Below are 60,948 nucleotides of genomic sequence, written 5' to 3'. Positions count from 1 at the left end.
CAGGGTGTCTGACAGTAACTGACATGCTTACACACTGACAGACACAGTGACTGAGTGATGTACTCAGGGTGTCTGACAGTAACTGACATACTTACACACTGACACACACAGTGACTGAGTGATGTACTCAGGGTGTCTGACAGTAACTGACATACTTACACACTGACAGACACAGTGACTGAGTGATGTACTCAGGGTGTCTGACAGTAACTGACATACTTACACACTGACAGACACAGTGACTGAGTGATGTACTCTGAGTGTCTGACAGTAACTGACATACTTACACACTGACAGACACAGTGACTGAGTGATGTACTCAGGGTGTCTGACAGTAACTGACATACTTACACACTGACAGACACAGTGACTGAGTGATGTACTCAGGGTGTCTGACAGTAACTGACATACTTACACACTGACACACACAGTGACTGAGTGATGTACTCAGGGTGTCTGACAGTAACTGACATACTTACACACTGACAGACACAGTGACTGAGTGATGTACTCTGAGTGTCTGACAGTAACTGACATACTTACACACTGACAGACACAGTGACTGAGTGATGTACTCAGGGTGTCTGACAGTAACTGACATACTTACACACTGACAGACACAGTGACTGAGTGATGTACTCAGGGTGTCTGACAGTAACTGACATACTTACACACTGACAGACACAGTGACTGAGTGATGTACTCAGGGTGTCTGACAGTAACTGACATACTTACACACTGACAGACTATTGCTATCAAACCGATGGTCTTGGTGGAAATCTTTAGATTTACAATCAATAACCTTCACAAAACACACTAGAAGAAATCTGAACAAAATCATATTTATTCTTTAACAAAGTGTGACAAGCTAGTCCCAAGTCCTGTACGATACAGTATTGTAATCATATTTACAGATATTGAAATTCAAAGTATTGAGGTGAGATGGCTTAAGAATGACATATAATTAAAATTAAATTAATCTCTTTTCCATTCCTGCAGTTTTGTCATCTGACGGTTCGAATGTGTTTCTTTCTGAGGGATTCTCTGCAATCTCCTCTCCCTCTCACTGTGTCTCCTGTCCTGTTGTACAGTATGTATTACCAAGGGCTTCTCTGTGATCTCCTCTCTCTCACTGTGTCTCCTGTCCTGTTGTGTGTGTTTATTACTGAGGGCTTCTCTGTGATCTCCTCTCTCTGTCACTGTGTCTCCTATCCTGTTGTGTGTGTGTATTACCAAGGGATTCTCTGTGCTCTCCTCTCTCTCACTGTGTCTCCTGTCCTGTTGTGTGTTTATTACTGAGGGATTCTCTGTGATCTCCTCTCTCTCTCTCACTGTGTCTCCTGTCCTGTAGTATATATTACTGAGGGCTTCTCTGTGATCTCCTCTCTCTCACTGTGTCTCCTGTCCTGTTGTGTTTATTACTGACCTCTCTTACTGTCTCCTCTAGTAATGAGATAATTTGACTGTGCACATACATTTCATGTAGAGAAGATATTATAGAATCTAGTGCTAGTGCCAATGTTAATTCTGCCTATGTCCTTATTAACAGACAATTATAAATATGATTTGTGTAATGTACAATATATGCCACTAAAATATGACAGAATAGACTGAGGTCAAAAATCAGAATAAATACTAGTCTGAATTAGATATTGCATTAATGCTTGTGTTAGTTGTGACTCTATGGTCTCAACAACAGTCAAATCACACTTCATGAAGGAGACATATCCAAAGTATATATTCATCTTTTTCTTTAATTATGTTTCTGGTGACTGTGTTAGTTGTATCTATAATGTTTATGTATTAGGGCCTATATAAATCCATCTTAATTGTGTCTCTAGGGTCCAAACTAATTTCTCTGTGCAAGGAGTGTCTCTAGGGTCTATATTAGGGTCTGTATTAAACTCTCTGTGTGAGGTGTGTCTCTAGGGTCTATATTAGGGTCTGTATTAATCTCTCTGTGTGAGGAGTGTCTCTAGGGTCTATATTAGTGTCTGTATTAATCTCTCTGTGTGAGGGGTGTCTCTAGGGTCTATATTAGTGTCTGTATTAATCTCTCTGTGTGAGGAGTGTCTCTAGGGTCTATATTAGGGTCTGTATTAATCTCTCTGTGTGAGGGGTGTCTCTAGGGTCTATATTAGGGTCTGTATTAATCTCTCTATGTGAGGAGTGTCTGTAGGGTCTATATTAGTGTCTGTATTAATCTCTCTTCATGAGGAGTGTCTCTAGGGTCTGTATTAATCTCTCTTTATAAGGAGAGTCTCTAGGGTCTATATTAGTGTCTGTATTCATCTCTCTGTGTGAGGAGTGTCTCTAGGGTCTATATTAGGGTCTGTATTAATCTCTGTGTGAGGAGTGTCTCTAGGGTCTATATAAGGATCTGTATAAATGTCTCTGTGTGAGGAGTGTCTCTAGGGTCTATATAAGGATCTGTATTAATCTCTCTGTGTGAGGAGTGTCTCTAGGGTCTATATTAGTGTCTGTATTAATCTCTCTGTGTGAGGAGTGTCTCTAGGGTCTATATTAGGGTCTGTATTAATCTCTCTATGTGAGGAGTGTCTCTAGGGTCTATATTAGTGTCTGTATTAATCTCTCTGTGTGAGGAGTGTCTCTAGGGTCTACATTAGGGTCTGTATTAATCTCTCTATGTGAGGAATGTCTCTAGGGTCTATATTAGTGTCTGTATTAATCTCTCTGTGTGAGGAGAGTCTCTAGTGTTTATTTCAGGGTTTTTATTAATCTTTGTCTTGTATAGGTTTCTATGTTCAGTGTTTCCTTATCTTCTCAGTGTCTCTCCATCCCTCTCAGTATCACAGAGAGCTAAGATCATGACAAGAACGTGACTTCTGCCGAAAGAATCGTCCTGCACTACTGGGATAACGTGGAACTAGACTGGACAGAAACCTCTTAGCCCTTGAGGTCAGACTCTCCCTTCTGACCAGCCCAAACACACCACCGACCCCCCCGCTGCCTGGTTGCCAGGTGGACCAGCCCCGTGCACAGCGGACAGCTCCCTCGAGGAGCTCGGAGGTGCAGTGATCCAGAGAAGCAGAGATCTCATAGTACTGACACTCAAACAGGAGAGCACTGGAATGAGCCTCTGAGAGAGACAGAGAGAGAGGGGTTAATACACACACACTGACTGACTGGACACTCCAGTACATTAACACTGCACTGAGAGAGAGGGGTTCATACAGACACACTGACTGGACACTCCAGTACATTAACACTGCACTGAGAGAGAGGGGTTCATACAGACACACTGACTGGACACTCCAGTACATTAACACTGCACTGAGAGAGAGGGGTTCATACAGACACACTGACTGGACACTCCAGTACATTAACACTGCACTGAGAGAGAGGGGTTCATACAGACACACTGACTGACTGGACACTCCAGTACATTAACACTGCACTGAGAGAGAGGGGTTCATACAGACACACTGACTGGACACTCCAGTACATTAACACTGCACTGAGAGAGAGGGGTTCATACAGACACACTGACTGACTGGACACTCCAGTACATTAACACTGCACTGAGAGAGAGGGGTTAATACAGACACACTGACTGGACACTAACACTGCACGAGCCTGGAGAGTCTCACACTGCTCTGTCAGTGTCAGTGGAGTCTGATTATAATCTCAGTTAATCACTAATCAAGATCACAGTCCAGTCAGTCCAGTCCAGCCTGGAGAGTCTCACACTGCTCTGTCAGTGTCAGTGGAGTCTGATTACAGTCTCAGTTAATGACTAATCAAGATCACAGTCCAGTCAGTACATTACCCTAACCTGCACAGATCAGGGGGAGGAGAGAGAAACTGTACCCCAGACTGTACCCCAACCTGCACAGATCAGGAGGAGAGAAAAACTGTATCCCAGACTGCACCCCAACCTGCACACCAGGGGAGCAGAGAGAAACTGTACCCCAGACTGTACCCCAACCTGCACAGATCAGGAGGAGAGAGAAACTGTACCTCATCTCAATGAAGGGGAGTTGTCAGGGAGACCAGCCTGTACAGCAGAGTGTCCATTTAGACATACTGTATAAAGAAATTTCATTGCATGAAGCCACAACACAAAGCTGGCTCACCCTCTGCGCTGACCTCCCGTGACCTCACCAGGTCAGTCTTGTTCCCCACGAGGATGATGGGGGTTTGGGGGTGACTCTCGCGCAGTTGGAGGCGGAGTTGTGCTGCACGATGGAAACTGCGCCTGTCTGTCACTGAGAACACCAGCAAACACACTTCACAGTTCAGCAGAGACAGGTCCTGTTGGAGAGAGAGGGGTTAATACAGACACACTGACTGACTGGACACTCCAGTACATTAACACTGCACTGAGAGAGAGGGGTTCATACAGACACACTGACTGACTGGACACTCCAGTACGTTAACACTGCACTGAGAGAGAGGGGTTCATACAGACACACTGACTGACTGGACACTCCAGCACATTAACACTGCACTGAGAGAGAGGGGCTCATACAGACACACTGACTGACTGGACACTCCAGTACATTAACACTGCACTGAGAGAGAGGGGTTCATACAGACACACTGACTGGACACTCCAGTACATTAACACTGCACTGAGAGAGAGGGGTTCATACAGACACACTGACTGACTGGACACTGCAGTACATGAACACTGCACTGAGAGAGAGGGGTTCATACAGACACACTGACTGACTGGACACTCCAGCACATTAACACTGCACTGAGAGAGAGGGGCTCATACAGACACACTGACTGACTGGACACTCCAGTACATTAACACTGCACTGAGAGAGAGGGGTTAATACAGACACACTGACTGGACACTCCAGTACATTAACACTGCACTGAGAGAGAGGGGTTCATACAGACACACTGACTGACTGGACACTCCAGTACATTAACACTGCACTGAGAGAGAGGGGTTCATACAGACACACTGACTGGACACTCCAGTACATTAACACTGCACTGAGAGAGAGGGGTTAATACAGACACACTGACTGGACACTCCAGTACATTAACACTGCACTGAGAGAGAGGGGTTAATACAGACACACTGACTGACTGGACACTCCAGTACATTAACACTGCACTGAGAGAGAGGGGTTAATACAGACACACAGACTGATACATAAAAAACAGAACCAACTAAACACACAATCTCAGAGATAGAGACGGAGATCCACCTGTTTCCAGTTGTCGTATATAATGACGGTTACCTCCTCTTCATCCACTATCACTGTCCTCACATATCCATCTTCTGGAATAGAGTCACATCAGCCTTTAATTCCTTGGTATAGATTATAATCAGTAGTTGTTTAATGCTTTAGAATTATAATTTCAAATAAAAATATGGTCAATGTACATTCAGTCCAGTCTGTAATGTCTCACACTGCTCTGTCAGTGTCAGTGGAGTCTGATTATAATCTCAGTTAATCACTAATCAAGATCACAGTCCAGTCAGTCCAGTCCAGTCTGGAGTGTCTCACACTGCTCTGTCAGTGTCAGTGGAGTCTGATTATAATCTCAGTTAATCACTAATCAAGATCACAGTCCAGTCAGTCCAGTCTAGCCTGGAGTGTCTCACACTGCTCTGTCAGTGTCAGTGGAGTCTGATTATAATCTCAGTTAATCACTAATCAAGATCACAGTCCAGTCAGTCCAGTCCAGCCTGGAGAGTCTCACACTGCTCTGTCAGTGTCAGTGGAGTCTGATTATAATCTCAATTAATCACTAATCAAGATCACAGTCCAGTCAGTCCAGTCCAGCCTGGAGTGTCTCACACTGCTCTGTCAGTGTCAGTGGAGTCTGATTATAATCTCAGTTAATCACTAATCAAGATCACAGTCCAGTCAGTCCAGTCCAGCCTGGAGAGTCTCACACTGCTCTGTCAGTGTCAGTGGAGTCTGATTATAATCTCAGTTAATCATTAATCAAGATCACAGTCCAGTCAGTCCAGTCCAGCCTGGAGAGTCTCACACTGCTCTGTCAGTGTCAATGAGTCTGATTATAATCTCAGTTAATCACTAATCAAGATCACAGTCCAGTCAGTCCAGTCCAGCCTGGAGAGTCTCACACTGCTCTGTCAGTGTCAGTGGAGTCTGATTATAATCTCAGTTAATCACTAATCAAGATCACAGTCCAGTCAGTCCAGTCCAGCCTGGAGAGTCTCACACTGCTCTGTCAGTGTCAGTGGAGTCTGATTATAATCTCAGTTAATCACTAATCAAGATCACAGTCCAGTCAGTCCAGTCCAGCCTGGAGAGTCTCACACTGCTCTGTCAGTGTCAGTGGAGTCTGATTATAATCTCAGTTAATCACTAATCAAGATCACAGTCCAGTCAGTCCAGTCCAGCCTGGAGTGTCTCACACTGCTCTGTCAGTGTCAGTGGAGTCTGATTATAATCTCAGTTAATCACTAATCAAGATCACAGTCCAGTCAGTCCAGTCCAGCCTGGAGTGTCTCACACTGCTCTGTCAGTGTCAGTGGAGTCTGATTATAATCTCAGTTAATCATTAATCAAGATCACAGTCCAGTCAGTCCAGTCCAGCCTGGAGTGTCTCACACTGCTCTGTCAGTGTCAATGAGTCTGATTATAATCTCAGTTAATCACTAATCAAGATCACAGTCCAGTCAGTCCAGTCCAGCCTGGAGAGTCTCACACTGCTCTGTCAGTGTCAGTGGAGTCTGATTATAATCTCAGTTAATCACTAATCAAGATCACAGTCCAGTCAGTCCAGTCCAGCCTGGAGAGTCTCACACTGCTCTGTCAGTGTCAGTGGAGTCTGATTATAATCTCAGTTAATCACTAATCAAGATCACAGTCCAGTCAGTCCAGTCCAGCCTGGAGAGTCTCACACTGCTCTGTCAGTGTCAGTGGAGTCTGATTATAATCTCAGTTAATCACTAATCAAGATCACAGTCCAGTCAGTCCAGTCCAGCCTGGAGTGTCTCACACTGCTCTGTCAGTGTCAGTGGAGTCTGATTATAATCTCAGTTAATCACTAATCAAGATCACAGTCCAGTCAGTCCAGTCCAGCCTGGAGTGTCTCACACTGCTCTGTCAGTGTCAGTGGAGTCTGATTATAATCTCAGTTAATCATTAATCAAGATCACAGTCCAGTCAGTCCAGTCCAGCCTGGAGTGTCTCACACTGCTCTGTCAGTGTCAATGAGTCTGATTATAATCTCAGTTAATCACTAATCAAGATCACAGTCCAGTCAGTCCAGTCCAGCCTGGAGAGTCTCACACTGCTCTGTCAGTGTCAGTGGAGTCTGATTATAATCTCAGTTAATCACTAATCAAGATCACAGTCCAGTCAGTCCAGTCCAGCCTGGAGAGTCTCACACTGCTCTGTCAGTGTCAGTGGAGTCTGATTATAATCTCAGTTAATCACTAATCAAGATCACAGTCCAGTCAGTCCAGTCCAGCCTGGAGAGTCTCACACTGCTCTGTCAGTGTCAGTGGAGTCTGATTATAATCTCAGTTAATCACTAATCAAGATCACAGTCCAGTCAGTCCAGTCCAGCCTGGAGAGTCTCACACTGCTCTGTCAGTGTCAGTGGAGTCTGATTATAATCTCAGTTAATCACTGATCAAGATCACAGTCCAGTCAGTCCAGTCCAGCCTGGAGTGTCTCACACTGCTCTGTCAGTGTCAGTGGAGTCTGATTATAATCTCAGTTAATCACTAATCAAGATCACAGTCCAGTCAGTCCAGTCCAGCCTGGAGTGTCTCACACTGCTCTGTCAGTGTCAGTGGAGTCTGATTATAATCTCAGTTAATCACTAATCAAGATCACAGTCCAGTCAGTCCAGTCCAGCCTGGAGAGTCTCACACTGCTCTGTCAGTGTTAATTTACCAACAACATTGTCGGAGTCGACGGATGCAGTTCTGTCGTTTATCCCAGAGAGGGCGCTGGCGAGCGAGGACTTCCCCACCCCGTTCTGCCCCAGGAGCGCGATCCGAACTGGTCCGTCTTCATCCCTGTCGGGGGGGCAGCCTGTCTCCCCCGCGTCCTTGTCTCCGCCCTCTGCCTCTTCAGAGGCGGGGCCGAAGCTGATTGGCGGAGGGCTCGGCCCGGCGAGGCCGGACGTCCAGTCGCCGTCCTCGGACACGGCCTCCTCCCTCCTGAGCTGGTGCTTGATGGGCAGGGGAGTGCTGCCTCTGCGATGGGGGGGGGCGCTGGAGAGAGTCATGTTGCGCTGACGGGGGGGAGAGGAGAGGAGCTGATTAAGAGCAGGTCATTAATTAGCGACAGCCTGGGCCGCCTGTGTGTGGAGGAGGGCAGCTCAGCCCGGCCTCCTGCGTGGCCGCGTCGCTCTCCAGATCCTGTGAGCAGGGAGAGAGGTACCCCAGTCCCCCACACCGCATCTGCCAGGCACTACAGAACCGGGTCAGCCTGGGGATCTGAATACTGACACCAGACACCTGGTCCAGAACCGGGTCAGGCGCCGGTCCACACAGCTTGTCAGCCTGGGGATCTGAATACTGACCAGACACCTGGTCCAGAACCGGGTCAGGCGCCGGTCCACACAGCTTGTCAGCCTGGGGATCTGAATACTGACCAGACACCTGGTCCAGAACCGGGTCAGGCGCCGGTCCACACAGCTTGTCAGGCTGGGGATCTGAATACTGACCAGACACCTGGTCCAGAACCGGGTCAGGCGCCGGTCCACACAGCTTGTCAGCCTGGGGATCTGAATACTGACCAGACACCTGGTCCAGAACCGGGGACACAGGGGTACAGGGGTACAGGGACAGGGGGACACGGGTAAGGAGGTACAGGGGTACAGGCAGATACACACCACTCACACAGATACACTCCCTCACACACCACACACACACACCACACACACAGATACACAGACTCACAGACAGATACACACCACACACACACACAGATACAGATACACACCCTTACACACCACACACACAGATACACTCCCTCACACACCACACACACAGACACACAGACAGATACACACCACACACACACAAACACACACACACAGATACACACCCTCACACACCACACACACAGATACACAGACTCACAGACAGATACACACCACACACACACAGATACACTCCCTCACACACCACACACACACACAGACACACACACACACACACACACACACACACACACAGACTCACAGACAGATACACACCTCACACACAGGGACTGACACACACACCTCCACACACACAGATACACACACAGGCACTGACATACACACACCTCACACACACAGGCAGTGACATACAGTACACACACCTCACACACACAGGAACTGACACACAAAGATACATACACCTCCACAAAGACACATGAATGCACATACACAAAACCACAAACTCTCTCACACACACACAGATACACACACAGGCACTGACACACACACACAGATACACACACACCTCCACACACAGGCACTGACGCAGAACCACAAACTCACACACAGACACACACACAGGCACTGACACACACACAGAACCACAAACTCACACACCGATACACACAGGCACTGACACACACTTTCACAGAGGCACATGCATGCACACACACAGAACCACAGACTCACTCTCACACTCACACACACACACACTTTCACAGAGGCACATGCATGCACACACGCAGAACCACGAACACACACACACACACAGCCGCTCGCACTGAGGTGCGTGCACATACACATGCAAATAAACACACACACACACTCACCCACATGCACATCGCCACACAAGCACACACAGACACACACACATGCTGTACAGACACACAAGTACACACAGACACACAGATTCACGGGGCGGGCGAGTCAGGAGGGTGGCCGCTAACCCACACCAACACACAGAGAACGTGCAGGCTCCACACAGAGGGTTCCCCAGGTTGGACTCGGACCCAGAGCTCCCTGCTGCTCCTCCCGTACGACAGCCGCACCTTCTCGCCAGAGGCGACCTGCTGCGACATTCCGTGACCGTTACACGCCCCCTGCCCCGCGGGGTACCGCCCCACTCACCGCTCCGGGCCGCGCTGGACCACGCACCACCGCCGGCTCCGCCCTCGGTCCACGCGTGGGTGTCCGCCCGCGGCTCTCCCGGCGTGCCCGAGCGCGTGAACACCACTGCTCGCCCGGGGGCGGGAGCGCGAGAGTCCCGGTGGTTTTTTCCCACACCTATGCGCCGGACCGACCCGTGCGCGCGTGTAAACCTGCAGCCCCCTGTTTGCGCCTGTTTGCGTGAGCGCAGGTGTCTGTGCGTGGGCTCTAGTGGGTGTCTGTCTGTGCGTGTCCTCAGGTGTCCGTGTCTGTGAGCGCCGGTGTCTCTGGTCTGTTGTCCGCGCGTGTGGTCGCGGGTGTCTGGGCTGCTGTCCGCGCGTGTGGTCGCGGGTGTCTGTCGGTGCGTGGAAGCCCGGGTGTCTGTAGTAACGCGCTTCCCTGCCGCTGACGACTGAGCCGAGCCGCGCGGGCTGGCGGGAGACACCTGTACTCCCCTCTCTCTCTCTCTCTCTCCTCCCGCCCCCTCTCCCCCCGCCTCTGTCCCGCGACCGCGCACACGCGCGCGCGTGTGTGGCAGCACGCCTCGCACGATGACTCACGCACTGCGGGCGCCCGCGCGCTCGGCTCGGCTCGGCTCGGCTCGGCCCGGACAGGACCCGCGGCGGCCCGGGCGGACACGAGTGCGGTCGCGCGGAGAAGCGCACGGCGGCCAAGTCAAAGACGGTCACCTGCAATTCCCCAGGGCGGCCAGCAGGCGGCAGCACAGGACAGCGAGCGGCGTTTAAAACGCCTATGGGGAGAAACTGTGTGTATACTGCTGTCAGCTCTTGTGTGTGTGTCTGTGTGTGTGTATACTGCTGTCAGCTCTTGTGTGTGTGTCTCTGTGTGTGTATACTGCTGTCAGCTCTTGTGTGTGTGTCTGTGTGTGTGTATACTGCTGTCAGCTCTTGTGTGTGTCTCTGTGTGTGTATACTGCTGTCAGCTCTTGTGTGTGTGTCTGTGTGTGTGTATACTGCTGTCAGCTCTTGTGTGTGTGTCTGTGTGTGTGTATACTGCTGTCAGCCCTTGTGTGTGTGTCTCTGTGTGTGTATACTGCTGTCAGCTCTTGTGTGTGTGTCTGTGTGTGTATACTGCTGTCAGCTCTTGTGTGTGTGTCTCTGTGTGTGTATACTGCTGTCAGCTCTTGTTTGTGTGTCTGTGTGTGTGTATACTGCTGTCAGCTCTTGTGTGTGTGTCTCTGTGTGTGTATACTGCTGTCAGCTCTTGTTTGTGTGTCTGTGTGTGTGTATACTGCTGTCAGCTCTCTTGTGTGTGTGTGTGTCTGTGTGTGTATACTGCTGTCAGCTCGTGTGTCTGTGTTTGTGTGTATACTGCTGACAGCTCTCATGTGTCTGTGTATACTGCTGTCAGCTCTTGTGTGTGTGCCTGTGTGTGTGTATACTGTTGTCATCTCTTGTTTGTGTGTCTGTGTGTGTGTATACTGCTGTCAGCTCTTGTGTGTGTGTCTGTGTGTGCGTATACTGCTGTCAGCTCTTGTGTGTGTGTGTCTGTGTGTGTATACTGCTGTCTGCTCTTGTGTGTGTCTGTGTGTGTGTATACTGCTGTCAGCTCTTGTGTGTGTCTATGTGTGTGTATACTGCTGTCAGCTCTTGTGTGTGTCTGTGTGTGTATACTGCTGCAGATCTTGTGTGTGTGTCTGTGTGTGTGTATACTGCTATCAGCTCTTGTGTGTGTATACTGCTGTCAGCTCTTGTGTGTGTGTCTGTGTGTGTATACTGCTGTCAGCTCTCGTGTGTGTGTGTATACTGCTGTCAGCTCTTGTGTGTGTCTGTGTGTATACTGCTGTCAGCTCTTGTGTGTCTGTGTGTGTGTATACTGCTGTCAGCTCTTGTGTGTGTCTGTGTGTATACTGCTGTTAGCTCTTGTGTGTCTGTGTGTGTGTATACTGCTGTCAGCTCTTGTGTGTGTCTGTGTGTGTGTATAATGCTGTCAGCTCTTGTGTGTGTGTGTCTGTGTGTGTGTATACTGCTGTCAGCTCTTGTGTGCGTCTGTGTGTGTGTATAATGCTGTCAGCTCTTGTGTGTGTGTCTGTGTGTGTGTATACTGTTGTCAGCTCTTGTGTGTGTCAGTGTGTGTATACTGCTGTCAGCTCTTGTGTGTCTCTGTGTGTGTGTATAATGCTGTCAGCTCTTGTGTGTCTCTGTGTGTGTGTATAATGCTGTCAGCTCTTGTGTGTGTGTGTCTGTGTGTGTGTATACTGCTGTCAGCTCTTGTGTGTGTCAGTGTGTGTATACTGCTGTCAGCTCTTGTGTGTCTCTGTGTGTGTGTATAATGCTGTCAGCTCTTGTGTGTCTCTGTGTGTGTGTATAATGCTGTCAGCTCTTGTGTGTGTGTCTGTGTATACTGCTGTCAGCTCTTGTGTGTGTCTGTATACTGCTGTTAGCTCTTCTGTGTGTCTGTGTGTGTGTATACTGCTGTCAGCTCTCTTGTGTGTGTGTGTATACTGCTGACAGCTCTCGTGTGTCTGTCTGTGTGTGTATACTGCTGTCAGCTCGTGTGTGTGTCTGTGTGTGTGTATACTGCTGTCAGCTCTCGTGTGTGTGTCTGTGTGTGTATACTGCTGTCAGCTCTTGTGTGTGTGTATATTGCTGTCAGCTCTTGTGTGTCTCTGTGTGTGTGTATACTGCTGTCAGCTCTTGTGTGTGTCTGTGTGTATACTGCTGTCAGCTCTTGTGTGTCTGTGTGTGTGTATATACTGCTGTCAGCTCTTGTGTGTATGTCTGTGTGTGTATACTTTTGTCAGCTCTCGTGTGTGTCTGTGTGTGTGTCTGTGTGTGTATATACTGCTGTCAGCTCTTGTGTGTGTGTCTGTGTGTGTATACTTTTGTCAGCTCTCGTGTGTGTCTGTGTGTGTGTGTATAATGCTGTCAGCTCTTGTGTGTGTCTGTGTGTATACTGCTGTCAGCTCTTGTGTGTCTGTGTGTGTGTATACTGCTGTCAGCTCTTGTGTGTCTGTCGGTGTGTGTATACTGCTGTCAGCTCTTGTGTGTCTGTGTGTGTGTATACTGCTGTCAGCTCTTGTGTGTGTGTCTGTGTGTGTGTATACTGCTGTCAGCTCTTGTGTGTGTCTGTGTGTGTGTATACTGCTCTCAGCTCTCGTGTGTGTCTGTGTGTCTATGTGAGTTTACATCTAACTGTGTAAGTGTGTGTCTCTGTGTGTGTCTGAATGTGTTTTTCTAACTGTGCGAGTCTATACGTGTGTTTGTGTGTGTAACATTGTGTGCTCTGTAGTTTACTCTCTATAGCTCGGACTGACAATGGCCTGAGAGCTCTGAACTACAGGGCCTTTATGACCATAAGCCCCCCATTGTACCCTGCTGGAGAGCGGAGTGAGGTCACTCTGAACTGCATTCACCTACAGAGAGCTGGGTCAAACAGCACTGCATATCTCTGGAAGACTGAAGAGAAAGGGCTGGATTAGTACTGCACTGAGAGAGAGGGGTTCATACAGACACACTGACTGACTGGACACTCCAGTACATTAACACTGCACTGAGAGAGAGGGGTTCATACAGACACACTGACTGACTGGACACTCCAGTACATTAACACTGCACTGAGAGAGAGGGGTTCATACAGACACACTGACTGGACACTCCAGTACATTAACACTGCACTGTGAGAGAGGGGTTCATACAGACACTCTGACTGACTGGACACTCCAGTACATTAACACTGCACTGAGAGAGAGGGGTTCATACAGACACACTGACTGACTGGACACTCCAGTACATTAACACTGCACTGAGAGAGAGGGGTTAATACAGACACACTGACTGGACACTCCAGTACATTAACACTGCACTGAGAGAGAGGGGTTCATACAGACACACTGACTGGACACTCCAGTACATTAACACTGCACTGAGAGAGAGGGGTTCATACAGACACACTGACTGGACACTCCAGTACATTAACACTGCACTGAGAGAGAGGGGTTCATACAGACACACTGACTGACTGGACACTCCAGTACATTAACACTGCACTGAGAGAGAGGGGTTCATACAGACACACTGACTGGACACTCCAGCACATTAACACTGCACTGAGAGAGAGGGGTTAATACAGACACACTGACTGGACACTCCAGTACATTAACACTGCACTGAGAGAGAGGGGTTCATACAGACACACTGACTGACTGGACACTCCAGTACATTAACACTGCACTGAGAGAGAGGGGTTCATACAGACACACTGACTGGACACTCCAGTACATTAACACTGCACTGAGAGAGAGGGGTTCATACAGACACACTGACTGGACACTCCAGTACATTAACACTGCACTGAGAGAGAGGGGTTAATACAGACACACTGACTGGACACTCCAGTACATTAACACTGCACTGAGAGAGAGGGGTTCATACAGACACACTGACTGGACACTCCAGTACATTGAGGGTACATGGATGAGTGTTGATAAACACATGAAGGACACACATGTCCGTTCTTTTTTGAATGAAATGTTTTTATTTTTGTTTATGAAAACACTATAACAACAGAAGGAACAACAGCCGATCTAACAGCTACGAAAGCACACAACGTCAGGCAGTGCGGTGACCGGGGACTGCGCTGGGGCAGGTGGGGCTTCTGTCAGAGGTAGTAGTTGTGGGGTTCTGCTTCGTGGCTGCGCTTTTGGGGCTCTGCGAGTCTTTGCCGTGTCCTGGAGAGGTCTGGATGAGCGACGTGGCCGCGATTTGAGATTTGAGTGGATTTGAGAACTGGTCTTCCTCTCTCCTCTCCCTGGACATTCAGGAGTGGTTTTACGGACGTGTGTAAACATCACGAGGATCGTGATATCAGCTGTGTATGGTTTTCACAGTAATAAGTGACAGCATCAGAATATCCTGATACGGGAAATGTCGTGATGTGACATTAATTTTGTGACAATTTCAGAGTACCATGATACAGGCTCTGTCCTGATGTCACAGTCATGTCACAACAAAATCAGAATATCATGATACTGGCAATGACAGTAAGATCACAACAACATCAGAATGTCATGATACCAGCTCTGTCCTGATGTCACAGTCATGTCACAACAACATCAGAATATCATGACACCAGCTCTGTCCTGATGTGACAGTAAAATCACAACAGCATCAGAATGTCATGATACCAGCTCTGTCCTGATGTGACAGTAAAATCACAACATCAGAATATCATGACACCAGCTCTGTCCTGATGTGACAGTAAAATCACAACAGCATCAGAATGTCATGATACCAGCTCTGTCCTGATGTGACAGTAAAATCACAACATCATCAGAATGTCATGATACCAGCTCTCTCCTGATGTCACAGTCATGTCACAACAGCATCAGAATATCGTGATACCAGCTCTGTCCTGATGTGACAGTAAAATCATAACATCAGAATATCATGACACCAGCTCTGTCCTGATGTGACAGTAATATCACAACAACATCAGAATATCGTGATACCAGCTCTGTCCTGATGTCACAGTAATACCACAACAACATCAGAATATCGTGATACCAGCTCTGTCCTGATGTGACAGTAATATCACAACATCAGAATACCTTGTCAAAAACCAAATATTGTGAGACAGAATTGGTCCTGATGCAAATGCAATTTTAAGACAATATCAGTATACTGTCATATCAGCTGTGTATAGTTTTAACAGTGACATCAAGACGTCAGAATATCATGATACTGGCAATGTCCTGATGTGACATTAAAATCACAACATCAGAATATCGTGATACCAGCTCTCTCCTGATGTCACAGTCATATCACAACAACATCAGAATATCATGACACCAGCTCTGTCCTGATGTGACAGTAATATCACAACACCATCAGAATATCGTAATACCAGCTCTCTCCTGATGTCACAGTCATGTCACAACAGTATCAGAGTATCGTGATACCAGCTCTCTCCTGATGTCACAGTCATGTCACAACAGTATCAGAGTATCGTGATACCAGCTCTCTCCTGATGTCACAGTCATGTCACAACAGTATCAGAGTATCGTGATACCAGCTCTCTCCTGATGTGACAGTAATATCACAACAACATCAGAATATCGTGATACCAGCTCTGTCCTGATATGACAGTAATACCACAACAGTATCAGAGTATCATGACACCAGCTCTCTCCTGATGTCACAGTCATGTCACAACAGCATCAGAGTATCATGACACCAGCACTGTCCTGATGTGACAGTAATATCACAACAGTATCAGAATATTATGATAGCAGCTCTGTCCTGATGTCACAGTAAAATCACAACAGCATCAGAATATCGTGATACCAGCTCTCTCCTGATGTGACAGTAAAATCACAACAACATCAGAATATCGCGATACCAGCTCTCTCCTGATGTGACAGTAAAATCACAACAACATCAGAATATCGCGATACCAGCTCTCTCCTGATGTCACAGTCATGTCACAACAACATCAGAATATCATGACACCAGCTCTCTCCTGATGTGACAGTAAAATCACAACAGCATGACTGTAAAATCACAACAGCATGACTGTGATACCAGCTCTCTCCTAATGTCACAGTCATGTCACAACAGTATCAGAGTATCGTGACACCAGCTCTGTCCTGATGTGACAGTAAAATCACAACAACATCAGAATATCGCGATACCAGCTCTCTCCTGATGTCACAGTCATGTCACAACAGCATCAGAATATCATGACACCAGCTCTGTCTTGATGTGACAGTAATATCTATAATACCGTGGTAGAGAATTCGTCCTGATGTAACTGCAATGTCAAGACAATATCAGAATATCGTGATATCAGCTGTGTCTAGTTTTCTCAGTCATGTCAAGACACCATCAGGATACGGCGATACAGGCTGTGTCCTGATATCACAGTGATATCCTGCCTACAGGAATGCGGCCAGCAGTTTTCCCAGTCACGTCCCGACGCTGACTGCATCCGGATCTCAGACCCGCTGGGTCAGCCGCGATCGGGACCGCGCTGGCGACGTCGGAGTCCGATCACAGCGCCGCGGGGCCAGACCCCAGCTCCGCCCCCCCCGACGGCACCAGAGCCCGACCGGACCGGACAGCGGAGCTCCGCGGAGGAGTCGCGCGGGCGGGGCTCGGCCTGGGGGTACGCCAGCGTGTGTCCCGGCGCTGGGGAGGGAGCGCGGAGCACACACGGAGACTGAGAGCCCCCGGACCTGCCAGCTCCTGCCCTGAGGGCCCGGGGCGTCAGCGACGTGGGGGCGCGGGGTGGGCTCTGGCGCCGTCCGGAACGGCGACCCCAACCTCCCTCCCGCCAGGGATCGCGGCTCCGCGGCTGACCGGACGTCCCGCTTTCGAGAAACCTCCCCGCACATCCTGCAGCGCAGAGTTCTCCGAGTCTCCGGGGGCTCGCTCTCCTTCCCTGTCATAGGAAGAAATCCTGAGGGGAGGGGCTGCGGCTCCGATGGGCGACGGGGGTCTCGTTCACGGAGATGAGCTTCTCGTAGCGAGATTTATAAGTGTCTCTCTCCCTCAGGACCCGGGCCAGCTCACACTGCAACTGCTCCAGCTGAGACACAGAGAGAGAGGGGTTAATACAGACACTCTGACTGACTGGACACTCCAGTACATTAACACTGCACTGAGAGAGAGGGGTTCATACAGACACTCTGACTGACTGGACACTCCAGTACATTAACACTGCACTGAGAGAGAGGGGTTCATACAGACACACTGACTGGACACTCCAGTACATTAACACTGCACTGAGAGAGAGGGGTTAATACAGACACACTGACTGGACACTCCAGTACATTAACACTGCACTGAGAGAGAGGGGTTCATACAGACACACTGACTGGACACTCCAGTACATTAACACTGCACTGAGAGAGAGGGGTTCATACAGACACACTGACTGACTGGACACTCCAGTACATTAACACTGCACTGAGAGAGAGGGGTTCATACAGACACACTGACTGACTGGACACTCCAGTACATTAACACTGCACTGAGAGAGAGGGGTTCATACAGACACTCTGACTGACTGGACACTCCAGTACATTAACACTGCACTGAGAGAGAGGGGTTCATACAGACACACTGACTGACTGGACACTCCAGTACATTAACACTGCACTGAGAGAGAGGGGTTCATACAGACACACTGACTGACTGGACACTCCAGTACATTAACACTGCACTGAGAGAGAGGGGTTAATACAGACACACTGACTGGACACTCCAGTACATTAACACTGCACTGAGAGAGAGGGGTTCATACAGACACACTGACTGGACACTCCAGTACATTAACACTGCACTGAGAGAGAGGGGTTCATACAGGCACACTGACTGGACACTCCAGTACATTAACACTGCACTGAGAGAGAGGGGTTCATACAGACACACTGACTGACTGGACACTCCAGTACATTAACACTGCACTGAGAGAGAGGGGTTCATACAGGCACACTGACTGGACACTCCAGTACATTAACACTGCACTGAGAGAGAGGGGTTCATACAGACACACTGACTGGACACTCCAGTACATTAACACTGCACTGAGAGAGAGGGGTTCATACAGACACACTGACTGACTGGACACTCCAGTACATTAACACTGCACTGAGAGAGAGGGGTTCATACAGACACACTGACTGGACACTCCAGTACATTAACACTGCACTGAGAGAGAGGGGTTCATACAGACACACTGACTGACTGGACACTCCAGTACATTAACACTGCACTGAGAGAGAGGGGTTCATACAGACACACTGACTGGACACTCCAGTACATTAACACTGCACTGAGAGAGAGGGGTTCATACAGACACACTGACTGGACACTCCAGTACATTAACACTGCACTGAGAGAGAGGGGTTCATACAGACACACTGACTGACTGGACACTCCAGTACATTAACACTGCACTGAGAGAGAGGGGTTCATACAGACACATTGACTGGACACTCCAGTACATTAACACTGCACTGAGAGAGAGGGGTTCATACAGACACACTGACTGACTGGACACTGAGGGGACATGGATCACAGGGCTGTGCTGGGAGAGGCTGTACTGTGGACATACAGGTCTTGTTCTGTTGTCCACCTGCTGTGTACCTGCTGTGTGAGCAGTGTCTTCTCGGACTCCAGGACGTGTTTCTGCTGGACGCGTTTGAACCGGCAGGACTGGGCATAGCCTCGGTTCTTCAGAGTTCGGCGCTTCTGCTTCAGACGGACAATCTCCTCCTTACTGAAGCCACGCAAGTATCGGTTCAGCTCTCGCACTGACATACTGACCAGCTGGTCATCAGAGAACCTCTCCTCCAGTCCACACTGAGAAAGAGAGAGGGGTTAATACAGGCACACTGACTGGACACTCCAGTACATTAACACTGCACTGAGAGAGAGGGGTTCATACAGACACACTGACTGACTGGACACTCCAGTACATTAACACTGCACTGAGAGAGAGGGGTTCATACAGACACACTGACTGACTGGACACTCCAGTACATTAACACTGCACTGAGAGAGGGGTTCATACAGACACACTGACTGGACACTGCAGTACATTAACACTGCACTGAGAGAGAGGGGTTCATACAGACACACTGACTGACTGGACACTCCAGTACATTAACACTGCACTGAGAGAGAGGGGTTCATACAGACACACTGACTGACTGGACACTCCAGTACATTAACACTGCACTGAGAGAGAGGGGTTCATACAGACACACTGACTGGACACTCCAGTACATTAACACTGCACTGAGAGAGAGGGGTTCATACAGACACACTGACTGGACACTCCAGTACATTAACACTGCACTGAGAGAGAGGGGTTCATACAGGCACACTGACTGGACACTCCAGTATATTAACACTGCACTGAGAGAGAGGGGTTCATACATTTACACTGACTGACTGGACACTCCAGTACATTAACACTGCACTGAGAGAGAGGGGTTCATACAGACACACTGACTGGACACTCCAGTACATTAACACTGCACTGAGAGAGAGGGGTTAATACAGACACACTGACTAACTGGACACTCCAGTACATTAACACTGCACTGAGAGAGAGGGGTTCATACAGACACACTGACTGACTGGACACTCCAGTACATTAACACTGCACTGAGAGAGAGGGGTTCATACAGACACACTGACTGACTGGACACTCCAGTACATTAACACTGCACTGAGAGAGAGGGGTTCATACAGACACACTGACTGACTGGACACTCCAGTACATTAACACTGCACTGAGAGAGAGGGGTTCATACAGACACACTGACTGACTGGACACTCCAGTACATTAACACTGCACTGAGAGAGAGGGGTTCATACAGACACACTGACTGGACACTCCAGTACATTAACACTGCACTGAGAGAGAGGGGTTCATACAGACACACTGACTGACTGGACACTCCAGTACATTAACACTGCACTGAGAGAGAGGGGTTCATACAGACACACTGACTGACTGGACACTCCAGTACATTAACACTGCACTGAGAGAGAGGGGTTCATACAGACACACTGACTGGACACTCCAGTACATTAACACTGCACTGAGAGAGAGGGGTTCATACAGACACACTGACTGACTGGACACTCCAGTACATTAACACTGCACTGAGAGAGAGGGGTTCATACAGACACACTGACTGACTGGACACTCCAGTACATTAACACTGCACTGAGAGAGAGGGGTTCATAGAGACACACTGACTGACTGGACACTCCAGTACATTAACACTGCACTGAGAGAGAGGGGTTCATACAGACACACTGACTGGACACTCCAGTACATTAACACTGCACTGAGAGAGAGGGGTTCATACAGACACACTGACTGGACACTCCAGTACATTAACACTGCACTGAGAGAGAGGGGTTCATACAGACACACTGACTGACTGGACACTCCAGTACATTAACACTGCACTGAGAGAGAGGGGTTCATACAGACACACTGACTGACTGGACACTCCAGTACATTAACACTGCACTGAGAGAGAGGGGTTCATACAGACACACTGACTGGACACTGCAGTACATTAACACTGCACTGAGAGAGAGGGGTTCATACAGACACACTGACTGACTGGACACTCCAGTACATTAACACTGCACTGAGAGAGAGTGGTTCATACAGACACACTGACTGACTGGACACTCCAGTACATTAACACTGCACTGAGAGAGAGGGGTTCATACATTTACACTGACTGACTGGACACTCCAGTACATTAACACTGCACTGAGAGAGAGGGGTTCATACAGACACACTGACTGGACACTCCAGTACATTAACACTGCACTGAGAGAGAGGGGTTCATACAGACACACTGACTGGACACTCCAGTACATTAACACTGCACTGAGAGAGAGGGGTTCATACAGGCACACTGACTGGACACTCCAGTATATTAACACTGCACTGAGAGAGAGGGGTTCATACAGGCACACTGACTGGACACTCCAGTATATTAACACTGCACTGAGAGAGAGGGGTTCATACATTTACACTGACTGACTGGACACTCCAGTACATTAACACTGCACTGAGAGAGAGGGGTTCATACAGACACACTGATTGGACACTCCAGTACATTAACACTGCACTGAGAGAGAGGGGTTCATACAGACACACTGACTGGACACTCCAGTACATTAACACTGCACTGAGAGAGAGGGGTTCATACAGACACACTGACTGGACACTCCAGTACATTAACACTGCACTGAGAGAGAGGGGTTCATACAGACACACTGACTGGACACTCCAGTACATTAACACTGCACTGAGAGAGAGGGGTTCATACAGACACACTGACTGACTGGACACTCCAGTACATTAACACTGCACTGAGAGAGAGGGGTTCATACAGACACACTGACTGACTGGACACTCCAGTACATTAACACTGCACTGAGAGAGAGGGGTTCATACAGACACACTGACTGACTGGACACTCCAGTACATTAACACTGCACTGAGAGAGAGTCTAATCTCTACTCAGAGAAGTCAACATGTGTAGCAGCATGAACCCTGAATCAGTGTTTCAGGGGAGACATGTGGCCTCTCTCTGCTGTACAGTTTTCCCAGTGACAGAGGGTCTCGATGGGGTACCCCCTCGGGGACGCCAGTGTGTGTGGCGAGCTACAGGACCTGTCTAGGGAGTCTGGGGTTCCCCCTGCAGGAGAGAGGTGCGTGGGGTGTCAGGGCTGTGTGCCGTAGTCACGCACCCCAGCCTGCCTCCTGACCGCCTCGTTCACGAGCCCCAAACGAGCGCGGAGGCAGGGGGGCGTCAGAAGTTGCCACGGTAATCTGATTGAGTGGGGATGACAGTGAGCAGTCTTACACCCCTGCAATAATAGCAATTATAATCTCCTGGGGCCTCACGCGCGGCTGCGCACACGCACACACGCGCCGGCGCGCGGGCGGACACGTGTGCCCTCACGCGCGGGGTCACTCACACGCGTGCGCCGCTCATCTCCGCTACATGACCCAGCTGCATGGCGGGGCCAGTTTCTCTGCCCCTGTCTCGCGTCTGGTGAGGGCGACGAAGATGAAGAATACCTTCATCTCTCAGTCCTTTACCCATCACCTTCGTCTCCCTACCCTCCTCTCTCTCTCTATCGCCATACTCTCCTCCATGTGCCAGATTTCATTCACTCACTCCTCCTGTCTGTCTCTCCACCTGTCTGTCTCCTTCACTCTCCCCCTGTCTGTCTCTCTCCCTGTTTGTGTCACTCTCTCTGCCTCTCCCCCTGTCTGTCTCTCTCCCTGTCTGTGTCCTTCACTCTCCCCCTGACTGTCTCCTTCACTCTCCTCCTGTCTGTCTCTCTCCCTGTCTGTCTCCTTCACTCTCCCCCTGTCTGTCTATCTCCCTGTCTGTCTCCTTCACTCTCCCCCTGTCTGTCTCTCTCCCTGTCTGTCTCCTTCACTCTCCCCCTGTCTGTCTCTCTCCCTGTCTGTCTCTCTCTCTCTGCCTCTCCCTGTCTGTCTCCTTCACTCTCCCCCTGTCTGTCTCTCTCCCTGTCTGTCTCCTTCACTCTCCCCCTGTCTGTCTCCTTCACTCTCCCTGTCTGTCTCTCTCCCTGTCTGTCTCCTTCACTCTCCCCCTGTCTGTCTCTCTCCCTGTCTGTGTCTCTCTCTCTCTGCCTCCCCCTGTCTGTCTCCTTCACTCTCCCCCTGTCTGTCTCTCTCCCTGTCTGTGTCTCTCTCTCTCTGCCTCTCCCTGTCTGTCTCCTTCACTCTCCCCCTGTCTGTCTCTCTCCCTGTCTGTCTCCTTCACTCTCCCCGTCTGTCTCTCTCCCTGTCTGTGTCCTTCACTCTCCCCCTGTCTGTCTCCTTCACTCTCCTCCTGTCTGTCTCTCTCCCTGTCTGTCTCCTTCACTCTCCCCCTGTCTGTCTCTCTCCCTGTCTGTGTCTCTCTCTCTGCCTCTCCCCCTGTCTGTCTCTCTCCCTGTCTGTCTCCTTCACTCTCCCCCTGTCTGTCTCTCTCCCTGTCTGTCTCCTTCACTCTCCCCCTGTCTGTCTCTCCACCTGTCTGTCTCCTTCACTCTCCCCCTGTCTGTCTCTCTCCCTGTTTGTGTCACTCTCTCTGCCTCTCCCCCTGTCTGTCTCTCTCCCTGTCTGTGTCCTTCACTCTCCCCCCGTCTGTCTCCTTCACTCTCCCCCTGTCTGTCTCTCTCCCTGTCTGTCTCCTTCACTCTCCTCCTGTCTGTCTCTCTCCCTGTCTGTCTCTCCCCTGGTGGTTCACCTCTCTCTGTGTGTGTCTCCCTCTCTCCCTCTCCTGTGTTACCTCTGCCTTCAGCTCTCTCTCCCTCAGTCTCGCTCCGTCTCACATCCTGTACCTGGTTCAGCTGATGATGACGATGGTGATGATGGTGAAGACTGTTCTGTTGATGATGATGGTGGTGATGATGAAGGTGCAGATGACCTTGAGGGCTGGGAGGTTCTGTTGCCCCTAGTGACAGGATGCTGTTACCATGGTGATGCTGGGGGGAGGACAGGACGAAGGACCCCGATGCAGGAGGAGAGGTGAGGAAGAGGACAGGTCTTCCCAGAGCAATTTCTCCTGCACCATTACTGCCACTGGTCCCAGAATCCGGACTCGTGTTCCCAGAATTCTGGCTGAGGACCGAGAACTATGAAAAGAGAAAAAGAGAAGTTAATACAGACACACTGACTGGACACTCCAGTACATTAACACTGCACTGAGAGTAAGGGGTTCATACAGACACACTGACTGGACACTCCAGTACATTAACACTGCACTGAGAGAGAGGGGTTCATACAGACACACTGACTGACTGGACACTCCAGTACATTAACACTGCACTGAGAGAGAGGGGTTCATACAGACACACTGACTGGACACTCCAGTACATTAACACTGCACTGAGAGAGAGGGGTTCATACAGACACACTGACTGGACACTCCAGTACATTAACACTGCACTGAGAGAGAGGGGTTCATACAGACACACTGACTGACTGGACACTCCAGTACATTAACACTGCACTGAGAGAGGGGTTAATACAGACACACTGACTGACTGGACACTCCAGTACATTAACACTGCACTGAGAGAGGGGTTAATACAGACACACTGACTGACTGGACACTCCAGTACATTAACACTGCACTGAGAGAGGGGTTAATACAGACACACTGACTGACTGGACACTCCAGTACATTAACACTGCACTGAGAGAGAGGGGTTCATACAGACACACTGACTGGACACTCCAGTACATTAACACTGCACTGAGAGAGAGGGGTTCATAAAGACACACTGACTGACTGGACACTCCAGTACATTAACACTGCACTGAGAGAGAGGGGTTCATACAGACACACTGACTGGACACTCCAGTACATTAACACTGCACTGAGAGAGAGGGGTTCATACAGACACACTGACTGGACACTCCAGTACATTAACACTGCACTGAGAGAGAGGGGTTCATACAGACACACTGACTGACTGGACACTCCAGTACATTAACACTGCACTGAGAGAGAGGGGTTAATACAGACACACTGACTGGACACTCCAGTACATTAACACTGCACTGAGAGAGAGGGGTTAATACAGACACACTGACTGACTGGACACTCCAGTACATTAACACTGCACTGAGAGAGAGGGGTTCATACAGACACACTGACTGGACGCTCCAGTACATTAACACTGCACTGAGAGAGAGGGGTTCATACAGACACACTGACTGACTGGACACTCCAGTACATTAACACTGCACTGAGAGAGAGGGGTTAATACAGACACACTGACTGGACACTCCAGTACATTAACACTGCACTGAGAGAGAGGGGTTCATACAGACACACTGACTGACTGGACACTCCAGTACATTAACACTGCACTGAGAGAGAGGGGTTCATACAGACACACTGACTGGACACTCCAGTACATTAACACTGCACTGAGAGAGAGGGGTTCATACAGACACACTGACTGACTGGACACTCCAGTACATTAACACTGCACTGAGAGAGAGGGGTTAATACAGACACACTGACTGGACACTCCAATACATTAACACTGCACTGAGAGAGAGGGGTTCATACAGACACACTGACTGGACACTCCAATACATTAACACTGCACTGAGAGAGAGGGGTTAATACAGACACACTGACTGGACACTCCAGTACATTAACACTGCACTGAGAGAGAGGGGTTCATACAGACACACTGACTGGACACTCCAATACATTAACACTGCACTGAGAGAGAGGGGTTCATACAGACACACACTGACTGGACACTCCAGTACATTAACACTGCACTGAGAGAGAGGGGTTAATACAGACACACTGACTGGACACTCCAGTACATTAACACTGCACTGAGAGAGAGGGGTTCATACAGACACACTGACTGGACACTCCAGTACATTAACACTGCACTGAGAGAGAGGGGTTCATACAGACACACTGACTGACTGGACACTCCAGTACATTAACACTGCACTGAGAGAGAGGGGTTCATACAGACACACTGACTGACTGGACACTCCAGTACATTAACACTGCACTGAGAGAGAGGGGTTCAAACCGACACACTGACTGGACACTCCAGTACATTAACACTGCACTGAGAGAGAGGGGTTAATACAGACACACTGACTGGACACTCCAGTACATTAACACTGCACTGAGAGAGAGGGGTTCATACAGACACACTGACTGGACACTCCAGTACATTAACACTGCACTGAGAGAGAGGGGTTAATACAGACACACTGACTGGACACTCCAGTACATTAACACTGCACTGAGAGTGAGGGGTTCATACAGACACACTGACTGGACACTCCAGTACATTAACACTGCACTGAGAGAGAGGGGTTCATACAGACACACTGACTGACTGGACACTCCAGTACATTAACACTGCACTGAGAGAGAGGGGTTAATACAGACACACTGACTGGACACTCCAGTACATTAACACTGCACTGAGAGTGAGGGGTTCATACAGACACACTGACTGGACACTCCAGTACATTAACACTGCACTGAGAGAGAGGGGTTCATACAGACACACTGACTGACTGGACACTCCAGTACATTAACACTGCACTGAGAGAGAGGGGTTAATACAGACACACTGACTGACTGGACACTCCAGTACATTAACACTGCACTGAGAGAGGGGTTAATACAGACACACTGACTGACTGGACACTCCAGTACATTAACACTGCACTGAGAGAGGGGTTAATACAGACACACTGACTGACTGGACACTCCAGTACATTAACACTGCACTGAGAGAGGGGTTAATACAGACACACTGACTGACTGGACACTCCAGTACATTAACACTGCACTGAGAGAGAGGGGTTCATACAGACACACTGACTGGACACTCCAGTACATTAACACTGCACTGAGAGAGAGGGGTTCATAAAGACACACTGACTGACTGGACACTCCAGTACATTAACACTGCACTGAGAGAGAGGGGTTCATACAGACACACTGACTGACTGGACACTCCAGTACATTAACACTGCACTGAGAGAGAGGGGTTCATACAGACACACTGACTGGACGCTCCAGTACATTAACACTGCACTGAGAGAGAGGGGTTCATACAGACACACTGACTGACTGGACACTCCAGTACATTAACACTGCACTGAGAGAGAGGGGTTAATACAGACACACTGACTGGACACTCCAGTACATTAACACTGCACTGAGAGAGAGGGGTTCATACAGACACACTGACTGACTGGACACTCCAGTACATTAACACTGCACTGAGAGAGAGGGGTTAATACAGACACACTGACTGGACACTACAGTACATTAACACTGCACTGAGAGAGAGGGGTTCATACAGACACACTGACTGACTGGACACTCCAGTACATTAACACTGCACTGAGAGAGAGGGGTTCATACAGACACACTGACTGACTGGACACTCCAGTACATTAACACTGCACTGAGAGAGAGGGGTTAATACAGACACACTGACTGGACACTCCAATACATTAACACTGCACTGAGAGAGAGGGGTTCATACAGACACACACTGACTGGACACTTCAGTACATTAACACTGCACTGAGAGAGAGGGGTTAATACAGACACACTGACTGGACACTCCAGTACATTAACACTGCACTGAGAGAGAGGGGTTCATACAGACACACTGACTGGACACTCCAGTACATTAACACTGCACTGAGAGAGAGGGGTTCATACAGACACACTGACTGACTGGACACTCCAGTACATTAACACTGCACTGAGAGAGAGGGGTTCATACAGACACACTGACTGACTGGACACTCCAGTACATTAACACTGCACTGAGAGAGAGGGGTTCAAACCGACACACTGACTGGACACTCCAGTACATTAACACTGCACTGAGAGAGAGGGGTTAATACAGACACACTGACTGGACACTCCAGTACATTAACACTGCACTGAGAGAGAGGGGTTCATACAGACACACTGACTGGACACTCCAGTACATTAACACTGCACTGAGAGAGAGGGGTTAATACAGACACACTGACTGGACACTCCAGTACATTAACACTGCACTGAGAGAGAGGGGTTCATACAGACACACTGACTGGACACTCCAGTACATTAACACTGCACTGAGAGAGAGGGGTTCATACAGACACACTGACTGGACACTCCAGTACATTAACACTGCACTGAGAGAGAGGGGTTCATACAGACACACTGACTGGACACTCCAGTACATTAACACTGCACTGAGAGAGAGGGGTTCATACAGACACACTGACTGACTGGACACTCCAGTACATGAACACTGCACTGAGAGAGAGGGGTTCATACAGACACACTGACTGGACACTCCAGTACATTAACACTGCACTGAGAGAGAGGGGTTCATACAGACACACTGACTGGACACTCCAGTACATTAACACTGCACTGAGAGAGAGGGGTTCATACAGACACACTGACTGACTGGACACTCCAGTACATTAACACTGCACTGAGAGAGAGGGGTTCATACAGACACACTGACTGGACACTCCAGTACATTAACACTGCACTGAGAGACAGTCAGTGACACACCTGGGAAGTGACTGCTGTGTTGAGGATGGCCTCCACTGTGTCCTCGCACCCGAAGCAGCTTGGCGCCGTGCCCCTGTCGCGGTCGCCGATGCCGATGGCGCCCAGCACGGCCGCCGCCGCGGCCCCGCCCCCCTCCCCGGCCAGCTGCTGCTGCAGCGCGGCGATCCAGAGCAGGTCCTCCAGCGAGGCGCCAGCAGGGGGCGCTGCGGCGCCGACCCCGCCGGGCAGGGAGGAGGAGGAGGAGGAGGAGCAGGGCGTGGGCGCGAAGGACAGGCACTGGCCCGCCTCGCTGGGCGTCGGGGAGGGGGGCAGGGAGCTGCAGGGGCTGGCCGGGGGGCCGCGCTCTGGGGGCGCAGGAGCGCAGGGCTCCGGCTTCACCTCGAACTTGAGCAGGTCGAAGTCGTTGAGGTACTCCAGCGCCAGCGGGCTGGGGGGCAGCTCGGCCTCCGGCAGGGGCAGAGCAGACATGGCGACTGCCTGGGTCTGTCTCTCCGTCTGTCTTTCTCTCCGTGTGCCTGTCTGTCTGTCTGTCTCTCCGTGTGCCTGTCTCTCCGTGTGTCTGGGGCTCTGACAGACAGAGGCAGTCTGCCTGTGTCTCTCCGTGTGTCTGTCTGTCTGTCTCTCCGTGTGTCTGGGGCTCTGACAGACAGAGGCAGTCTGCCTGTCTCTCTGCGTGCCTGTCTGTCTGTCTCTCCGTGTGTCTGTCTGTCTGTCTGTCTGTCTCTCCGTGTGTCTGGGGCTCTGACAGACAGAGACAGTCTGTCTGTCTCTCCGTGTGTCTGTCTGTCTGTCTCTCCGTGTGTCTGAGGCTCTGACAGACAGAGACAGTCTGCCTGTGTCTCTCTGTGTGCCTGTCTGTCTGTCTCTCCGTGTGTCTGTCTGTCTGTCTCTCCGTGTGTCTGGGGCTCTGACAGACAGAGACTGTCTGCCTGTCTCTCCGTGTGTCTGTCTGTCTGTCTCTCCGTGTGTCTGGGGCTCTGACAGACAGAGACAGTCTGCCTGTGTCTCTCTGTGTGCCTGTCTGTCTGTCTCTCCGTGTGTCTGTCTGTCTGTCTCTCCGTGTGTCTGGGGCTCTGACAGACAGAGACAGTCTGCCTGTCTCTCCGTGTGTCTGTCTGTCTGTCTCTCCGTGTGCCTGGGGCTCTGACAGACGGAGGCAGTCTGCCTGTCTCTCTGTGTGCCTGTCTGTCTGTCTCTCCGTGTGTCTGGGGCTCTGACAGACAGAGACAGTCTGCCTGTCTCTCTGTGTGCCTGCCTGTCTGTCTCTCCGTGTGCCTGGGGCTCTGACAGACGGAGGCAGTCTGCCTGTCTCTCTGTGTGCCTGCCTGTCTGTCTGTCTCTCCGTGTGCCTGGGGCTCTGACAGACAGAGGCAGTCTGCCTGTTCCCTTCCTCGATGTCCCTCTGGATTCCTCTCCGGGCTCCGGGCAGGCGGGGGTGGGAAGGAGCCGAAGGGCTGTCCGGGATGCCGTCTGTCGCTCGCTGTGGAGGCCCGGAGTGCGCTGTGATCCTGCTGTGATCCTGCCCAGACACACGCGGCCTGTCCCGGCAGAGAAGGAGAGAGAGAGAGGGGAGGGGTTGATCTCGCGCCCGGACCACGCGACAGCAGCACAGCCCCCACACGACCCCCTCTCCTCGCCCGGGACCCCGCTCTGCCACTACTGAGGCACATGGGAGAGAGCGAGCGATAGGCGGGTACCCATTGCGTGACCCTCTCTGTGCCTCCCCTCTCCCTGTGTACCTGTACCCCTCCTCTCTCTCTCGCTGTGTGTACCTGTCTGTCTCTGTGTACCTGTCTGTCTCTCTCTCTGTACCCCTCCCCTCTCTCTCGCTGTGTGTACCTGCCTGTCTCTCTCTCTGTACCTGTCTCTCACTGTGTACCTGTCTGTCTCTCTCTCTGTACCCCCCTCTCTCTGTGTACCTGCCTGTCTCTCTCTCTGTACTCCTTCTCTCTCTGTGTACCTGCCTGTTTCTCTATCTATATCCCCTCTCTCTGTGTGTGTACCTGTCTCTCTCTCTCTATACCCCCTCTCTCTCTCTGTACCCCCTCTCTCTCTCTGTGTACCTGCCTGTCTCTCTCTGTGTACCTGCCTGTTTCTCTATCTATATCCCCTCTCTCTCTCTGTGTACCTGTCTGTCTCTCTCTATATCCCCTCTCTCTCTCTGTGTACCTGCCTGTCTCTCTCTCTGTGTACCTGTCTGTCTCTCTCTCTATATCCCCTCTCTCTCTGTGTGTACCTGTCTGTCTCTCTCTATACCCCCCCCTCTCTGTACCCCCCTCTCTCTCTGTACCCCCCTCTCTCTCTGTGTACCTGTCTGTCTCTCTCTATATACCCTCCTCTCTCTCTGTGTGTACCTGTCTGTCTCTCTCTCTCTATATCCCCCCCTCTATACCCCCCCTCTCCATGTACCTGTCTGTCTCTCTCTCTGTACCCCTCTCTCTGTGTGTGTTCTTTTCTGTCTCTCTCTGTGTTCTCCTGTCTGTCTCTCTCTCTCTGTACCCTTCTCTGTACGTACCTGTCTCTCTGTATGTACCTCTCTCTGTGTTCTTTTCTGTCTCTCTGTACCCCTCTCTCTGTCTGTCTCTCTCCCTGTACCCCTCTCTGTGTGTACCTGTCTCTCTGTGTGTACCCCTCTTGCTCTGTGTACCTGTCTTTCTCTCTGTACCCCTCTCTCCGTGTGTTTCTGTCTGTCTCTCTCTCTGTACCTCTCTCTCTGTGTTCTCCTGTCTGTCTCTCTCCCTGTACCCCTCTCCGTGTGTACCTGTCTCTCTCACTGTACCCCTCTCTGTGTGTACCTGTCTCTCTCTGTGTTCTCCTGTCTGTCTCTCTCCCTGTACCCCTCTCTGTGTGTACCTGTCTGTCTGTGTGTACCCCTCTCGCTCTGTGTACCTGTCTCTCTCACTGTACCCCTCTCTGTGTGTACCTGTCTCTCTCCGTGTGTACCTGTCTCTCTCTCTGTACCTCTCTCCGTGTGTACCTGTCTCTCTCTCTGTACCTCTCTCTGTGTTCTCCTGTCTGTCTCTCTCCCTGTACCCCTCTCTGTGTGTACCTGTCTCTCCCCCTGTACCCCTCTCCGTGTGTACCTGTCTCTCTCTCTCCTGTGATCCGGACGCGGACACTCGGACAGTCTCCAGACTCTCACTCACCGGACTCCAAACCCCACAGCTCAGCGCACCGGAGTGAACAGCAATGAACTCGTCTGCCGCCTTCCTATCTGAAATCCAGTGAGCGTCTGTCCGTCCGCCCCTTGAGGCGTCCACCTCCCCGGTCCTGATCCGTGCGGGACTGCGCCGAGCCGTGCCGCTCTGAGCCCGGTCTCTCCTGATCACAGTCTCCCCCGGGGGAAACGTGACAGCCGCTCTAATCGGGGCTCCGGCGGTGACGTCAGCCGGGTGCTAATTCTCCGCGCCGTCCAATCGCGGGGCGGAGCGGCGCTGTGGGCGTGGCCGGGCGGCGGGGGGCGGGGCGGGCTAATTCCCAGAGTTTATTATCGATTACTTACCGCCGTCACGAGGACCGGAACATGAAGGAGGGTTACTAGACATGGATGAGCTATTATTGTTATTGATTATGATGATGACGAGCACACAACGTGGATTATTATTATTATTATTATTATTGATGATGATGATGGTGCAGTGTAAATAAAACGTTTCATACTCAACCAGACAGCACCCCCCCAAAAAAGCCTGACAGCTGTCTCGGTTTCAGTCTCCGTCACATCACTTCATCGCTGCCCGTTTCAGCACGGGGATCACGCGTGGAAGTTCTCCGCGCCACGCGTGACCGGCGTTTGACCCGGCTTCTCCTGAACGCCGAGTCTCCCCTGAGCCGGCCCCGGGCTGCCCACTCTCGCGTACCCGTCTCTCTCTCTCTCCGTGTACCTGTCTGTCTCTCTGTGGCCGGGGACTGCTCGGGCTGCGCGGCTGCCGCGGCGCCCCCTGCCGGACAGGGGCGTGTGTGCGGGTGGCCGCGGGCGCCTAGACCCTAGTCAGGTGTGGAGCTGCGTCAGCAGGCGTAGGCTGGAAAGGAACAAGTACGGGTTTATTCCTGCTGAAAAAAACACAACGTTTCGGCTGTGGAGCCTTCTTCAGGTGTGAGCACCTGTCACCCTCACAGCTGAAGAAGGCTCCACGGCCGAAACGTTGTGTTTTTTCAGCAGGAATAAACCTGTACTTGTTCCTTTAGACTCTAGTCAGCCTGGCGGGGTCACGCAGAGCGGGGCGGGTTGGAGCCGATTGACAGCCTCAGGTCTGACACTGGCCGCCCAGGTCTTCCCCGGCCTGGAAGGGGGGACCCCGGGGGCGACGACCACCGGCACCGCAGCTGTGAAGCGTGGCGCCGGTCTCTGAGCTCCGCCGGCAGGGCCGGAGCGGTGCGGCACTGCCCCTGCTGGCCGTGAGCCGGTACTGCACCCCGGAACTACCGGCCAAGTCCGTGACGGCACGACATACTGTATCTGACCATTCCCTCAGGAGACCGTGTGTGTGTGTGTGTGTGTGTGTGTGGGAGTTTGTCTGTCTATATGTGTGTCTTTGTGGGTATGCGCATGAATCTATGTTTGTCCTTATGTGTGGGTGTGCTTGTGTACCTGTGTCTGTGTGTGTGTCTGCTTTTGTATCTGTGTGTGTCCTTGTGTACCTGTGTCTTTGTGTGAGTCAGTGTGTGTCCTTGTGTACCTGTGTCAGTGTGTGTGTGCTTGTGTACCCGTGTTAGTGTGAGTGTCTGCTTTTGTATCTGTGTGTGCTTGTGTACCCGTGTGTGTCTGTGTGTGCTTGTGTACCCGTGTGCGTCTGTGTGTTGCACTGTTTACACTGGTAATTCTTTAATTGTGGTTTTTAGTGGTTCTAATTCCATTAAGTTGAGAAACGCAGAATCTGCAGGTTTTAATGATCGTGCTGTGATGAGCTCGTTAAGCTGCAGTCTCTCTGTGTTAATTATGTCGTCTCTGTGCAGATCAGAGCAGTGATATTCCTGTCTAAATCTCTCAGAGATAAACAGTACAGATTACACCCTACAGAGGCACTAAGTATCCAGCTGACACACACACTGACACACACAGTCCTGACACTCTCACTGATACATACTGTACTGATACACACTAACACACTAACATACACTGATATACACACTGTCCTGATACACACACAGTCCTGATACACACACACTGATAAACACAGTGCTGATACACTCTAACATACACTGACACACACAGACTGATACACACAGTACTGGTACACACACACAATACTGACAAACACACACTGACGCACACAGTACCGATACACACTGTTAGTACTGTGTGTACACTAATACACACACAGTCCTGATACAGACACAGTACTGATACACACTAACACACACTAACATACATTGATACACACAGTACTCATACACACTAACATACACTGATACACACTAATACACACTGATACACACTGACACACACTAACATACACTGATACACACTAATACACACTAACACACACTGATACACATAGTACTGATACACACTAACATACCTGTACACTGATACACACATACAATACTGATACACACTAACACACACTAACATACCTGTACACTAATACACACATACAATACTGATACACACTAACACACACTAACATACCTGTACACTGATACACACATAGAATACTGATACACACTAACACACACTAACATACCTGTACACTGATACACACATACAATACTGATACACACTAACACACACTAACATACCTGTACACTGATACACACATACAATACTGATACACACTAACATACCTGTACACTGATACACACATACAGTACTGATACACACTAACACACACTAACATACCTGTGTCCATTCCTCCACACAGAATCTCAGAGAACACATATAAAGGTACTGTTTATGAGTCCATTCCTCCACACAGAATCTCAGAGAACACATATAGAGGTACTGTATATGAGACCATTCCTCCTTACAGAATCTCAGAGAACACATATAGAGGTACTGTATATGAGACCATTCCTCCACACAGAATCTCAGAGAACACATATAAAGGTACTGTATATGAGTCCATTCCTCCTTACAGAATCTCAGAGAACACATATAAAGGTACTGTATATGAGTCCATTCCTCCTTACAGAATCTCAGAGAACACATATAGAGGTACTGTATATGAGACCATTCCTCCACACAGAATCTCAGAGAACACATATAGAGGTACTGTATATGATTCCATTCCTTCTTACAGAATCTCAGAGAACACATATAGAGGTACTGTATATGAGACCATTCCTCCTTACAGAATCTCAGAGAACACATATAGGGGTACTGTATATGAGACCATTCCTCCACACAGAATCTCAGAGAACACATATAGAGGTACTGTATATGAGTCCATTCCTCCACACAGAATCTCAGAGAACACATATAGAGGTACTGTATATGAGTCCATTCCTCCTTACAGAATCTCAGAGAACACACATATAGAGGTACTGTATATGAGTCCATTCCTCCACACAGAATCTCAGAGAACACATATAGAGGTACTGTATATGATTCCATTCCTTCTTACAGAATCTCAGAGAACACATATAGAGGTACTGTATATGAGTCCATTCCTCCTTACAGAATCTCAGAGAACACATATAGAGGTACTGTATATGAGACCATTCCTCCACACAGAATCTCAGAGAACACACATAGAGGTACTGTATATGAGACCATTCCTCCTTACAGAATCTCAGAGAACACACATATAGAGGTACTGTATATGAGACCATTCCTCCACACAGAATCTCAGAGAACACATATAGAGGTACTGTATATGAGTCCATTCCTCCACACAGAATCTCAGAGAACACATATAGAGGTACTGTATATGAGTCCATTCCTCCTTACAGAATCTCAGAGAACACACATATAGAGGTACTGTATATGAGTCCATTCCTCCACACAGAATCTCAGAGAACACATATAGAGGTACTGTATATGATTCCATTCCTTCTTACAGAATCTCAGAGAACACATATAGAGGTACTGTATATGAGTCCATTCCTCCTTACAGAATCTCAGAGAACACATATAGAGGTACTGTATATGAGACCATTCCTCCACACAGAATCTCAGAGAACACACATAGAGGTACTGTATATGAGACCATTCCTCCACACAGAATTTCAGAGAACACATATAGAGGTACTGTATATGAGTCCATTCCTCCACACAGAATCTCAGAGAACACATATAGAGGTACTGTATATGAGACCATTCCTCCTTACAGAATCTCAGAGAACACATATAGGGGTACTGTATATGAGACCATTTCTCCACACAGAATCTCAGAGAACACATATAGAGGTACTGTATATGAGACCATTCCTCCTTACAGAATCTCAGAGAACACATATAGAGGTACTGTATATGAGTCCATTCCTCCACACAGAATCTCAGAGAACACATATAGAGGTACTGTATATGAGACCATTCCTCCACACAGAATCTCAGAGAACACACATAGAGGTACTGTATATGAGACCATTCCTCCACACAGAATTTCAGAGAACACATATAGAGGTACTGTATATGAGTCCATTCCTCCACACAGAATCTCAGAGAACACATATAGAGGTACTGTATATGAGACCATTCCTCCTTACAGAATCTCAGAGAACACATATAGGGGTACTGTATATGAGACCATTTCTCCACACAGAATCTCAGAGAACACATATAGAGGTACTGTATATGAGACCATTCCTCCTTACAGAATCTCAGAGAACACATATAGAGGTACTGTATATGATTCCATTCCTCCTTACAGAATCTCAGAGAACACATATAGAGGTACTGTATATGAGACCATTCCTCCTTACAGAATCTCAGAGAACACATATAGAGGTACTGTATATGAGACCATTCCTCCTTACAGAATCTCAGAGAACACATATAGAGGTACTGTATATGAGACCATTCCTCCACACAGAATCTCAGAGAACACATATAGAGGTACTGTATACAGTATGAGTCCATTCCTCCTTACAGAATCTCAGAGAACACATATAGAGGTACTGTATATGAGACCATTCCTCCTTACAGAATCTCAGAGAACACATATAGAGGTACTGTATATGAGACCATTCCTCCACACAGAATCTCAGAGAACACATATAGAGGTACTGTATATGATTCCATTCCTTCTTACAGAATCTCAGAGAACACATATAGAGGTACTGTATATGAGACCATTCCTCCACACAGAATCTCAGAGAACACATATAGAGGTACTGTATATGATTCCATTCCTTCTTACAGAATCTCAGAGAACACATATAGAGGTACTGTATATGAGACCATTCCTCCACACAGAATCTCAGAGAACACATATAGAGGTACTGTATATGAGACCATTCCTCCACACAGAATCTCAGAGAACACATATAGAGGTACTGTATATGAGTCCATTCCTCCTTACAGAATCTCAGAGAACACATATAGAGGTACTGTATATGAGACCATTCCTCCTTACAGAATCTCAGAGTCCTCGGTCCTGGCTTGTGGGCTCTCCTCTTCAGCTCACCCACAGGTTTCAGTGGGGTTTAGGGCAGGGGACTGGGATGGCCACTGCAAAAGCTTCATTCTGTGGTCAGTGAAGCCCTTCTGTGGGGATGTGGAGGTGTGCTCTGGATCATTGTCCAGCTGGAAGATCCAACCAGGACCCAGTCGCCGCCTCCTGGCAGAGGCAGCCAGATTGTGACCTAAACCCTCCTGGTGTTTGATGGAGTCCCTGATGGCATGTATCCTCACAAGATTCCCAGGGCCTGTGGAAGATAGACAGCCCCGCACCATCACAGAGCCACCACACTTCACAGTGGGGACGAGGTTCCTGTCACGATTATAGTCCCCCCTCCTTAAGGGCGCTCCAGCCCTTTCACTTAAGACTTCATTCTGTGCACCTGAATCCTATTCCCAGCCCACCTTAAAAGCCAGGAGCTGACGCTCATCCTGGCTCTGCATCTGGTTTCTGCACCATGCGAGTCCGGGACCTGGAAGCGCCTGGTCCCGTTAAGGTTTTACCTCTGTTCTTGTTCCTAGTCCGCCGGTTCCGACCCGGTTCATGGTTTTTAATTCCTTGTTTGGATGGATCTCCTGGCTTTGGACTTACTCTTGTGTTTTTGGAGACCCTCTCTGGATTACTCTCTTGGATTGTTTGCCTCGGCCACACCTCCCCCGTGCACCAGCGCACTTTGGACACACCCCCCTGTTTTCAGCCCCGTATTCCTGCATGACGTTTCCCCAGTGTTTCCCCACTTCTTTGGATTGTGTCGTCCGCATAGGGTCCGGAAAGAACTGTTCGTTACAGTTCCTCTCTGCTTGACCTTGACCCCTTTTACACCTCTGCCGTTTGTTGCCAGAGAGCTCTATTTCCGTCTCATCTGACCACAGGACCCGGGTCCAATCAGAGTTCCAGTGATGCGTAGCGAACTCCAGGCGCTCGCTTGCGTGGTCTGACGACAGCAGGGGCTTTCTTCTCCCAAGCCTTCCAAATGGTTTGTTGGCATGGAGGTGGCGTCTCATTGGAGGTTTGGAGAGCTGGTGACCCCAGGATGCAACCACCTCCTGCAGTTGTCCAACTGTGAGTCCCTGGAGAAGGTTGTGCCTCTCGATCCATCCTCCTCACTGTGCGTGGGGGCCAAATACACCTGCGTCCTCTTCCAGGCAGGTTCGCCAGAGCTCCGGATGAAGCTTCTGAATGATTGCCCTAATGGCGGAGATGGGGATTTTCGGGTGTGGAGCTATTTTCTTACAGCCGTTGCCTGATTTGTGGGGGTCAATAACCTTTTGTCTCGTTTCATTTGTGTATTCTCTGATCTCCCCCATGTTGACGGATGACTGAGGGTGTTTGGCCTGCGTGTCACCTCATATTCATACCCCAGTGAAACAGGAAGTCATCACTTAAGAGTTCCTAAGCACTCAGGTGGGCTTAAAAGAGGTCATGAATGGGGATATACAGTATGTCAATTCGATTTTGTTCGTAGGGATTTCCAGGGATGCCAATAATTGTGACAACTGTGTTTTGGAGAAAAATGTTAATTTTTTTATAAGGCTTTTTTTTTTTCTGTGAATAATTTGACCTCACTGAAAGGTTAGATTTCTCCCCTATTTTCAGTGTAAGATCAAGCTGATGAACAACAAAGACATTTTTTCCTAGCCTTTTTTGCTCATCTTTACCAAAGGTGCCAATAATTCTGGAGGGCACCATATATACTGACACACACACCCCCTCACACACATAGTGACACAAACACACTGTCACACACCATCAGGGTTACCTCTTCCAATCCTTCTATATAGACATATACTAATATATATACTTTATAGACAAATATGTATATACACTGTATAGACACACGGTACGGTATACTATATATATACACATTTATATATAGACACTCAGGCAGATTGATGGAAAGACAGATACAGAGGCACCTACAGTACACAGATAGATACAACACACAGACAGGTACAGTACACAGCCAGACACCTAGAGTATACAGACAGATACAGCACACAGACAGATACTGTACACAGACACCTACAGTATACAGACAGATACAGCACACAGACAGATACACAGACACCTACAGTATACAGACAGATACAGCACACAGACAGATACACAGACACCTACAGTATACAGACAGATACAGCACACAGACAGATACAGTATACAGACAGATACACACAGACAGACAGGCACACAGACAGACAGGTAGCCCATCGACAGCAGCAAACAGGGGCTTAATTAGCTCACGAAGCCGGAGTGGGAGACAGGAAGAGGGAGTGGAGGCAGGATGCGCTGGATTACGTGTGACAGTTTAAGTGACAGATTACTTCAATTATTTCAATAATGCGGGGATTAGACACGGGCCAAGAGATGGGGTTCGAGTCAGGCTTTGCAGAAGTGAGACAGCTAATTCTGTTATTTGTGAGGAGGCTGAGAGGGATCAGGACATCTATCTGACAGATCATGTTCATAGTCTCCTGGCCTCTTCGACACAGCCATCTGCTGGGTTCCTGGAGTCTGTAAACACACTGACACCCCTCTGTACACACACTGACACCCCTGTACACACACTGACACCCCCTACAGACACTGACACCCCCCGTACACACACTGACACCCCTGTACACACACTGACACCCCCCGTACACACACTGACACCCCTCTGTACACACACAGACACCCCCTACAGACACTGACACCCCCTGTACACACACTGACACCCCCTACAGACACTGACACCCCCTGTACACACACTGACACCCCTGTACACACACTGACACCCCCTACAGACACTGACACTGTATGCAGTCTGTATGGGATGTGTATGGGATCTGTATGGAGTCTGTATGCAGTCTGTATGGGGTCTGTATGCAGTCTGTATGCAGTCTGTATGGGGTCTGTATGGAGTCTGTATGCGGTCTGTATGGGGTCTGTATGGAGTCTGTATGGAGTCTGTATGCAGTCTGTATGGAGTCTGTATGGAGTCTGTATGCAGTCTGTATGGAGTCTGTATGCAGTCTGTATGCAGTCTGTATGGAGTCTGTATGGAGTCTGTATGGGGTCTGTATGCAGTCTGTATGCAGTCTGTATGGAGTCTGTATTGAGTCTGTATGGGGTCTGTATGGAGTCTGTATGGGGTCTGTATGGAGTCTGTATGCAGTCTGTATGCAGTCTGTATGGAGTCTGTATGCAGTCTGTATGCAGTCTGTATGGAGTCTGTATGCAGTCTGTATGCAGTCTGTATGGAGTCTGTATGGGGTCTGTATGGAGTCTGTATGCAGTCTGTATGGAGTCTGTATGCAGTCTGTATGGGATCTGTATGCAGTCTGTATGGAGTCTGTATGGGGTCTGTATGGAGTCTGTATGGAGTCTGTATGCAGTCTGTATGGAGTCTGTATGGGGTCTGTATGGAGTCTGTATGCAGTCTGTATGGGATCTATATGCAGTCTGTATGCAGTCTGTATGGAGTCTGTATGGAGTCTGTATGGGGTCTGTATGGAGTCTGTATGCAGTCTGTATGGAGTCTGTATGGAGTCTGTATGGGGTCTGTATGGAGTCTGTATGCAGTCTGTATGCAGTCTGTATGCAGTCTGTATGGAGTCTGTATGCAGTCTGTATGGGATCTGTATGGAGTCTGTATGGAGTCTGTATGCAGTCTGTATGGAGTCTGTATGGGGTCTGTATGGAGTCTGTATGCAGTCTGTATGGAGTCTGTATGCAGTCTGTATGGGATCTGTATGCAGTCTGTATGGAGTCTGTATGGGGTCTGTATGGGGTCTGTATGGAGTCTGTATGCAGTCTGTATGCAGTCTGTGTGGAGTCTGTATGCAGTCTGTATGCAGTCTGTATGCAGTCTGTATGGAGTCTGTATGCAGTCTGTATGCGGTCTGTATGCAGTCTGTATGGAGTCTGTATGCAGTCTGTATGGGATCTGTATGCAGTCTGTATGCAGTCTGTATGGAGTCTGTATGGAGTCTGTATGGGGTCTGTATGCAGTCTGTATGCAGTCTGTATGCAGTCTGTATGGGGTCTGTATGGAGTCTGTATGCAGTCTGTATGGAGTCTGTATGGGGTCTGTATGGGGTCTGTATGGGGTCTGTATGCAGTCTGTGTGGAGTCTGTATGCAGTCTGTATGCAGTCTGTATGCAGTCTGTATGGAGTCTGTATGCAGTCTGTATGCAGTCTGTATGCAGTCTGTATGGAGTCTGTATGCAGTCTGTATGCGGTCTGTATGGGGTCTGTATGCAGTCTGTATGCAGTCTGTATGGAGTCTGTATGCAGTCTGTATGGGATCTGTATGGGATCTGTATGGAGTCTGTATGCAGTCTGTATGCAGTCTGTATGGGGTCTGTATGGGGTCTGTATGGAGTCTGTATGCAGTCTGTATGCAGTCTGTATGCGGTCTGTATGGGGTCTGTATGCAGTCTGTATGCAGTCTGTATGGAGTCTGTATGCAGTCTGTATGGAGTCTGTATGCAGTCTGTATGGGATCTGTATGGGATCTGTATGGAGTCTGTATGCAGTCTGTATGGAGTCTGTATGGAGTCTGTATGGGGTCTGTATGGAGTCTGTATGCAGTCTGTATGGAGTCTGTATGCAGTCTGTATGCAGTCTGTATGGAGTCTGTATGGAGTCTGTATGGAGTCTGTATGCAGTCTGTATGGGATCTGTATGGGATCTGTATGGAGTCTGTATGCAGTCTGTATGCAGTCTGTATGGAGTCTGTATGCAGTCTGTATGCAGTCTGTATGGAGTCTGTATGGAGTCTGTATGCAGTCTGTATGGAGTCTGTATGGAGTCTGTATGCAGTCTGTATGCAGTCTGTATGGAGTCTGTATGGGATCTGTATGGGATCTGTATGGAGTCTGTATGCAGTCTGTATGGGGTCTGTATGCAGTCTGTATGGGGTCTGTATGCAGTCTGTATGCAGTCTGTATGGGGTCTGTATGCAGTCTGTATGCAGTCTGTATGGGGTCTGTATGCAGTCTGTATGGAGTCTGTATGCAGTCTGTATGCAGTCTGTATGCAGTCTGTATGGGGTCTGTATGCAGTCTGTATGCAGTCTGTATGGGGTCTGTATGGGATCTGACTCCATACAGACCCCCTCCATGTTCCTGCTGACCAGGGGTCTGTTAGCCGTTCACCAGCCATGAGCAGGCCCTGGCTGCGCCGGGTGTGTCCCAGCGCTGCAGTCTGTGTGCGGGGTCTCTGCGAGCCGGGGATTAGCAGGCTGGGCTGCGGATTAGCGCCGCGGATTGATTCCTGGAGCGAGGCCCCTCTCCCTCTAATCCGGTGTCAGATTAACACAGCCCCCGTTTTAACGAGCTGTCTGTAATCAAGCCTGGAAAATTAGCCCAGCGCTGACAGACCGCGCCCGAGACAGCCGTGCTGGGCCACGGCCCTGCTCAACGAGGAGCTGAGGCCTCCTGGGAGGACAGAAGAGAAGGGTGAGGGAGAGGTGTGAAAACACAGAGCACCCCCACACCGCGTGCAGGACTGAGTTAGGCCAATACCCGTTACTAATCAGCACACAGAACACAGCATTGGAATACTGGCTACACCTGAGAAACAGTGAGCACTGCTCCTGCCTCAACACAGCCCTGCTGAGCCAAGAGCTGAGCCCAGAGAGGAGCCCCCTGAGCCAGCTGGTCCTGAGGCTCACTGACCTGAGCCACACCGACACCAGCCAGCCTCAGGACAGCACTGCTAGAATCAAGCACAGCACAGATCACACAGCAATATCTCACACACTGGGACACACACACACAACACTACCTCACCCACTGGGACACACACAGAGAGAGGAGCCCCCTGAGCCAGCTGGTCCTGAGGCTCACTGACCTGAGCCACACTGACACCAGCCAGCCTCAGGACAGCACTGCTAGAATCAAGCACATCACTGCACAGATCACACAGCAATATCTCACACACTGGGACACACACACACAACACTACCTCACCCACTGGGACACACACAGAGAGAGGAGCCCCCTGAGCCAGCTGGTCCTGAGGCTCACTGACCTGAGCCACACTGACACCAGCCAGCCTCAGGACAGCACTGCTAGAATCAAGCACAGCACAGATCACACAGCCATATCTCACACACTGGGACACACACACAACACTACCTCACACACTGGGACACACACAGAGAGAGGAGCCCCCTGAGTCAGCTGGTCCTGAGGCTCACTGACCTGAGCCACACCGACACCAGCCAGCCTCAGGACAGCACTGCTAGAATCAAGCACAGCACAGATCACACAGCAATATCTCACACACTGGGACACACACACACAACACTACCTCACCCACTGGGACACACACACACAACACTACCTCACCCACTGGGACACACACACAAACACAACACTACCTCACCCACTGGGAAAATACACACACACACACACACACACACACACAACACTACCTTACCCACTGGGACACACACACACAAACACAACACTGCCTCACCCACTGGGACTCACACACAACACTACCTCACCCATTGGGACACACACACAAACACAACATAAACTACAGTACCTTGCCCACAGGGAAACACACACAAACACAGCACTAACAACCCTACCATACCCACTGGGACACACACACAAACGCAAAACAAACAATACCTCACCCACTGAGGCAAACACACAAACACAACACAAATGAGATATCACAGGGAAAAATACCCTAACAATGTACAGGCTCAGTGACCACAATCTGGACATAGAAACTGGACACAGTCCAAAGAGGACAGGCTCAGTGAGTGAGGAACAGTGAGCCTGTCTCTCAATAATAATAATACAGTGTGTGATCTCCTGTCCCAGCCTGAGGAACAGACAGTGAGCCTGTCTCTCAATAATAATAATACAGTGTGTGATCTCCTATCACAGCCTGAGGAACAGTGAGCCTGTCTCTCAATAATAATAATACAGTGTGTGATCTCCTGTCACAGCCTGAGGAACAGACAGTGAGCCTGTCTCTCAATAATAATAATACAGTGTGTGATCTCCTGTCCCAGCCTGAGGAACAGACAGTGAGCCTGTCTCTCAATAATAATAATACAGTGTGTGATCTCCTGTCCCAGCCTGAGGAACAGACAGTGAGCCTGTCTCTCAATAATAATAATACAGTGTGTGATCTCCTATCACAGCCTGAGGAACAGTGAGCCTGTCTCTCAATAATAATAATACAGTGTGTGATCTCCTGTCACAGCCTGAGGAACAGACAGTGAGCCTGTCTCTCAATAATAATAATACAGTGTGTGATCTCCTGTCACAGCCTGAGGAACAGTGAGCCTGTCTCTCAATAATAATAATACAGTGTGTGATCTCCTGTCACAGCCTGAGGAACAGACAGTGAGCCTGTCTCTCAATAATAATAATACAGTGTGTGATCTCCTGTCACAGCCTGAGGAACAGACAGTGAGCCTGTCTCTCAATAATAATAATAATAATAATAATAATAATAATAATAATAATAATAATAATAATAATACAGTGTGTGATCTCCTGTCACAGCCTGAGGAACAGACAGTGAGCCTGTCTCTCAATAATAATAATACAGTGTGTGATCTCCTGTCACAGCCTGAGGAACAGACAGTGACCCTGTCTCTCAATAATAATAATACAGTGTGTGATCTCCTGTCACAGCCTGAGGAACAGACAGTGAGCCTGTCTCTCAATAATAATAATACAGTGTGTGATCTCCTGTCACAGCCTGAGGAACAGACAGTGAGCCTGTCTCTCAATAATAATAATAATAATAATAATAATAATAATACAGTGTGTGATCTCCTGTCACAGCCTGAGGAACAGACAGTGAGCCTGTCTCTCAATAATAATAATACAGTGTGTGATCTCCTGTCACAGCCTGAGGAACAGACAGTGACCCTGTCTCTCAATAATAATAATACAGTGTGTGATCTCCTGTCACAGCCTGAGGAACAGACAGTGAGCCTGTCTCTCAATAATAATAATACAGTGTGTGATCTCCTGTCACAGCCTGAGGAACAGACAGTGAGCCTGTCTCTCAATAATAATACAGTGTGTGATCTCCTGTCACAGCCTGAGGAACAGTGAGCTTGTCTCTCAATAATAATAATACAGTGTGTGATCTCCTGTCACAGCCTGAGGAACAGTGAGCTTGTCTCTCAATAATAATAATACAGTGTGTGATCTCATGAGGAACAGACAGTGGGTCTATGTATTAAAGATGATGATGATGGTTTCTTGTTTTAATTGTTCTACTAATTGTTACTGTTTTGCTAAGAATGCAATTAATTAATCATGCAGTACAGCTCATTAACTCTCAATTATAGAGGCAGAGGGGAAATTAGGAGACAAAGGAGAGGGAAAAAACATTGGAGAAATGGAAAGATACAGAGAGAGATGGGATCACTGGGAGAGGAGGAGATGGAAAGACTGAGATGGTCAATGCTTTGGCTCGACTCCCAGACTGAAAGATGACACTAAATCTGTTAATTCCCTCCCTCTCTCCCACCCGACACTGATCTGGATCAACACCAAACCACCTGTCCATCAGAGCGCCCTGTGACCCAACACACTGACTGACTGGACACTCCAGTACATTAACACTGCACTGAGAGAGAGGGGTTCATACAGACACACTGACTGGACACTCCAGTACATTAACACTGCACTGAGAGAGAGGGGTTAATACAGACACACTGACTGACTGGACACTCCAGTACATTAACACTGCACTGAGAGAGAGGGGTTCATACAGACACACTGACTGGACACTCCAGTACATTAACACTGCACTGAGAGAGAGGGGTTCATACAGACACACTGACTGACTGGACACTCCAGTACATTAACACTGCACTGAGAGAGAGGGGTTCATACAGACACACTGACTGACTGGACACTCCAGTACATTAACACTGCACTGAGAGAGAGGGGTTCATACAGACACACTGACTGGACACTCCAGTACATTAACACTGCACTGAGAGAGAGGCGTTCATACAGACACACTGACTGACTGGACACTCCAGTACATTAACACTGCACTGAGAGAGGCGTTCATACAGACACACTGACTGGACACTCCAGTACATTAACACTGCACTGAGAGAGAGGGGTTCATACAGACACACTGACTGGACACTCCAGTACATTAACACTGCACTGAGAGAGAGGGGTTCATACAGACACACTGACTGGACACTCCAGTACATTAACACTGCACTGAGAGAGAGGCGTTCATACAGACACACTGACTGACTGGACACTCCAGTACATTAACACTGCACTGAGAGAGAGGGGTTAATACAGACACACTGACTGACTGGACACTCCAGTACATTAACACTGCACTGAGAGAGAGGGGTTCATACAGACACACTGACTGGACACTCCAGTACATTAACACTGCACTGAGAGAGAGGGGTTCATACAGACACACTGACTGACTGGACACTCCAGTACATTAACACTGCACTGAGAGAGAGGGGTTCATACAGACACACTGACTGACTGGACACTCCAGTACATTAACACTGCACTGAGAGAGAGGGGTTCATACAGACACACTGACTGACTGGACACTCCAGTACATTAACACTGCACTGAGAGAGAGGGGGTTCATACAGACACACTGACTGGACACTCCAGTACATTAACACTGCACTGAGAGAGAGGGGTTCATACAGACACACTGACTGACTGGACACTCCAGTACATGAACACTGCACTGAGAGAGAGGGGTTCATACAGACACACTGACTGGACACTCCAGTACATTAACACTGCACTGAGAGAGAGGGGTTCATACAGACACACTGACTGACTGGACACTCCAGTACATTAACACTGCACTGAGAGAGAGGGGTTCATACAGACACACTGACTGACTGGACACTCCAGTACATTAACACTGCACTGAGAGAGAGGGGGTTCATACAGACACACTGACTGGACACTCCAGTACATTAACACTGCACTGAGAGAGAGGGGTTCATACAGACACACTGACTGACTGGACACTCCAGTACATGAACACTGCACTGAGAGAGAGGGGTTCATACAGACACACTGACTGGACACTCCAGTACATTAACACTGCACTGAGAGAGAGGGGTTCATACAGACACACTGACTGACTGGACACTCCAGTACATTAACACTGCACTGAGAGAGAGGGGTTCATACAGACACACTGACTGACTGGACACTCCAGTACATGAACACTGCACTGAGAGAGAGGGGTTCATACAGACACACTGACTGGACACTCCAGTACATTAACACTGCACTGAGAGAGAGGGGTTCATACAGACACACTGACTGACTGGACACTCCAGTACATTAACACTGCACTGAGAGAGAGGGGTTCATACAGACACACTGACTGACTGGACACTCCAGTACATTAACACTGCACTGAGAGAGAGGGGTTCATACAGACACACTGACTGACTGGACACTCCAGTACATTAACACTGCACTGAGAGAGAGGGGTTCATACAGACACACTGACTGGACACTCCAGTACATTAACACTGCACTGAGAGAGAGGGGTTCATACAGACACACTGACTGACTGGACACTCCAGTACATTAACACTGCACTGAGAGAGAGGGGTTCATACAGACACACTGACTGACTGGACACTCCAGTACATTAACACTGCACTGAGAGAGAGGGGTTCATACAGACACACTGACTGGACACTCCAGTACATTAACACTGCACTGAGAGAGAGGGGTTCATACAGACACACTGACTGGACACTCCAGTACATTAACACTGCACTGAGAGAGAGGGGTTAATACAGACACACTGACTGACTGGACACTCCAGTACATTAACACTGCACTGAGAGAGAGGGGTTCATACAGACACACTGACTGACTGGACACTCCAGTACATTAACACTGCACTGAGAGAGAGGGGTTCATACAGACACACTGACTGACTGGACACTCCAGTACATTAACACTGCACTGAGAGAGAGGGGTTCATACAGACACACTGACTGACTGGACACTCCAGTACATTAACACTGCACTGAGAGAGAGGGGTTCATACAGACACACTGACTGACTGGACACTCCAGTACATTAACACTGCACTGAGAGAGAGGGGTTAATACACACACTGACTGGACACTCCAGTACATTAACACTGCACTGAGAGAGAGGGGTTAATACAGACACACTGACTGACTGGACACTCCAGTACATTAACACTGCACTGAGAGAGGGGGGTTCATACAGACACACTGACTGACTGGACACTCCAGTACATTAACACTGCACTGAGAGAGAGGGGTTCATACAGACACACTGACTGACTAAGTGTTCCACATGTAGAACTTTGGTGCAGTACCAATTATGTCCAGCTGATGGCAGCATTTGACAAGGCCTGCCCTGCTCCCTCTCTCTCCCCTACTGTCTCGTTAGAGAAATTGAAAATTTGTTACTGAGTTGATGTCGAGTTCCCATTAATGGCAAATCTGTGTTCTATTAAAATCCAATTATGCAGGGGAGTCATTTCGATTCATTAGCACATCACTGACTCCAAGAGCTAATTTCACAGACACCTGACACGGGAGGAGGAGAGAAAGAGAGAGGGATTGAGAGAGAGAGTTAGAGGGAGAGGAAGAGAGAGATAGAGGACTAGAGAGAGAGGGAGAGAGGGATAGAGAGAGGGAGAGAGAGGTCGAGAGAGATGGGTCGAGAGAGAGAGAGAGAAAGGTATAGAAGGATAGAGAGAGATAAAGGGAGAGAGAGGGATCGAGAGAGAGATAGAGGGAAAGAGAGAGGGATAGAGGAAGAGAGAGGGATAAAGAGACTGGGATAGAGATAGAGGGAGAGAGAGCGATAGAGAGAGATAGAGGGATAGAGTGATCGAGGGAGGGACAGATAGATACTAGGAGACAAAGGGATGGACAGAGAGAGAGAGAGAGAGAGAGATTTAATAAAGAATATTAAAGTATTGGCTACACCTAAAAACCAGTGACCAAAACTCCTACCACCACAAAGCCCTGCTGAGCCAAGAGCTGAGCCCAGAGAGGAGCCCCCTGAGCCAGCTGGTCCTGAGGCTCACTGACCTGAGCCACACCGACACCAGCCAGCCTCAGGACAGCACTGCTAGATCAAGCACAGCACAGATCACACAGCCATATCTCACACACTGGGACACACACACACAACACTACCTCACACACTGGGATACACACAGAGAGAGGAGCCCCCTGAGCCAGCTGGTCCTGAGGCTCACCGACCTGAGCCACACCGACACCAGCCAGCCTCAGGACACCACTGCTAGAATCAAGCACAGCACAGATCACACAGCAATATCTCACACACTGGGACACACACACAACACTACCTCACACACTGGGACACACACAGAGAGAGGAGCCCCCTGAGCCAGCTGGTCCTGAGGCTCACTGACCTGAGCCACACCGACACCAGCCAGCCTCAGGACAGCACTGCTAGAATCAAGCACAGCACAGCACAGATCACACAGCAATATCTCACACACTGGGACACACACACAACACTACCTCACACACTGGGACACACACAGAGAGAGGAGCCCCCTGAGCCAGCTGGTCCTGAGGCTCACTGACCTGAGCCACACCGACACCAGCCAGCCTCAGGACAGCACTGCTAGAATCAAGCACAGCACAGCACAGATCACACAGCAATATCTCACACACTGGGACACACACACAACACTACCTCACACACTGGGACACACACAGAGAGAGGAGCCCCCTGAGCCAGCTGGTCCTGAGGCTCACTGACCTGAGCCACACCGACACCAGCCAGCCTCAGGACAGCACTGCTAGAATCAAGCACAGCACAGATCACACAGCCATATCTCACACACTGGGACACACACACACAAACACAACATAAACTGGAATGCTACAGAACCCTAAACAGACAATACACACTAGCCAAATATTTGACCAAGATAAGAAACAACAAACAGAAACAGACCCTGATGAAGTACAGGCTCAGTGACCACAGCCTGGCCATAGAAACTGGGTGACACAGGCAGAGCTGGCTGCCCAGAGAGGACAGGCTCAGTGACCACAGCCTGGACACAGACACTGGACACAGACAGACCTGGCTGTCCAGAGAGGACAGGCTGTGCTCCCACTGCCAGCGGGGAGAAATAGAGACAGAGGTGCACTTCCTACTGCACTGTGACAGATACTCTGGGATTAGAGAAACATTCTTCCCGAAATTCAGAAATCTAATCCCAGAGTTCCCACACCTACCAAAATCACAACGGGTCCCAATCCTACTGGGAGAGGGAGGAGGGAACTCAGTGGAACTGGCAGCCCAGTATGTGATCTCCTGTCACAGCCTGAGGAACAGTGAGTCTGTCTCCCAATAATGCTCCAGCCGCCTACAGTATATGTCAATATTTTATGATATGTCTTTGTTGTAAAATGTCTGTAGATTTTATTTTACTTCTATTTTTTGTTTTGTTCCATGTTAATTTTATTATTTTCATTTGCTTTGGCGACACTGATTGTACCCATCGGTCATGCTAATAAAGCACCTTGAACTGAACTGAAATAGAGGTTGGAGAGAGAGACAGGAGCCGGAGGAGAGAGAGAGACATGAGCAGGAAGAGAGATGGGGACAGGAGCTGGAGGAGAGAGAGAGAGACAGGAGCAGGAGGAGAGAGAGACAGGAGCAGGAGGAGAGAGAGACAGGAGCTGGAGGAGAGAGGAAGACAGAAGCAGGAGGAGAGGGAAACAAGCAGGAGGAGAGAGGGAGACAGAAGCAGGAGGAGAGGGAGACAGAAGCAGGAGGAGAGAGGGAGACAGGGGCAGGAGGAGAGAGAGAGAAGCAGGAGGAGAGAGGGAGACAGGAGCTGGAGGAGAGAGAGAGAGACAGGGGCAGGAGGAGAGAGAGAGATCAGGGCTCTGAGGAGTGTGTGGGCTTTATAAACCTCCTCTCTCCCCTCACCCTTCTCTCTCCCTGCTATTATTAGTGTTCCTGTTACTTAGCAACTTGGGCCGACAGATTGGAAACACCATGTTTCTGTCTGTTTGTGGGGGATTTCTGTATGGAGATATACATAATCACATCTCTCCAGACGCCCCTGCAACAGTGTACAGCACTGTCTCTGAGAGACAGTTCTGGACACACAGTGTGTGTGTGTATACAGTGTGTCCAGTAAGACTCTGTACAGGTGTGTGTGTGTGTACAGTGTGTCCAGTAAGAATCTGTACAGGTGTGTGTGTGTGTGTATACAGTGTGTCCAGTAAGAGTCTGTACAGGTGTGCATTTGTGTGTGTGTGTGTGTACAGTGTGTCCAGTAAGAGTCTGTACAGGGGTGTGTGTGTATATATACAGTGTGTCCAGTAAGAGTCTGTACAGGTGTGTGTGTGTGTGTGTGTGTGTGTGTGTGTGTGTGTGTGTGTGTCCAGTAAGAATCTTTACAGGTGTGTGTGTGTATACACTGTGTCTCATCAGAGTCTGTACAGGTGTGTGTGTGTGTATACTGTATGTGTGTGTATACAGTATGTCCAGTAAGAGTTTGTACAGGTGTGTGTGTATACAGTGTGTTGGCTCTTGTGTGTGTACAGGTGTGTTTACAGTGTACAGGTGTGTGTGTGTATACAGTGTGTACAGGTGTGTATACAGTGTGTACAGGTGTGTGTGTGGACAGGTGTGTTTACAGTTTACAGGTGTGTGTGTGTATAAAGTGAGTACAGGTGTGTGTGTATACAGTGTGTGTGTGTATACAGTGTGTACAGGTGTGTGTGTGTATACAGTGAGTACAGGTGTGTTTACAGTGTACAGGTGTGTGTGTGTGTATACAGTGAGTACAGGTGTGTATGTATACAGTGTGTACAGGTGTGTTTACAGTGTACAGGTGTGTGTGTGTATATACAGTGTGTACAGGTGTGTTTACAGTGTACAGGTGTGTCTGTGTATACAGTGTGTACAGGTGTGTTTACAGTGTACAGGTGTGTGTGTGTATACAGTGAGTACAGGTGTGTGTGTGTACAGTGTGTACAGGTGTGTGTGTGTATACAGTGAGTACAGGTGTGTTTACAGTGTACAGGTGTGTGTGTGTGTATACAGTGAGTACAGGTGTGTGTGTGTACAGTGTGTACAGGTGTGTGTGTGTGTATACAGTGAGTACAGGTGTGTTTACAGTGTACAGGTGTGTGTGTGTGTGTATACAGTGAGTACAGGTGTGTTTACAGTGTACAGTGTCTCCAGTAAGAGACATAGAGAAGAATGTGTTTCTGAACACAAAGAGACAAATTCCCTGAGATGTGTGGACTTGTTTCAGGAAGCATTCGGTGCCGCAGTGCTGAGGATTATACAATTTCCTTGAAAGTTTAATCCCCAACTCAGCAGGAGACTTCACAGTTTCAGGCATTTCACTGGAGGGATACTACCAAACAAGACACACAGGGAAGATAAAAGCACTCACATACATACGAATACAGCACACACTGGGACACACAAAAAATGGCACTGATACGTTTTGAGACACATACAAACAGAACCACAACAATACACTGCAGGATACACAGACACACATACCCACAGATCCACATTGATATAATGACAGATACACAAACCCACACTCATGTACCACTGACACACAAACATATCCACTCAGACCCTCACTGATATATTCCCACACATATACACAGACACACACTGATAGACTCATGATACGCCTATACACACAGATACACTGGTACACAGATACACACTGATACACAAAGATACAGATATACTCACAACACTACTCAGTAGCTCAGTGTTGGCACCACCCCCAGTACAGGAGACACACTGAGACCCCACCCCCTGTACAGGAGAAACGCTGAGACCCCACCCCCAGTACAGGAGACACACTGAGACCCCACCCACAGTACAGGAGACACACCGAGACCCCACCCCCTGTACAAGAGAAATGCTGAGACCCCACCCCCAGTACAGGAGAAACGCTGAGACCCCACCACCCTGTACAGGAGACACACTGAGACCCTGCCCCCCCCAGTAAAGGAGACACACTGAGACCCCACCCCCAGTCACAGGAGACACACTGAGACCCCACCCCCAGTCACAGGAGACACTCTGAGACCCAGTACAGGAGACACACTGAGACCCCACCCCCAGTCACAGGAGACACTCTGAGACCCCACCCCCAGTCACAGGAGACACACTGAGACCCAGTACAGGAGACACACTGAGACCCCACCCCCAGTCACAGGAGACACACTGAGACCCCACCCCCAGTCACAGGAGACACTCTGAGACCCCACCCCCAGTACAGGAGACACACTGAGACCCCACCCCCAGTCACAGGAGACACACTGAGACCCCACCCCCAGTCACAGGAGACACTCTGAGACCCCACCCCCAGTCACAGGAGACACACTGAGACCCCACCCCCAGTCACAGGAGACACTCTGAGACCCAGTACAGGAGACACACTGAGACCCCACCCCCAGTACAGGAGACACACTGAGACCCCACCCCCAGTCACAGGAGACACACTGAGACCCCACCCCCAGTCACAGGAGACACACTGAGACCCAGTACAGGAGACACACTGAGACCCCACCCCCAGTACAGGAGACACACTGAGACCCACAGGAGACTTCTTTACTCCTTCAGAGATGTCTGGGCTCCTGAGAAGCGTCAGAAGCCATGCTGGTCCTCTTACCTCTCTGCCCTTCTGCCAGTCAGACACACGTCTCTGAAACCTCTCCACTCGTTCACAGATTGGAGCCAAGCCCACCTCACCTCTCCTCCCCGTGTGAAAGTAACAGCGATAGCTCAGAGCAAGAACGACAGCCGCCTGTGAGCAGGTCATGTTAGATCTTTTTAATATCTTCATACTTCGTGACATGAGTAGACATTTGAAAAGCATCAGTCACTGAATCAGTGTAACATTATGTGAGGGTGTCAGTCAGTCAGTCAGTGTGTCAGTGTGTCAGGGTGTCAGTCAGTCAGAGAGCCAGGGTGTCAGTCAGTCAGTCAGTCAGTCAGTGTGTCAGTGTGTCAGGGTGTCAGTCAGTCAGAGAGCCAGGGTGTCAGTCAGTCAGTGTGTCAGTGTCTCAATGTCTAAGTGTGTCAGTGTGTCAGGGTGTCAGTCAGTCAGAGATCCAGTGTTTCAGGGTGTCAGGGTGTCAGTCAGTGTGTGAGTGTCTCAATGTCTAAGTGTGTCAGTGTGTCAGGCTGTCAGTGTGTCAGGGAGTCAGGGAGTCAGTCAGTGTGTCAGTGTGTCAGGGTGTCAGGGTGTCAGTCAGTCAGAGAGCCAGGGTGTCAGTCAGTCAGTGTGTCAGTGTGTCAGGGTGTCAGTCAGTCAGAGAGCCAGGGTGTCAGTCAGTCAGTGTGTCAGTGTCTCAATGTCTAAGTGTGTCAGTGTGTCAGGGTGTCAGTCAGTCAGAGATCCAGTGTTTCAGGGTGTCAGGGTGTCAGTCAGTGTGTGAGTGTCTCAATGTCTAAGTGTGTCAGTGTGTCAGGCTGTCAGTGTGTCAGGGAGTCAGTCAGTGTGTCAGTGTGTCAGGGTGTCAGGGTGTCAGTCAGTGTGTCAGTGTCTCAATGTCTCAGTGTGTCAGGGTGTCAGTCAGTGTGTCAGGGTGTCAGGGTGTCAATCAGTCACTGTGTCAGTGTGTCAGTCAGTGTCTCAGTGTGTCAGGGTGTCAGGGTGTCAGTCAGTGTGTCAGTGTGTCAGTCAGTGTCTCAGTGTGTCAGGGTGTCAGGGTGTCAGTCAGTGTGTCAGTGTGTCAGGGTGTCAGGGTGTCAGTCAAGGCGGGGCGAATCGAGGGGGGCCCTCCTGCACTCTCAGCGGGGCGACTCGAGGGGGGCCCCAGCAGCTCTTGCTCAGAGGGAGCAGGGCGCGCAGCTGCCGCAGGGCGGGGCGGGACAGCAGGAAGTAGAGGGGCGGGTTCCAGCAGGGCGCCAGGCAGATGAGCAGGATGGCCGTGAGCGAGCCCACCTCCCACAGCAGAGACACTGAGGGGGGGGGCTCCTCGGAGGAGGGGGTGCTGGGGGCAGGGGCAAGGTGCTTGGGGGGCAGTAAGGGGGGGCTGCAAGGGGCAGCGGGGGAGGCGAAGGGGGGAACTGAGGAGGGGTTTCGAGGGGCAGCGGGGGAGGTGAAAGGGCAGGGGGGAGCTGAGGGGGGACTGCGAGGCTCAGCTGGGGAGGTGAAGGAGGAGGGGGGGGCTGAGGGGGGACTGTGAGGGGCAGCGGGGGAGGTGAAAGGGCAGGGGGGAGCTGAGGGGGGACTGCGAGGCTCAGCTGGGGAGGTGAAGGAGGAGGGGGGGGCTGAGGGGGGACTGTGAGGGGCAGCGGGGGAGGTGAAAGGGCAGGGGGGAGCTGAGGGGGGACTGCGAGGCTCAGCTGGGGAGGTGAAGGAGGAGGGGGGAGCTGAGGGGGGACTGTGAGGGGCAGCGGGGGAGGTGAAGTGGGGGGCTGAGGGGGGGCTGTGAGGGGCAGCGGTTGGGGTGAAGGGGGTGGGCAGGAGCTCCAGGGGGTCGGGGGGCTCCAGCGGCGGAGGCAGGTTGACGAACTCCAGGGCGTAGTAGGGCAGCCAGCTGAGCGCGAAGGCCAGCGTGGAGCCGATCAGCAGCGCGGTGGCCTTCTTGTTGCGGCGGGCGGCGGTGAAGGTCGTGCCCCCCGGCGTGGGCGCGTGGCGCAGGTGCCGCACGATGCGGCCGCAGTTCACCGCGATGGTCACCAGCGGCGCCACGTAGTAGACCAGGAAGGCCGGCACCAGGAAGCCCAGCCACTGGCCCCGCCCCACCGCCCAGGTGCAGTGGCTGTCAAACTGGACATAGGTGACCTTCGGCAGGGCCATCGTCACGGCGACCAGCCAGATCACCGCCAGCACCGCCGCGCTGAGACAGAGGACATCAGTCAGATGAGCTGCACGGCCTTTGACCCTCACAGACCAGCTCTGCATGACCTTTGACCCTCACAGAGCAGCCCTGCATGACCTCTGCCCCTGACACACCATCTCTGCATGACCTTTGACCCTCACAGACCATCTCTGCGTGACCCTTGACCTTCACAGTGCAGCCCTGCTTGACCTCTGCCCCTGCCAGAACAGCGAGACGTGTCTCCCCCCCACCACCACTGCAGTCACAGCTGGCTAGCACACCTGCGCCCCCTGCACCCTCGACCCGGCGCCCCGCCCTCACTCACAGGTGCCAAGGCCGCAGCGGGGGGCTGGCGGGCGCGGTGACGATGCGGTGCCGCAGCACGGACATGGCGGCCAGGCTGAAGATGTCCACGCCGGCGGTCAGCGAGGTGGAGAAGGCCAGGAAGACGCAGGTGTGGCCGCCTAGGCGCCAGCCGCGGCCGGCCGCGGTCAGCAGCACGCAGGGCAGTGCCAGCAGCGCGCCCAGGTCCGCCAGGCTCAGGTTGAGCAGCAGGACGGAGCTGGGCCGGGCCCGGCGCTGGCGCTGGCGCAGCAGCACCAGCCAGACCAGCAGGTGGCCCCCCACCCCAGCCAGCAGCGCCAGCACGCTGAACAGCGGCAGCACCAGCGAGAAGGAGATGGTGGTGTCGGCCGAGACTGACTCAAAAAGCAGGTTCACTATCGCGGGCATCCTGAGCGACCTGAGAGAGAGACAGGGAGAGAAGAAGACAGGGCGTGAGAGAGAGAGATGGTGGTGTCGGCCGAGACTGACTCAAAAAGCAGGTTCACTATCGCGGGCATCCTGAGCGACCTGAGAGAGAGACAGGGAGAGAGGGAGAGACAGGGAGTGAGAGAGACAGATGGTAGTGTCGGCCGAGACCAACACGAAGAGCAGGTTCACTAAAGTGGGCATCCTGAGCCACCTGAGAGAGAGACAGGGAGAGAGGGAGACATGGAGAGAGAGAGGGAGACAGGGAGTGAGAGAGAGAGAGACAGGGAGTGAGAGAGAGAGACAGGGAGTGAGAGAGACAGATGGTGGTGTCAGCCGAGACTGACACGAAGAGCAGGTTTACTATCGCGGGCATCCTGAGCCACCTGAGAAAGAGACAGGGAGAGAGAGAGAGACAGGGAGTGAGAGAGAGAGATGGTGGTGTCAGCCGAGACCGAGATGAAGAGCAGGTTTACTATCGTGGGCATCCTGAGCCACCTGAGAGAGAGACAGGGAGAGAGGGAGACAGGGAGAGAGAGAGGGAGACAGGGAGTGAGAGAGAGAGAGAGAGACAGGGAGTAAGAGAGGGAGACGGGTAGAGAGAGGGAGACAGAGGGAGAGAGGAAGATGGGGACAGAAAGGGACAGAGAGAGGTAGGTAGGAAAAGAGAGAGGGGATGGACAGAAGGAGAGAAAGTGTGATTGATGATTAATGATGCCGATCAAAATAATTCCACCAAAACTTAAATGTTGATACCAATACCGTGTACTAGTGTGTAGCTTCTAGTTTAAATTAATTCAAAGGAATACCAAGTCCAGTGCTTTAATTAGTCCAGAGTCTCATAATCAATCGAGTGTGATAAATAGTCCAGGTTTTAATTAATCCAGCATGCAAACTAGTCCAGTGTTTTAATCAATCCAGCGCGACGGTAAATTGAATGTCTTAATTACTCCTTTGAGATAATTAGTCCAGTGTCCTGAGTAATCCAGCACAGAAGACAGCCCAAGTCCATATGAATCCAGCAGGAAAATCAGTGAAGAAAGTTGAGATATGAACACACAACTCTTCCAGCAACTCTGGCAGTATGAATGATTCTGTCCCTTGCTCTCATCTCTCTATCCATCTCTCTCTCCCTCCTCCCCTCTGCCTTCTGCATTTCCTTAACTACTGATGAATGTAATTATGGTCACCAGCTGTTCATTTAAAAGGTCAAGAAGAGGCAGAAGGCTGATACACACCGCTGACACTGACAGACAGGTACCCAGAGAGAGACAGACAGAGAGCAGACACAGACACACACCGCTGACACTGACAGACAGGTACCCAGAGAGAGACAGACAGAGAGCAGACACAGACACACACCGCTGACACTGACAGACAGGTACCCGGAGAGAGACAGACAGAGAGCAGACACAGACACACACCGCTGACACTGACAGACAGGTACCCAGAGAGAGACAGACAGAGAGCAGACACAGACACACACCGCTGACACTGACAGACAGGTACCCAGAGAGAGACAGACAGAGAGCAGACACAGACACACACCGCTGACACTGACAGACAGGTACCCAGAGAGAGACAGACAGAGAGCAGACACAGACACACACCGCTGACACTGACAGACAGGTACCCAGAGAGAGACAGACAGAGAGCAGACACAGACACACACCGCTGACACTGACAGACAGGTACCCAGAGAGAGACAGACAGAGAGCAGACACAGACACACACCGCTGACACTGACAGACAGGTACCCAGAGAGAGACAGACAGAGAGCAGACACAGACACACACCGCTGACACTGACAGACAGGTACCCAGAGAGAGACAGACAGAGAGCAGACACAGACACACACCGCTGACACTGACAGACAGGTACCCAGAGAGAGACAGACAGAGAGCAGACACAGACACACACCGCTGACACTGACAGACAGGTACCCAGAGAGAGACAGACAGAGAGCAGACACAGACACACACCGCTGACACTGACAGACAGGTACCCGGAGAGAGACAGACAGAGAGCAGACACAGACACACACCGCTGACACTGACAGACAGGTACCCGGAGAGAGACAGACAGAGAGCAGACACAGACACACACCGCTGATACTGACAGACAGGTACCCAGAGAGAGACAGACAGAGAGCAGACACAGACACACACCGCTGACACTGACAGACAGGTACCCAGAGAGAGACAGACAGAGAGCAGACACAGACACACACCGCTGACACTGACAGACAGGTACGCAGAGAGAGACAGACAGAGAGCAGACACAGACACACACCGCTGACACTGACAGACAGGTACCCAGAGAGAGACAGACAGAGAGCAGACACAGACACACACCGCTGACACTGACAGACAGGTACCCGGAGAGAGACAGACAGAGAGCAGACACAGACACACACCGCTGACACTGACAGACAGGTACCCGGAGAGAGACAGACAGAGAGCAGACACAGACACACACCGCTGACACTGACAGACAGGTACCCAGAGAGAGACAGACAGAGAGCAGACACAGACACACACCGCTGACACTGACAGACAGGTACCCGGAGAGAGACAGACAGAGAGCAGACACAGACACACACCGCTGACACTGACAGACAGGTACCCAGAGAGAGACAGACAGAGAGCAGACACAGACACACACCGCTGACACTGACAGACAGGTACCCGGAGAGAGACAGACAGAGAGCAGACACAGACACACACCGCTGACACTGACAGACAGGTACCCAGAGAGAGACAGACAGAGAGCAGACACAGACACACACCGCTGACACTGACAGACAGGTACCCAGAGAGAGACAGACAGAGAGCAGACACAGACACACACCGCTGACACTGACAGACAGGTACCCGGAGAGAGACAGACAGAGAGCAGACACAGACACACACCGCTGACACTGACAGACAGGTACCCAGAGAGAGACAGACAGAGAGCAGACACAGACACACACCGCTGACACTGACAGACAGGTACCCGGAGAGAGACAGACAGAGAGCAGACACAGACACACACCGCTGACACTGACAGACAGGTACCCAGAGAGAGACAGACAGAGAGCTGACACAGACACACACCGCTGACACTGACAGACAGGTACCCAGAGAGAGACAGACAGAGAGCAGACACAGACACACACCGCTGACACTGACAGACAGGTACCCAGAGAGAGACAGACAGAGAGCAGACACAGACACACACCGCTGACACTGACAGACAGGTACCCAGAGAGAGACAGACAGAGAGCAGACACAGACACACACCGCTGACACTGACAGACAGGTACCCAGAGAGAGACAGACAGAGAGCAGACACAGACACACACCGCTGACACTGACAGACAGGTACCCAGAGAGAGACAGACAGAGAGCAGACACAGACACACACCGCTGACACTGACAGACAGGTACCCAGAGAGAGACAGACAGAGAGCTGACACAGACACACACCGCTGACACTGACAGACAGGTACCCAGAGAGAGACAGACAGAGAGCAGACACAGACACACACCGCTGACACTGACAGACAGGTACCCAGAGAGAGACAGACAGAGAGCAGACACAGACACACACCGCTGACACTGACAGACAGGTACCCAGAGAGAGACAGACAGAGAGCAGACACAGACACACACCGCTGACACTGACAGACAGGTACCCAGAGAGAGACAGACAGAGAGCAGACACAGACACACACCGCTGACACTGACAGACAGGTACCCAGAGAGAGACAGACAGAGAGCAGACACAGACACACACCGCTGACACTGACAGACAGGTACCCAGAGAGAGACAGACAGAGAGCAGACACAGACACACACCGCTGACACTGACAGACAGGTACCCAGAGAGAGACAGACAGAGAGCAGACACAGACACACACCGCTGACACTGACAGACAGGTACCCAGAGAGAGACAGACAGAGAGCAGACACAGACACACACCGCTGACACTGACAGACAGGTACCCGGAGAGAGACAGACAGAGAGCAGACACAGACACACACCGCTGACACTGACAGACAGGTACCCAGAGAGAGACAGACAGAGAGCAGACACAGACACACACCGCTGACACTGACAGACA

At 50.2% G+C, this 60,948-nt stretch overlaps 3 protein-coding genes across 4 annotated transcripts; all 3 read right to left on the bottom strand.

Moving 5' to 3' along the window:
• Positions 1-824: 824 nt before the first annotated feature.
• Positions 825-10,539, bottom strand: rem2 (RAS (RAD and GEM)-like GTP binding 2). 2 transcript variants are annotated; one of them, XM_088916858.1, is made up of 5 exons: positions 10,030-10,539; positions 7,866-8,208; positions 5,190-5,263; positions 4,098-4,275; positions 825-3,100 (listed from the first exon to the last, which is right to left on the bottom strand). In XM_088916858.1, exons 2-5 carry the CDS (start codon positions 8,200-8,202, stop codon positions 2,811-2,813), a joined length of 879 nt encoding a protein of 292 aa, XP_088772984.1. In that variant the 5' UTR covers positions 8,203-8,208; positions 10,030-10,539; the 3' UTR covers positions 825-2,810. The 2 variants fall into 2 exon arrangements, with proteins under 2 accessions (XP_088772984.1, XP_088772985.1); XM_088916859.1 differs by having other exon boundaries at positions 5,190-5,260; positions 10,030-10,532.
• Positions 10,540-17,451: 6,912 nt separating this feature from the next.
• LOC148833211 (transcription factor Maf-like) lies at positions 17,452-29,140 on the bottom strand. Its single transcript, XM_088916059.1, has 4 exons — positions 28,673-29,140; positions 23,919-24,212; positions 19,158-19,373; positions 17,452-17,595 (listed from the first exon to the last, which is right to left on the bottom strand). The coding sequence occupies exons 1-4, from the start codon at positions 29,138-29,140 to the stop codon at positions 17,452-17,454; spliced, it is 1,122 nt and encodes a 373-aa protein (XP_088772185.1).
• Positions 29,141-55,015: 25,875 nt separating this feature from the next.
• LOC148833210 (somatostatin receptor type 5) lies at positions 55,016-56,822 on the bottom strand. The gene is made up of 3 exons (XM_088917823.1): positions 56,416-56,822; positions 55,770-56,108; positions 55,016-55,298 (listed from the first exon to the last, which is right to left on the bottom strand). Exons 1-3 carry the CDS (start codon positions 56,820-56,822, stop codon positions 55,016-55,018), a joined length of 1,029 nt encoding a protein of 342 aa, XP_088773949.1.
• Positions 56,823-60,948: the final 4,126 nt, after the last annotated feature.

Source organism: Atractosteus spatula, chromosome 5, assembly GCF_055471065.1.
Source record: "Atractosteus spatula isolate fAtrSpa1 chromosome 5, fAtrSpa1.hap1, whole genome shotgun sequence".
Lineage (NCBI taxonomy): Eukaryota > Metazoa > Chordata > Actinopteri > Semionotiformes > Lepisosteidae > Atractosteus > Atractosteus spatula.
Note: the sequence above shows the minus strand (reverse complement) of the source record. Positions and strands in the feature narration are given on the sequence as shown.

What these genes read in the sequence shown, in the direction of transcription:
- rem2 (XM_088916858.1), bottom strand. Translation starts at nt 8,202, where the DNA reads ATGACTCTCTCCAGCGCCCCCCCCCATCGCAGAGGCAGCACTCCCCTG. An exon ending in CGACTCCGACAATGTTGTTG is followed by an intron (nt 5,264 to 7,865) that starts GTAAATTAACAC and finishes ACTCTATTCCAG; the next exon opens with AAGATGGATATGTGAGGACA. An exon ending in TATACGACAACTGGAAACAG is followed by an intron (nt 4,276 to 5,189) that starts GTGGATCTCCGT and finishes TCTCTCCAACAG; the next exon opens with GACCTGTCTCTGCTGAACTG.
- LOC148833211 (XM_088916059.1), bottom strand. Translation starts at nt 29,140, where the DNA reads ATGTCTGCTCTGCCCCTGCCGGAGGCCGAGCTGCCCCCCAGCCCGCTG. An exon ending in GTCATCATCAGCTGAACCAG is followed by an intron (nt 19,374 to 23,918) that starts GTACAGGATGTG and finishes TCTCTTTCTCAG; the next exon opens with TGTGGACTGGAGGAGAGGTT. An exon ending in AGACACTGCTCACACAGCAG is followed by an intron (nt 17,596 to 19,157) that starts GTACACAGCAGG and finishes TCTGTGTCTCAG; the next exon opens with CTGGAGCAGTTGCAGTGTGA.
- LOC148833210 (XM_088917823.1), bottom strand. Translation starts at nt 56,822, where the DNA reads ATGCCCGCGATAGTGAACCTGCTTTTTGAGTCAGTCTCGGCCGACACC. An exon ending in CCGCTGCGGCCTTGGCACCT is followed by an intron (nt 56,109 to 56,415) that starts GTGAGTGAGGGC and finishes CCTCTGTCTCAG; the next exon opens with CGCGGCGGTGCTGGCGGTGA. An exon ending in GCCCTGGAGTTCGTCAACCT is followed by an intron (nt 55,299 to 55,769) that starts GCCTCCGCCGCT and finishes TGCCCCTTGCAG; the next exon opens with CCCCCCCTTACTGCCCCCCA.